At 35.7% G+C, this 55,094-nt stretch overlaps 4 protein-coding genes across 4 annotated transcripts in view; all 4 read left to right on the forward strand.

Moving 5' to 3' along the window:
- The window catches only part of LOC129244046 (23 kDa integral membrane protein), a 21,163-nt gene extending 16,969 nt beyond the window's left edge, over positions 1-4,194 (forward strand). Inside the window, exons 3-6 of the mRNA XM_054881643.1 lie at positions 439-630; positions 697-858; positions 3,527-3,718; positions 3,839-4,194. Coding sequence (XP_054737618.1) covers positions 439-630; positions 697-858; positions 3,527-3,718; positions 3,839-3,910 — 618 coding nt within the window. The 3' untranslated portion in view covers positions 3,911-4,194. The remainder of the gene's footprint in view (positions 1-438; positions 631-696; positions 859-3,526; positions 3,719-3,838) is intronic.
- Positions 4,195-20,328: 16,134 nt separating this feature from the next.
- LOC129244642 (CD63 antigen) lies at positions 20,329-28,627 on the forward strand. Its single transcript, XM_054882386.1, has 4 exons — positions 20,329-20,561; positions 27,548-27,739; positions 27,846-28,010; positions 28,108-28,627. Exons 1-4 carry the CDS (start codon positions 20,502-20,504, stop codon positions 28,375-28,377), a joined length of 687 nt encoding a protein of 228 aa, XP_054738361.1. The 5' UTR covers positions 20,329-20,501; the 3' UTR covers positions 28,378-28,627.
- Positions 28,628-36,784: 8,157 nt separating this feature from the next.
- Positions 36,785-43,112, forward strand: LOC129246342 (tetraspanin-3-like). The gene is made up of 4 exons (XM_054885071.1): positions 36,785-36,844; positions 42,275-42,466; positions 42,571-42,735; positions 42,816-43,112. Exons 1-4 carry the CDS (start codon positions 36,785-36,787, stop codon positions 43,089-43,091), a joined length of 693 nt encoding a protein of 230 aa, XP_054741046.1. The 3' UTR covers positions 43,092-43,112.
- A 3,189-nt stretch (positions 43,113-46,301) lies between these two features.
- Positions 46,302-52,346, forward strand: LOC129245201 (23 kDa integral membrane protein-like). The gene is made up of 5 exons (XM_054883232.1): positions 46,302-46,430; positions 51,242-51,433; positions 51,517-51,678; positions 51,746-51,949; positions 52,023-52,346. Exons 1-5 carry the CDS (start codon positions 46,371-46,373, stop codon positions 52,092-52,094), a joined length of 690 nt encoding a protein of 229 aa, XP_054739207.1. The 5' UTR covers positions 46,302-46,370; the 3' UTR covers positions 52,095-52,346.
- Positions 52,347-55,094: the final 2,748 nt, after the last annotated feature.

Genomic DNA, 55,094 nt, shown 5'->3' on the forward strand with positions numbered 1-55,094 from the left:
CGAAGTTTCGTACATACTTTCATGTAAAAAAAAAGAGAAATATATATCTTTTATACTTCATGAATAATCGCGGTTTCTTTTTTCTGACACAGACTGTATGTCTGAATTCTTCTTTTGTTGAGTCAGGTTTTATTCAAAATTTTTCAATTTGTACTTATGCACTTATATAATATATAGGTTTGTTTTAATTATTTTTATTTTTTTTAATTATCGTATTCTAATATGAAATATGCGGAGCAAAGCCATGTATGTACTTATTTTTATATAAATTAATGCCCTCCAATGGAATGATATATTGCCCCGTAGATAACTTCAATATATGCACATTTTGTTCATTAATTAGTAAGACTCTATATTATCTTTATTTAGTGAAGCACAGAAATATAAATTTCTCACAATTCTCACAATCTAATTTCAACTATAAATATTTCTATGTAGATATGTGGCATATTGCTTATCGTCTTTGGCATCCTGCTCTTCAGCAATATACACAATATCGATGACATAGCAGAGGCGGTACAAACACAACAAGTGCCCATTACAATGATCGTCTTGGGTTCGGTGATATTGTTAATATCCTTCTTCGGTTGCTGTGGAGCGATACGCGAATCGTACTGCATGTCGATGACGGTAAAAACATTCATATATTAAATTAAATGGTATTTTTGTTTAAAAATTATTTTTTTTCATTTATAGTATTCTGTCCTGCTCTTTGTGCTGATGATCGGTCAACTCGCCTTGGTCATTTACATGTGGGTACAAAAGGATAAATATTTGGTAATGATGGGCGATGTTGTCGAAAAGGCATGGGCGCGTCGAACGCGCAAGGCGGACTACATGGATGCCATACAAATTAGCGTAAGTATTATTTTATACATACATATATACGTACACCTGTGCGCACAATAACAGCAGCGCAGCGTATTGTAAAGTTTTGACTATTTATGTTTTTATATAGTGCATACTGCAAGGAAAATCGATTAACTTAAAGTTTCAAACTTTTTACAAAATAATAAACACTTCAACAAATTTTCATAAAAATTTCAAACTTTTGACGTGATAACGTCTTATAATTCGATTTAGCCGGCTGCACGCACGAAAAAATGTGTCGTTATCTTGCTCAATCGTCGTTACCTTGCTTGAACTGCAAGCGAAAGCGCGAAACGAACGACAAAGAGCATAATCGGCCCCCGCATTCGGCAACGTTCGACATCTGCACACCTACTTGTGTGAGCACATACGAGTATGTATATGCGCATATGTACATATATAAATTCACATATTTGTATTTGCATATGCCTTCTTCCTGTGTGCATGGTAATGAACCATTTCTCTGTTGAGAATAGGACGATGTTAGGAAAAGTAGGAAATGAAAGGCAAATCGATGATGTTGCCTCTTAGTGTTGTTGACTTATTAACGTCAGATGCACAATCGAAATTGAACATATCTTTCATGAATTTGATAAATGTTTCGTCATTTTTCACGTTTGTGTGAATGTAACTTGACCTATTCCATTGCGATTCCATTTACCTCCTTCTCTATATCCATACAAAATATCTATCAAACAAATAAAATTAAAATTTTGTTTTGAAAATTGCAACCATTCCATCAGTATTTCCTTATGACGTTGTCACGTTAAACTATCGTCAGTAAACCGACTTTACAGACAACCTCTTTTTTATTCGAAACTTTTAAAAAAATTTCGAGCACGCAGTTTAATAGCTCATTGAATTTCGGTACAATAAAGTAAAAGTTAAGGGGTTATATACAGTTAGAAGGTCGAAAAGCGAATTTTCCAGAATTTTTTCTGAGACAACTTTTAAATTAATTGATCTAAAAATTTGTACACATATTATGTTATCTTTAAGACTTAGTATTAGCAAAAATATTTATTTGGAAAGGAGCTACAGCTGATCTCCGGGAGCTCCTCTCGAAAAAAGACGTTTTCTGAACTGGATCCTTTAAAATTAAAAAAACCAAACAAATTTCGTTAAAGTAATGTTATATCTAGTAATTAATCGAAGCAATGAGTAAAATAATGTTTTTGACAAAATGTCGGTTTCTTAAAAGAAAAATCGATTTTTGACCAAAATTTCGGCCTTAAATTGTTTATAAAAAAAAAATATTTATCGATGAGAAAAAATCTTCGATAAATTACTAAAAAATATATTTAAGAAGCTCGTGTTAAAATTTGAGACTAATCGGTTTAGCCGTTTTCGCATAATGTTAGTCACCGCCTTTGACAACACCATTTTGAGAAAAACTCGTTTAAAGTTTGAAACGCACTTTGCATAGGATTACAATTCTCGTAAACGCTTTTTTAAATCTGCGTGTAACTTCGAAAATATTCGCTGGAACAATATTAAATTTTCTGTGCATATTCTTAAACATATGTACATACATTTTTTTTTTATATGTTGCATCTTTTTTTTAATTTTTTGGGAAATTTGAAGCATTGAACTATATTTCTATTATATATAATAAAATAAATAATAAGAAATAAATAAATAGTCAAAACTTTGCAATATGTCGCGCTGCTATTATTGTGAACACATACATACATATGTATGTGTGTAATAAAGGGTTTTCCAATAAGAGGTGTTATTTTGATAAAAGATCAATGGTTTTGTTGCTTCTGTGCGCCGTCTTGTTGAAAATAAACGTTGCCCAGATCAATAGCATTCAATTCCGGCCATAAAAAATCGTTAATCATCTCTCGATAGCGCAATCCATTCACCGTAACTCTTGCTCCAGTTTCATTTTCGAAAAAGTAAGGTCCAATGACTCCGCCGGACCATAAACCGCACCAAACAGTCACACGTTGAGAATCGAGAGGCTTTTGAACAATAACTCTTGGATTTTCTGAGCCCCAGATCCGACAATTTTGTTTGTTGAAGAAGCCACAGAGGTGGAAATGGGCCTCATCACTCAAAATGATTTTTCGATGGAATTCCGGATCATTTTCGTGCATTTCAACGACCCAATCAGGAAAGACACGACGTTGTTGATGATCGGCCGGCTTGAGTTCTTGTGTTAACTGGACTTTATAAGCCATAAGACCCAAATCTTTATGCACAACACGAACAAAGAACAACGAGGATTGGACAAACCTTGGGTTTCTTCAACACTTTCGGCTACAACAGCAATATTTTCGGCTGTTCTTGAGCGTCGTGCACGGATTTTATTCGTCACATCACTAACTTGTTCCAACAGCTCGAATTTTTTCACCAATTTCTGTATTGCGGTTCGGAAAGGTGCTTCACGAGGACCCAAAAATGTTCGAGTTTTCGAACCGTCTTTGCCAAATTTTCACCATTTTTATTTTTAATTTTAATGCGTTGTTTAAGCGTGTATTGTTTCATTTTTATGAATGGCGTAGTTTCTACTTGTCAAATATCGAAAAATAACAGCTTCAAAAGTGACATCTACCGAAATTGCGGGCTATTCAAAATAACACCTGTTATTGGATAGAGCCTTTACATTTTACATCTATTAAGAACACTACTGAATTTATTATTATTTCAGATGGAGTGCTGCGGCAAAAACTCCTATGTGGACTACTCATTCCAAGGCTACTATCCGCCATCGTGTTGCAAGGACAATAGCTGTCGCATCGAGAACGTTTACCGTAGAGGATGCAAGCAGGCATTCGTTGATTTCTGGGATAAGAATAGCGATATAATTAAATATGCCGGTCTGGTTATTGCAGCTATTGAGGTGAGTATGAACTTAGAAAATAAAATAAAAAAAGACATAAAAAAACTAATAAATAAATAAAAAAATAAAAAAAAATAAAAAAAAGTAAACTAATAAAAAATTGACAACTTTTTCTTTCAGTTCGTTGGTTTCGTATTTGCCTGCTGCTTGGCGAATAATATTCGCAATTACAGGCGTCGCTCTGCCTACTGAGTTTGCTGAGTGCCCTCCACAGAATCTCAAAATATTTTGCAAATATATGTATATGTATTTATAACAACAATAATGTATGTAAAATTTATGTGAAATCAAAGCAATCAAAATCCATCGAATTCTGTAACAAATGTACAATAAAACACAAAATTTAGGCCTGCGTCCAATTGCATATACAGACGAGTAGGCACACATACACGAGTGTATGTGCATGTATTAGTTTTAGAAATTCTTATTAATAATTAAAATAAAACTTAAAACACACATTCGTAAATCGAGAAAAATTCGAATACTACTTCCGTAATCATAAATCACTTCACAAAACGAAGAGTTTTTCTTTTCGCTGGCAAATTTTTAGATATTTATGTTCATTTAATACTCTTTACCTAAGCGACAGTGCGAGTTTATGTAAAAATTAAATTAGAAGCGAACAAAAACCTATATAGCGATTTTTTTTCAATTTTTGTAAAATGTTTACTAAATATTATAAAATGTATAAATATGTACATATGTGAAAAGTGTATAGCTTACGAAAATTCTGTGCTTGAAGGAATTTATGCTCAATGTCGCAACGCCGTTTTTTGCTATTAATTATGTATTTACGTATATGTATATTTTTCTCTAAAATTAGACAGTTTTAAGTTTTGCAAAAATTTTCAAATTTCTATGTAAATATGTAACAAGCGATTCACTTTTAGAAATAAAATCGTTTAATAAAGCTATCCGGCTGCGAAATTTTTTAATGCGTACTTAGATTACCAACCATGACACTACTAAATCCAGGTTCTAAAGGTTCGATTTTCTTAAACTGTACGAACTGCAATGGACTTGAATAACCATGAATGTAAAATCAAAATCTATGAAGTGGCATCGCAAGAATAAACAGAATGAATGAAAAGAGCTTAATCCTGGATGCGGCTTGTGAGAGAACTAAGACGGTGTCGAATTAAAAAAAAAATGTAATGAAAAGAGTTGCCTATTAACCAAAACATTTGAATAAAAAATCTACAATTTAGATAGCTTAAAAGCTGATTCTGTAAAATTCACTTGCGAGCCGAATAGTGGTACTGTAATATGCGCCCCCCTTTCGTTTTCGTATTCTCTTTCTCATCATTAGCGCTGTTGCATCTACTCGTAATCTTCGATCATCGTAGGTGGCGGAAAATTAATCACTTTACTAATCTTAAAATTTATAATTCTCGTAAATGGCGTCCGTCGTACCACAATCACATTTGGCACTTGTGAACAATGCAATGGAGCAGCTTGTCTGGTGCGATATACAGCTGCCTAGTAAAGATAAAAAAAATAAAGATTTTCATTTCTTGTTTTCATTTAAGGGGTTAGGGGTAGTCAGAATTTTCAAAAAAATGGATTTTTGTTTGCATTTTCTTAATGTATAATGTCTTAAAAATATTGTGTGAAATTTTGAAGTGAATCCGACAAATACTTTTCGAGTTATTCAACAATTAACAAGAGCGCTCGGTCGTTCCCACGACAGTCGGTTTTACGTTACCGGAACGACCCGGATTTATATCCGGCCAAGGACTGTCATTTCAGCAGCATTCCCCATATATGTGTGTATGTGGAATGTTTTTGCTGCTATAACAATAACAACAGCGCTCGGACGCTCCGGAGCGTTCGAGAGCAAGTAACCAGCAGCAGCTGCGTATGAAAGTGACAGATAAGCGCGCTAACGATAACACTCGGGAAGGTAGAATGCTACGTAGGCAACAGCAAATCGATATTTTGGAAGCTGCTATGACGGCTGAAGAATTATTATTTGCCCCAGGAATAGATGACACAGTGTAAGTAATTAAAAAAATCGTATAACTCTACATAGTGATCACTGTAACTTAAAAACCGCTTGGTAGATTTCAATAAAATTTATACTGTTTTTGAAAAACATGAAAAACTTGTGCCTGATTGAAAGATTTTTTTTTTAATTTCGATTTTTTTTAACAATTAATTGTCGGTTTTTTCTCGAAGATCTGAAAACTGTTTCCTACGGCTGCCATATTGTTAATTTAAAAAAAAAGTTTCGTTCGATTATCTATTAATAAAACGAATTTCTCTTGTCTGATTGATTTGAGATGAATCTCCAAGGACTTGTGATAATCACCGCAAGGGACTTCTGGAGAAACGGGCTCCACACAAACAGCGATAACTTTTTCAATTATTATTTTTTTTCGAAATTTTGCTAAACTCAAGTCGAAACATGATGTATTAATGCTATTTTTGTTAAATAAAGCAATTGACTAGCAAAAAAAAAAAAATAATTGAAAATCATCATTTTTTCGGGTCTCTGACTACCCCTAACCGCTTAATAAAAAAGTCATTCAAAAACAAAGACGAGTTTTTACTCGGAAGAAAAATTGTAAAAAACGAGACATTTGCTAAATCGAAAAAATAGTACGAACTTTACTTTGCATTTATTTGCAGAGTGTTTTTTAGCTAAGAGTTTAGTACATATTTCATTTAATAGTAATTTTAAACTAAGCTTGAAAGATGAAAATACGAAAGCCAAACGATTTAAAAACGAATTGGCGTATTTTACAGCGCTCAAATAGAGCTTCTTTGAGAAATGTGAAAATAAATGCGTTCAAAATGGAAAGGAGAGTCAATCACTTTACCTATAATATCAAACATAAACGAGAGTAAAATATTAATCCTCTTTACATAGTAAGATTTTGCATTAATTATTAAATGAAATGGAATTAGATACTCAAAGTTCAAAGCTGTAAGAGCAAAACGAAAATAGGCAATCGTGAGATGTGTACGTGCTAAGATCGACAAAGAGCAGTGTATAATAATTCTAAAGTCTAAGGATCAGAACCAAACCGTTGGCTGAAGGATAATAAGAATAAGGCTTGGCAATGATGTAACCTAAATGGCTGTGAAACAAAAATTTTGAGCCAGAAAGGACTGGAGGTCAGTGATTTCATTAAGAATGGTTAGTAAGGAGTTACCAAAAAAATGAAAGTGAAATTTGTTAAAGTACGGAATTTGGAATTCGAGTTATCGATTGACTGTGGCAGCTAAAATAAAATCCGTGCTGTGTCAGAAATTTAGTTTATTCGACATTTACAAATTGGGTTATTTATCACTAGAAAATAGTTGGGAAATCTTAAAAGCATGCAACAATTTTCGAAAATCGAATAATCAGCCGAAACGGGTATACCAATTAGCCACCTAGAAGCTGTGAATTGACTCCATTAGACTATTTTTTATGGGACGCCGTTAAGGATAAATGTTACACCAATAATCCAGAGACGATTTAAGAGTTGAAACATGAAATGGATTTTGGTTGGAGCACTGCCCCAGGCTGTCGAAGAAATTATCACCCAGTGGCTTTAATCGTCTGGCTGCCAAACTCGGACATTTACAGGGAAAATGCTCAATAATCTCCTTCTCGGAAAGGTTCCTACTGTGTTCGCAATGGGGATCAAATGGTAAACCTAGCTTTTCTACTTGAGTGCCGATTGTCCAATGACCGGTAAGCACAGCTACAAGCTTGGAAATTGGATGACGTGTAGTCCGCAGGACTATCTGTGTCCTGTGTCTATTGTACTGGAACTATAGGATTTTCGAAAAACCCCACGAAGAAATGGAGCTCAATCTGATCTGTGCTTTCCTAATAAGCAATTGTGCAATTCCCCTTTAACGACAGTTAGGGGGATACCGATGACTGTGTGGGAGATGGATTCAGTCGGCCCCTTCCCGGCAAGCTCACCAGCAATTTCATTTCCCTCTATGTTCCTATATCTTGGAACCCAAATCAGAGTAATCTTACTTGTACCTATAGCCAAGATATTTGATCTTACCTTACAAGAGTTGACATATTTGGATCTACACCACGGCATCGTCAGAGCCCTGATCGCAACTTGATTATCGGAAAAAATTTTGATATTCCTAAGCAGTTTTAAGGAAATAGATAAGTTGGCTAATTTAAAGAAAACCCCTGCTCCGACTCTCGATTCCATCTTGCACCAGGCAGTGAATTCAGATTTAACAGGTCCTTAATTTATAGCCTAATTAAATTTTATTTTAAGCTCTAGATAGACCACCCTTTACACATCAAAAGAAATGCTGGTGGTTGTCCTCTTTTAAATGTAAAAACGGAAGGCAATCGCCGAACGGGAACACAAGGTATGGAGTTCAAACTTTAGTGATACCAATTTTTTCGCATTCGTAACTTTTCCACAACGCATTTAGGCATAGAGCTGACTGTCTAAACAAACCTCTAACGCAACCCTATTTAACATATACCTAAATAACCACCTAACTTGCAATTTCATGAAGAATGAACTATGGCCGCAAATATTCCAAGTAGCGCTAGAGGGGAGACATGTCTGAGTTATCATTTAGAGCTATCAATCAAAATTTCGTCACAACTAAGGTATGAAGCACATTTTTCTCGTCGTAAAAACAGCATTTCATATCATGGCACGAAGAGAAGCTGCGAAACTTATCGAATTCAACAATATTCTTTGATGCTTGACAGCATATTCCGGCTATATTGACATCATTGACCTTCCCAACAGTCTCTTTAGCACGCTTTGGAGAAAATGAAAGGTAAAGCTCTCTCTCGAATTCCATGTAAGAAGGTCTTTTCTGTACTGTCATGAGCACCGATGAGATATAAGAATTTTCTAAAGACATGACCATTGTGAAACGCATAAAAATACAAGAGCAAGAAATTAAGGCAACTATGAGTACAATGGCGGGAGTAAGTTCAGAAGGATCTGCTGGTAATTGGTATGAACTGATGTAATTTCCGAAAGGAGAACGGCAAGTGGCGTCGGTGTACAGGGACGAACGATCTTTGGATAAGTCAGTAGAACCGGGAACCGCAGCTGAAAAACCGCTGAAAAAAAAACAAACTTAGATTATTTTCAAGCGAGTTGAATGGTTTTCAGGATTATTCAAAGAGAAAATTGTTTTAACAGATTTCTTGAAAATTATATTATTTGAAAATGAGTGAAGTCTTTAGTGTTTTACCTGCGAGGGCCAAAGCTAATTTTTTACCAATTTAGCAGCGCAAAGACAACAATTTCTATATAATTTTGATGTACTTAAATTATTTTGAAAAATTTATAAATAATTCAATTAAGTTTAATATCAAATATTCAGATAGTCATAAAGCGACTTTGAGCGCCTAAGCAGAAATAACATCTTCCGCCCTTGTAGGTATATAATATAATAGATAAATATAAGGTTATATATCTATTGCTAAGTCTAAATCAATTGCGAACCGAAACTTTAGGGATTTTCTTTATCAATTCAAAATTAAATTCTAAGAAGTTTAGTACAAATAAGCAATCAAGATTGCTAACAACAACAAAATAATAAAATCAAACTATTTGCCTGGTGGGGGGAAAAAAAAAATATTTTTAATTAAAATATCAAAACCATATCATATATAGTAATTCAGTTTAACTGATATGTAAGTCCGATAAGAATGCAAGGAAAATAACAAAAATTAAAAACAGCGGGCTTTATATACCCGCCGAATATTTGCAGTGAAATGTCATACTCGTAGTTCTTTACAGATGTGATCAAAAATTATGAGTCGGGTTAACGCATGTACAGACTGATCAGTTGACCAATCAAGAACACATAAAGTAGAGGAAAAAATTCTTCTATATCGGAGGTGTGCCTGTTTGCTGGCTTATTTCGTTAATTTTAAGACTCAATAGTGACAGTTCTGATTATTAAAATCAAACTTTGAGGTCTGACTAGGTTATTCCTCTTACGATATCTTACAACTTCAGAACAGAAAACTTAATAATATGATAAAGTATCTTATAAGATATTGATTCATGAACTAGCTTGCATTTTTTTGCAATAACTTAGTCGTATTTAAGTAATAGTAACTTTTCCTTGAAATGTCCGGCATTCCTCAGTACAGTATTCTAGGTCCGCTCTTTTCGTATTATTTTTTAATGACAATAGCACCTCTAATGCGAATGCCGGGTTCTCCACTAAACAAATTTTCAGTTTTTCTACCAGAATTATGAAATTCATGTTTCAGAAAAATATCAAAACTTTCGTGAACTGAACCGATTTGAAATGCTACGAATTTATTATAAGTAAAATTTTTAGATATTTAGTTTAGAATTCCGGGAGATATCTTCTAATTGAAGTCGAAATATCGATGAAAAAAAAGCAAAACATCAAGATGCGCAAATAGAAGGAGGAGCTCAGCCAAACATCCAAAATGAGTATAAGCGCCAATTATAAATGTACATAAATAATATTATAGCAAATATTGTGAAGCCGGCCTTGATCTTAAATTAATTGAAAAATACTAAAAATGAATAAAATTAGTTTTTAAAAATATTTTTTCTGAAAAAAACAGTTAGATGATAGAAAGTTTTGGCTTAAATGAATGCATAAAAATGTTTGAAGATTTTATCAAACGTCTCGAAATAAATTTTTAAATAATTTTTTTAAATTTTAATTGATAATTTTTTTACTAAATAATTTTTGATGCTATTTGTACTTCTTTTGCAAGTTAGGTTTAAGAAAAACTTAAAGGGACCGGTGGTCTAGAAATTTCAAAAAATTAATTTTTTGTTTTTTCGTCATTTCGAAAGTATAGTATCTTAAGAATATACTGTGAAATTTTCATGCGGAAATTCCCAATAGTATAGCTTCTACAGCCCATTAACTAGGTAGAGAGCGGTTCGCGAGCTCCTGTACCTAAAACTTTAAACTCATTTATATCGAAACGACTTTTTTGGGCTTGGTGTTGTAAAAAAAAAAAACAAAAAAAACTGTTCAACCGAATCGTCTGAAATTTTAATATGTTGTTCACAACAACAATGACTATCGCCCGTACTAGAATCATATTATTATTTCAATTATTTCTTATTTTTTGATTAAAAAACTGGAAAAACCCGATTTTTAGAGTGTCAAATTCAAAACCGCGCCATTTTGTCACTTTTTTTGTAATATAGTATAGGACATAGCTACAGTCATACTGATTAAGATTTTTTTTGGTTTTTGTGTTTCAAGAATGGACAACATCGTCCAGGTCCAATATTTCCGGAGGGTCAACTTCAGCGCCATTTTTAAATTATTAAAATTAAAAAAAAAAATATATAGTTTTTTAATTTTTGTATGCAAAAGAAGTTAAATAAAAAGCTTAAAAAATTTGAATATCGTTTTAAATTTTTTTTAATGTAAAAAAAATTCCTGATAATACCCTACATTTTCGAGCTCTAAGACATTGGACTGGAATCGGCAATGTAGGAACTTTATTGGAGACAGCGAGAAATTCGAGACCTTTATCATGAAATTATAACAAATTTATATTAAAGGTAAAATATTTTTGTAATTCGATATTTAATTGTAATATATATTGCATAAATTGTATGATCGCCTATATACGGAATCGAATTGGCAAATAAAGAAGAGACCATCGGGACCCCTTAAATGACTCAGCCTAATCTTGTTCGCTTTAGACCTCCAAGGTATCATTGGAAGCAGATTTTCTCACCCTTTTCATTACTGTGAACCTTTTCACATCTGCATCTTTTTTCGCGTATATCAAAAAGAAGTCACGGCGAGGACGATATTCCGAGTGTGATGAATTCGGTCGTAGAACTCCATTTTGCAGATAAGTAGGAAGAAATATTTTTTCAGTAGCATAAAGACATTACATATAAATATATTTACGATGTGAAAAGTGCATTCTTCTTGAGGGAGAGGATTGCATCGAAAAATAAAAAACTATGAAACACTACTTTTCATTCATTAAAAACTTTCAGTAGCGAATTTGCCAGCCGTTCCTCGCATGTTTATGTCTATCTGGATTTCGTTGTGCTGTTACAAACAATGGTTGATGAAAAAAGTGAAAATATCTACCTACTTTTATGTGCGCGTGCTAGTGTGCTTGGTTACCAAAACAAGGACTTTTTCAAAGGTATGTTTTGCAGCATTATCTCATTCAAATGATTTATACGTTTTTTTATTGATCAAATAACTTTCATTTATAATTTTTATTGTGGACAATCCTGCGAAGAATATTATGAACTGCATACAAGTATTTATAGGAAATCTACGCTCATTAGTCACACACGTGTCTGCACGTTTTTTCATAGCTGTGTACCGGTAAAAAGCGTCATAGCATTTGTTGTCCTCATTGAATTGTCGGCAATAAGTACACATCTACTTATATACTAAACAAATATTTATTTGCCATTATAAATTGGGGTTTTTGTCAGGCAAAAATACCTCTACTTATGCTTTTTTATCGCTTTTCCATTCTGGGCGTGAACTTGTCAGTGCATAAAAACGTAAGCGATCGCGCAATAAATTAATATGGTTGAGTAATAGTATACATACATACACATTTATAGAATGAATCATGCATCATTTCATTATCGTGACAATATATCATAGCTTAGTTGTTCGAGGCAACAATCTGACAATAAAGATAACACACTTTCCTGTTTTCTCGAAATCAGTACGTTTTCTATGGGTGTTCATAGATATTTCACCCCAACTGGCGTTACAATGAAAATGATACAAATGTCATTAAATATGTATTTTTTAAGTGCATGCGTGTATAAATACAAATATATATTTACATATTATAAAATTGCAATAGACTAGATTATAATTTTAGATGAATTTACAGCTTTTTGACGAGAAGATTCCCTAGACAAAATCACAAAATGTGTGAGGAAAATAGTATAATGTACATATGTATGTATGTACATATATTTTATATAATGGCCATCGCAACTATTTTCCGAATTTTCGGTAGCACAGAGACTCTGTGTAGGCAGAACTCCTCGCCTTTCCAAGCTATTAAGTATCGAACCCATTTTGAACTTCTTATTTATTTATTAATATTCAATAAAACAATATTTGCCTACATTTCAGCATTAGATATAAGGAAAATATTAAATTTAAATTTAAAGACAATATATTTAAATTTTAAATCTAAAATTTATTTCTAAATCGAATGCATTTAAAATATGAGAGAGAATAAAAGTTAAATAGTAAGTATGAAAAGCGAGGAGCTGGAGGGAGAAAACTTATGGCTGGTATGACCTGTTATTGCAACAAACTTAGTTCACCTCGGGGAGGACATATTACGATAACATTCAATAGGAATTTTGCCACTCTCTTTCCATCTCGAGAAGAATGGAGTAAGGGACTTTTACTAAACAACTTCGACACAGACACAACGTCTACACAGATGGTTCAAAAATGGATTATGTTGTTGGAGTTGGTACATACTATATTCTCATAAACTTAAAATTGATGAATCTGTGCGTCTTCCCAATACTTGCAGTGCCATCCAGGCGGAAGTACCTATTGTACTTCTCTTTGAAGTGCAGTATAGCTATTCTGCAATCCAGACACTGGATTCAGTTACAACAACCTCTAAATTGGTGGAACAAAATCACATTGAGTGTAAACCATAAAGTTACCCGGAACATCAAAACATTGAAAGAAATGAAAAAGCGCACGAACTGGCAAGAGGGAGATCTGAGATGAATAAACTTCTTGCAGAATCGGTATTCCCACCACTCGGTGCAGAATCACGACGGTGATAACTGGCTTCTGGTCCATCGCGGATCATGCCCAAAATGAGCATCCCTCACAACGCACACTGTCACAGCCACCAGAGGCAAAAGAAACGATTTTTCATTTCCTTTGTGAGAGCCCTGCCTTATGGAAGGAGAGAATATTAACCATTTGAGAGTCTCAAACAACCCAATAAGGTTCTTAAACCGCACAGACTGGACATAGTCATGCTGTAAATAACCAATGAACAAGTTGTTAGCGAGGATGTGGCAACAGAAATGGTGCGGAAGTGCTAGTTGGATTCTGGATGATTCACCACTTTAACCAACCAAGGATGAAAAGGTTAAACGAATGGGGGAAATGGGCGAGAGGCGGACAAATGTACTTAACAATTAGTGAAATGTTTCCGTAGCGAGTTTTTAATATGTTCTAACTGTTCCAAAAACGAATAGCGAAAACAAAAAATTGGCGTTCAGATATTGTTGACTTAATTTTAATATGTAAGAGCTGCAGCTAAAAGTGCAGTTTAGCTGTACGCTAAGTATGCAGTTTGTAATCCATCCAATTTTAGTGCATCTTTATGCATATTTTTTATACAACGAGTGCTATAATTTTTTTTATGGAAGAAAATGTGCAATGCAGTTAAGAAACAGAATATCAAACATCAATGCGAATTTTTAGCCCCTCTAAACTTGCACAATATTATTTTAAAATGGAATGGGTTATAAACCCATAGCCGGAATTTCTCTAAAAATTCTAACCAAAAAGTTTACAATTTTGTTGAAGTAGTTTTTAATTTTGTCCAAAGGGTGAAGCTTTGAGTTATATGGGTTTTGTTGAAGGATGAACCATATTTTTATAAAAAATAAATGATAAAATAAAGTTTCAACACCTTGCAATATTTCGCGCTGCTATTATGCTGAACACAGGTGTATGTATTTGGAAACGACTCTCGCTTTTAAAATTTTCCTGAGTCGGACTTTTTTGTACTGGGCATGAATGTCACAATGTTGCGAAATTCGTCACACTAATGTATGTAGGTATGAGTTTATATAAGTATACATATATAGATGAATAGTTTTCATACAAATTGCACGCCATATGGTAATCAGTATTATGGGATCGTTGTGTAGAGTAAGAAAATTCCCAAAAAAAAAAAGACAATACGTTATATAGATTGAATGTCTCCAAGCTAAAAGTAATTACATATTCAATGATAATAGAATATTATACTCGTACCTACTAATTATTTCAATAACTACAAAACATGTGTGATCCGAGGCTTCACCGGGGATAATAGGATGTTATTGTATTTAGCTTACTGAACTCAGCCAAGAGGCACACGTAACCTATAAAGGGGTTAGGGGTAATCAGAATTAAAAAAAAATTGGATTTTTTTTGCATTTTCTTAAAGTATAATATCTTAAAAACATTGTGGGAAAATTTGAAGTGAATCCGACTAATACTTTTGGAGTCATTCAACAATTGTCAAAGGGCGCTCGATTTTATAATTTTTTTGATATTTCGGCGGCCGCCTTAGCCGAATGAGTTGGTGCGTGACTACCATTCGGAATTCACAGAGAGAACCTAGGTTCGAATCTCGGTGAAACACCAAAATTAAGAAACGGTTTTTCTAATAGCGGTGGCCCCTCGGCATGTAATGGCAAACCTCCGAGTGTTTTTCTGCTATGAAAAAGCTCCTCATAAAAAATATCTGCCGTTTGGAGTCGGCTTGAAACTGTAGGTCCCTTCATTTGTGGAATAACATCAAGACGCACGCCACAAATAAAAGGAGGAGCTCGGCCAAACACCCAAAAAGGGTGTACGCTCCAATTATATATATATATATATAGTATCTTAAGAAAATACTGTGAAATTTTCATGCGGGATATTATAGCTTCTACAGCCCATTAACTAGGTAGAGAGCGGTCCGTGCGTTCGTTCCTGTACCTCAAAGATGCAACTCATTTATCTCGAAACGACTTTTTTCGGCCTAAAAAGCTATTCAACTGAATCGTCTGAAATTTTAATATATCAATGGCTATTGCCCGTACTAGAATCGTATTATTATTTCAAATATTTCGTATTTTTTTTATTAGAGTGTCAAATTCAAAGCCGCGCCATTTAGTAAATTTTTTTTATTATTCTAGTACGGGACATAGCTAAAGTCATACGGATTAATAATTTTTTTGGTTTTTGTGTTTCAGATAAATAGACGAGCCAAAATAGACAACACCGTCCAGGTCCAATTTTTCAGGAGGGTCACCTTCAGCGTCATTTCTTAAATTATTAAAATTAAAAAAAAAAAATGTTTATAAAAGAAGATAAATAAAATGTCTAAAATATGTGAATATCGTTTTTTATGTTTTTTTTATTAAAAAAAATTTCCTGAATATACTCTAAGGGGTATATTCTCCGTTAGGGAACTTCAATACAGTAGTATTGGGCTGTGTTCCTGAACTTGAGGAATATGACGGAAATGAAAAAGCTGATCATTTAGCTAAAAAAGGTGGAAACATGCCTCTAATTGGTCCTGAGCCTTTCTGTGGACTTACAAAAGAACGAATTTCTTAGAAAAAGGGACGAGAATAAATTCGTTGAATACTAATGAAATTCTATCGGTCAGCGACAAGCGAAACCATTCCTAACACCGGGCAGAGGAACTTCTGATAAACTACTTTCGCTCAGGAGAGCAGACTTAAAACGTTTAACTGGTTACTTTTCAGGCCACTGTAGTCTGAAATATCAGTTAAACAAAATTGTCATATACCGATTCTGTGAAATGGAACTGAAAATTTGGAACACATTCTTTGTAAATGTCCTGCACCAGGCAAAAAAAGGCTACACCACCTGGGTAGTATTGCCATGCATGCATTTAAATTGTGGAAAAATAAGCCCTAGAATGTGTTAAAAACTCTTAAAATATCGGCCTGAGTAGGTTTTGCACAAAGGATCTCCGCAGTCTGCAGTACCCTAATAATAATAATAATAGTAATTATATTGACGGACTTTGCTCCTCTATACTGGGCACTTGGTCCAATGTGTTTAAGCTGTATAGAAGTTCGACTGAAGACGAAAATCGCGCCGCGAATAATGTAGAAATAGTCAAAGGATTCGTACTAGCTGGCCAACGAGTGGTCATTAAATATTTTATTGAGATCAAAGGAAGCATACAGTACCATAAAGTATGCTCATCGAAAATTTGCACATGAAGAAGGTATCCGCGCATTGGGAATAAATCAGCCACACCTCATATGTATATACATACATACATACACAAGTAAAAAAAGCTTGGCAGTGATTAAAGTGAAAAATCCCCGCACAACGGACAGATTTGTATTAATAACTGAAGCTCTCTCAAGTGCAAATGACTCATGACTTGGTAAAATCTGTATCAATGAGAGTTAACAAGTACAAAACTGGACGAATTTAACGATAAGTCCAGGTGCGGCGGTTAGAATATCACAAGGAATCGTCAACGATATACATACATATCTAAATAAAAGTTGAAAACTTTGCGATAATAAAAAAAAAAAAACAAATATAAAAATTGTTATGACAGTTTCATATTTTGTAATCGGAATTTTTAGAAAAATTCTCGAGTATGTTGTTTTATTGGTTGAATTTTGGTTTTGGTTTAGTAAAGAACAACTTTCAAGAGGATAAAGAATTGCTTCGATTTTTTTATTATTATTTGTTGCTTATTGTTTTTGAATTTGATGTTTTCTTTAATATAAAAAAATGTCAAGCATTTGTTGTGTGGAGAAAATGCACAAGACTGCCAGCAAAAAAAAAAAACACCAGTCTAACGGTTAGACGCGATAGAAGTGAAACCTTCCGTAAAACAAACTGAGAGAAAATAAGACGAAAGCAGCATTAGGAGCAAGATATTTATAGGTTCATTATAATATTGCTATAAAGTTCATATTTTATTTTCTTCATTTTATTATTATTCATCCTCAATGTTTTCAATTTCAACAAATGATACGAGTGGCTTATGATAGCTAAAATATGATACAAATGCTTTGGTTTCGATGTTGTCAACATATCTTTGAAATTCCGCGTCAATGGTTGTTTTTGATCGTGTTGTCGATTCAGTGTGATTGTTACACATTTTTAAATTGAATGTTGTATTGAGAACGTCAATTAAAGGAACCGCTGTGTCCAATGCAAAATTTATGTTAAAATCGCCACTTAAAATATTGGAACTTTATTGTAATCTTTTCTAAGTATCCGCGATACTTCTGGTGTATACTTTATTAAATTTTCGTGAATGAATTCCGTGATGCTATTTATTGATTTTTTTTCTGTCGATATTCACGACACTTTTCTGCATTATTTTTCGGCATAATTGCGGTAAATATTTAAAAATGAAAATATTTACGAATATAAAAATACACTTGCGGTTGCTATTATGAGCGTCCCCAGCAAAACCTGCGTGACCGAAACTCTAACACAATTACACATATGCACTCGTATTTGTTTGAAAATCGACTTTTTTTTTGGTTCTCCGTCACCTTTGGAAAATGTGTAAACAGTAAGCAAACTTTATTCATATATTTTTCCTCATTTTTGCATCAGTAAAATTAAACAAACGCCGTAGCCGAATGGGTTGGTGCGTGACTACTATTCAGAATTCACAGAGAGAACGTCAGTTCGAATCTCGGTGAAAACACCAAAATTAAGGAAAACTATTTTTCTAATAGCGCTCACCCCTCAGCAGGCAATGGCAAAACACCGAGTGTATTTCTGCCATGAAAAAAAGCTCCTCATAAACATATCATAAAATAAAATAAAATAACTGTATAAAAAAGATTTTTTTCTTGTGATTCGAACCAAGGATTTTGGATCGGAAGCTCACATTGCTAGCCGCTCGGCTATCGCGCCATGCTGTCGGCGCTGGCCTAAAAGTTATTTAGTTCGTCGCTACATGTATATGTAATATTCGTAGCCAAGAGTGTCGCTTCTTTCGTTTCACTTTTTTTCAAATCACTCCCAACGATTCTAAAGAAGTTTTCACTTCAAAAAAACATTTTCGAAAACTCACGATTTTTGAGCTATTCGAATGTGTATACTTTGTAATATCAATATTCAATGGGCTTTACGGTAGATTGGTAGATCTGGATACCAAGTTGTTCAATAAGTTTTCGATAAGAAAAACACAATTTTATGGTTTGAAATACACTTTATTATTCAGTATAGTGTCCCTGAGCAACAACACACTTGTTCCAACGAGATTCCAATTCACGAATTCCATCCCTAAAGTGAAAATCAAAAGGGCTGTAAAATACACTTCCACAGTTGTTATGGCCTCATCATTTGATGAAAAACGATTTCCGCGCACGAACTTTTTAAAGTCTGCGAACCGATAGAAGTCGCTAGAGACCAAATCTGATGAATACGGCCGATGCTTCAACAATGCGAACTTTAATTCATGGATTTTAGCCATTGTCAAAATGCTCTTGTGACACGGTGCATTGTCCTGATGAAAAATAGTTTTTTTTTTCTTTTGGAAACTAAGTCTTTTTTCACGATTTTATTCTTTGGTTACAATAATATTGAGAATTTATTGTTTTACCAGTTTGCAAGTAATCCAGAAATAAAGTTCCTTTCGCATCCCAAAAAAATTGATGCTAATATCTTCTTGGCCGATTTCTGAACACGAACTCGTATCGGAGGCGAAGAGCCAGGTTCACATCACTCTCTGACCTCTTGTTTTGATTTAGAGTCACGGTGATAGACCAAAGTCCCATCCATAGAGATGAATCAACGTACAAAATCAACTTTATCCTTTCGAAAACGTTCTAATTATTGATGAGAAAGCCATTCGAATGTGTTTTTGTTCCACTGTTAGCGAATGCAGCATCCATTGTGCACACAGCTTTCTGAAACCTAATACTTCATTCAAAATATTGCTTACATTGCCCAATGAGATACCTAGGGCTTCTACTAAATCTCTTTCAGTCACTTGACGATTTTCCAATACGATACCGTGCATTTTTTCTACTATTTCTGGTGTTGTTGCTATTTTTAGCCGTCCTTGACATGGGTCGTCTCCAAGGCTTGTACAACCACGTTTAAATTCAGCTACCCATTTTCCTATTGTACTAATTGATGACGAAAAGTCCTTATACATTTTTAACATGCGTTCATAAATTTCCGTTGCCTTCCAAAAATAAAAATTCAATTATTGCATGATATTTAATTTTTTCCATTGTAAAGAATATTTTGAGATGTCGATACTAAATGGCTTTTAAACAAAGAATGAATAGACAGATTGAAATAAAACTTTACATACGGTTATATGAAGAGTGTACCAACATAACAAAAAAAAAATTTAGACTAGTGGCAATGCCCTCTCTTATCAAACCGCAAAACTTATTGAACAACCTGGTATTTGAAAGAGCTTATTTCAATAATATCGCTAAAAAGCAACAGATTGGCCAATTTAGAAGTATGAGTGGTTGCAAGCGATCCAAACAGGCGTTCTAGCTAAATCTGCTGTAGAGGAGATACAACTTTAGTGACTCATTTATGAAAATACAACCAAAGTCTCTTCGGTTACTAATCATATTCTTTTTCCGTAAATATTTATAAGCATGTAAGTAAATACATGCATAAGTACGTACATCTGTATGTCTACGCGCACTCGCCCTGATACGCTCGCGTTTGGTCCACAAATTACTGATAAATAGCTAAATAGTGTTTTAAGATAGTAATGTTTGCCACTCATACGGGTACATATGTCGGTAGGAAAATGGTTATCAGTTACCCCGCTAGACCCTTTTCATATTTCGCCTGTGATAAGTCTAGGTATATCCAAGCAGAGAGCACCAGAGCAGTAGCCAGTGACACATTTAAAAGGTTTCAATGCAATATTGCGTGTTTAATTCGACAAGAGAACTCGACGCGTTTAAACGTTACAGCAGAAACGAGCGGAGAAACGTGAAACGAAATTGTGAAACGAGACAATAGAAAAGTTATTAGTGCGCTTTGAAAAAATTTATTTAATTTTAATTGACAGTTTAAGTGTCAGACCGGCTTCAAAATGAATTGTCTAGAATCTATTGTTAAATATTTAATCTATATTGCCAATATAGTATTTTTGGTGAGTAAAGGACTCAGCATTGTGACTATAATAAAAAATATATAATATATATTATTATATATACAACATTTAGTGCAAATGTGGGTAAAGGCTGAAGGAATTTTGTGCGCAAATATTTGAGATTTACCAGAATTTGTGAAATGTGAATAAGTTTTGTTCAGGAAAACTTCCGTTTCCACGTGACTGCAGCTTGCATTTGTCAATTTTTAAATTCAGAGACAGATAATGCAAATGACTGGCGATGCTCTTACAGTATTGTGCAAAATTAAGCAAGCTTTTTGAAGAGTGAAGGGAAGTTGAAGAGCGCGGTTTCCGGAAACCTATGCATGACCATTTGTTTCTTAAAGTATATAAATTTGAACTGCGATCATAAAAAAAATTTTGCGTTTTATAAGCAAGCGTCCAATAACCAAACTTCAGCTCTCCATTTTCCACAGATTATATTGAAGAAGATAGATTGACGATACAGATTGTGTTACTATATTCACTGAATTTTCATTTAATCCTCAATAATAATAATTTAAATTATTTTTTTTTTTTATAAAAATATAATTCATTCTATATTTTTACGAATATCGTAATAATCCAACTTTCATACTTTATAGGTACAAGATATACATATAAAAATAAAGGAAATGAAATGAAATATACATATAAAAGTTCAATAAAATTTTATAATATTGTAAAACATTTTTTTTTTTTTAATTTTGGTACGTGGTTTTACAGTCCATCAAATTTTAGTACAGCAAAGTGCAAGTTTGAAGCCGCACAAAATTTTCGTTCATTTTTGATACTTTTTTTTCCTTTACAATGATGCACATTTGCTCTGTATAAAGAAAAAAATCGGGTTGTATTTGGGCAATATTTTCCTATTTTTGCAAAAGTGCTGCCAACAGGCTATGGCCTTAGTCCCTGACCTATGCAACTAGTACATAGAATGACGTGGCCGGAATAGAATACGGGCCGCACAAGCCGACTGTTGAAACTAAACAGGAAAAATATGAGAAATCTTCTCGGGGTCCTAACCATTGTCAGATTGGTAGACAGCTGTAACGGCATTGAAGAAGAAGAGACCATAGAACACTTTCTATGCGGGTGCATGGCTCTGGATAGAAGAAGGTTCAACATTTTAGGAAAAAGTTCCCTGAATAACTTGGCAGAAGTAGCCAATATAAAACAACAAGTCTTGTCAGATTTATTAAAGCCACAGGTTGGTTCAATGAGGATAATGTTGAGTGAGGAGAGAGGACAGCCCTGGCGGTATCACAATTGGCCTACAGCAGGCCTAGGTGTTTCAACCGACAACCATTATACCTACCAACCTTCATTGTAAAATATTGAAAATTGAGTGAGTGAATGCATATCGCCGGAGGCGCCTCGAAAAAAAGTCGTTCTGCAGTGTAAATTATAACTCGCAATAGAATCATTTGACGCACAAAAAAAAAAAAAATAATAATAATAAAGTAGTTTCTCAAGGTTACACCTGGGAGGATTTTTTTTTAATTTTTCAATTTTTCGTAGCACTAATTTGCTATTGTAAGATGAACATGTAGCGAAAATGTCCTGGGAGCTGGCGTATTACGTGAATCTTCAAAACGATTGGTCCAGTAGGTTTTGAGTTATAGTGCACCCGAACTCCAACAATAAGAGGAATTCAGAAAAGCGCTTTAAAGTCGACCAGGAACTCGTCCTTTGAGTGCCCTCCCTTAACATGAACTGTCATTTTGTGGATAGATTAATCACTTACTTAGGCAGCTATTCAAAATGAAATTTTAATACAAACCGTACGATCTTCAGCTAGCGCATAGGAGTTCATAGATTTTTTTTTTATTTTGTTTTGCCCCTGATCAAATTTAACAAACGGTTGTTGGTGAGCAAGAACAAAAAATCCTTAAATTTTTCGAACTTCTCTTTCTTTTGCTTAAAGTTTACTTAAGGGAAATCTCCAGAATGCATTACAAATGTAAAAACCACAGTAATGCAGTTACCCATTCAGCAGAATTTTATCTTTTCTTATATTGCACATTACTGCATATTATACATACATACACATACGAGTTTGTATATACATAAGAATTTACATATGCATGTAAGAGTGTGAATTGGAAAAGTTCGACATGAATATGATTTTAACTGATTACAAGTTCAGTGTTGGTAGTGTTTTGAATAATTACTCTGTAATTATCATTAAAAATTTGCGTTTCGTGTAAACTTTTTAATTGAAATTTAGTTTTCACTACATTTAGATGATTTTAGTAGAGAGATGGAAATTTACGTAGGCAGATACACGCAGCAGCAGAATTCTGTGTGCATTTGTTTTTATAAAAATGTAGTATGAAATTCCATATAAAAAGCATTTACTTTTTGGATTTTTTCTGAAGTCTCAGTTCTCCATTAAATAGCTTTCTTTTTGTACTTCTCTTGAAAAATTTGACAAAAAATTGGCTTAGTAGGTCATCAAGGCGTTAAAATGTTCAACAAAGTTATTTTACGAAAAAAATGTAAAAGAGTCTTCGACAATATGTAACCTCTGATGATTAGGATAACAGGTCAAAAATAGATTTAACACATTTTATTGCTCTTCATCTCTTTCCAGTTTGTCTATAGATAATTTCATAGCTTCGTGAGATGAAGGGCTTATATATTGTAATATATACAATTGGCGCGTACATCCTTTTTTGGGTGTTTGGCTGAGCTCCTCCTCCTATTTGGGGTGTGCGTCTTGATGTTGTTCCACAAATGGAGGGACTTGCAGTTTCAAGCCAACTCCGAACGGCAGATATTTTTTATGAACGGCTTTTTCATGGCAGAAATACACTCGGAGGTTTGCCATTGCCTGCCGGGGCCACCGCTATTAGAAAAAACTTTTTCTTCATTTTGCTCTTTCGCTCTGAATTCCGAATGGTAGTCATGCACCGATTCATTCGGCTACGGCGGCCGCCAGGGGTTAGTAAATTTATTATTCAGTTTAAAATTGAGTATCCATTGAATTTATTCTGTGAATATTTAAATTTAAATGTGACCTTTGCAACAAACTCGTTAAAAACACTGATTCAATATCCCAGCTTATACGTCTTTATTTGGCTAAAACCAACATTAATACCGTTTTACAAGCTCTGCATTAACTCGACACGCTCGAGTGACTTTTTTCTATTCACACGATCCAAGTTTCTACTTTGCGTGGAAAGTGTTTTGTGGTGATTGATGCAATAAAAGAAATATCGCAGAAGGTGTTGAAGACGATTCCAAAATCGGCATATGCAAAGCGTTTTGATGATTGGAAGAAGGGATACAAATATATATATTCAATTATTATTACTATTATTATTATTATTATCAGGACCTCTAATACGGCCTATTGCGCTTCTCCGAAAGCCTATAGTTGACGGTTTCTGATGAATTTGAGCTTCTTCTCAGGCTGTCAGTCTATATCAGGATGTCGGTCTCTTCAACTCCGAGTGTATAAGTATAGGCATAGGTCTTAGTCCCGTCATACTACTGTGTACTGCTGAGCTGAAGTTCCCTAAATAATTAGGTTCCATCTAGGAAGTTTTGCTGTTCGGGTGCAATTTCTTTCTAGCCTCCCTTTTCAAAAAATGTACATATTTAGTGAGGGAGAAAGATTTTATTAATTATAGTTGTACTACATTTATCTGATGATAGGTTAGGTGACAAGAGTACCACGGGTACAATACAAGTAGCATTAGGGGGCCATTTTGATACTATAATGTAGACCACCTACAAAATTTAAAGGAAGAAAAACCATCTAGAGCTATCCAGTGCTGTTGATGTGGTGGAGTAGAGAAAAGTGATCTAGGCTGGATAACTGCCTCTAGGCTGGAAAACTGCCAAAGGACACACTAAGGAACCTCAAGTGCCTAGCCGCCAAACCTAGACATTTGCAAAGGAAGTCTTCAACAGTCTCTTTCTCTGCAGAACCCCCACAGCTTGTGCAATGCGGGTTGTACGGAAGTCTAAGCTCCTCCGCATCAGTTTTAATCACCCAGTGTCCGGTGAACAGCGCTATGAGTTTGGAAATTGAATGGCGGGGGATCCTTAGAACTTTGAGTGTCCTGCCTATGTAGTACTGCCTTGCGCTTTTTTAAGAAAAAAATTGTCCACTTTCCCTTTAACAACGGTCAAGGAGACACCCATGCCTGATACTCGTATGGGGACAACTGAAACCGGTTCTATTGACTCCTACTTGATAAGCTCATCGACAATTTCATTTCCCTCTATGTTCTTATGTCCTGGAACCCAGATAAGAGATATTTGTCCCCCTTGTTCGAGACGTTTGATCTCATTCTTACAGGAGTTGGGCAGAAGCGTGCTGCAACATGGCGCCAAAGGGCCTTAATCGCCGCTTGACGATCGGAAAAGATATGTAGGTATATCTTCCTCCCAACAGCGATCCATACGTATTTTGCATGCCTGCAGGATCGCGAAGAACTCTGCTTGAAAAACACTACTAGTTTTCGGCAGTCTAAAGGAGACTGAAATATTGGCTGATTTAGAGAAAACGCCCGCTCCAACTCCAGATTACATCTTGAATCCGTTAGTGCAAACTCTCCCCTCCTTACAATCCAGTCTGCTTGAAAAGACAGCCGTAGCACAACCCTCAAAATCCAGTCTGCGAAAGGAGAGGTCTGTGCGAAGTACAGAAACTATCAAAAATAGTTGGATCTGTAGTAATCTGTTGGACTATTGTGAAGGGGAATTAAATAATATAGATTTGCATACATTTTATACTAAAAAAAAAATGTTTTTTGGGCCACCCTAATGAATCGGCTGGATAGTGCAATCTAGACCACAGTTGCGTAGCTTTTAGTTCTTTCTTTTTATCTTGAAAAAATTAAGCCAGCTCCTAGAGGTCAAAGAGCTTAAGATCGGAGGACTAGTTTGAGCAATGTGAAGATAGTCACAGATTTATTTATTTATTTTATTATTAGCAATGAGACTGCATCTGTAAGAAGTGAGCAAAAATACCTTAAATAAAAATTTGCAAATAAGGACAACTTCTGGGTTGATATTTTAGATTATTGAATGCAGTGAAACTGGACCCTTCAAATATTTTAGTATTGCATACAGGTATACACATATGATGTGAATGACTTTACTATAATATCTAGGAAAAAATATAAATGATCTCTTTCGTAATTTTCAATTTTTTTGTTTCCAAATACCACGAAATGGAGCTAAATGGTGTCTTAAAGGAATTTAGTGTCGATAAAATGCATAGAGAAAAATTCTTTTACGCCTCCGAGTAATATAGTTGATGTTTTATTTAACTATCTGCCTACCTGTGTGTACATATGGACATATATTTTTATGATTGCGAACACCAAAGTAAATACTACTCAGTAAGATTAGATATGGGTAGTTTTGTTGCGTTGTTGAAAAAAATTTGTCACTGTAGAACAGAAAATACTATCTCTTTTCTAGAGTGCTCGTGCAAAATAGACAAGCAAATAAAAAAAATTTCAAACAAGCAAAAATTTTAAATAGATTAAAATATACTACATATGGCAGTGTAATATTATATGGTAATAATAATAGGACACTCATGACCTTGACTAGACGCACAAATGAAAATTGTAACAATTTGAAATGTTGTATATCTCATGTTCGTGGGAAGCCCTGTGTGATAGAAAAAATTCCGACTTCGGATTGCTTTTCTACATTATGAAAAAATGTAAAAAGGTACTGAATCGAAAGTGGTAAAATGCAAATTTCAGTGCCTTTCAAGTTCGAGCTACCTTTTTAATTCAATTTATATAAAATACTAAAAAAAGTCTTACAGCCGTATTTTTTAATTATATTGGTTGAGGAATAAGTTCGTAGCGTTTTTACTGAACACTTTTATTTAAATAAAAATAATAATTATTTCAATAAGTTAATCAATTGCATATTCACCGTTGCTGTTTACAACCTCTTCCCACCTCTCGACCAATTTGTTGTTGCCATTCCGCCAAAAATCGCCAGGTCTGGTGTCAAAGGAGTTGTTGAGCCAGTTTTTAAGGATCTTTTTGTTATCGATGGTTAACCTTCATATGGTTTAACAGGGAGCGGAAAAGATGGCAATCGCTCCGTGCAAGGTCCGGAGAATACGGCGTATGCTGAAGCACCTCCCATTCAAGCTCTTGGAGCGCGACTTTGGCGACTTGTGCAACATGGGGCTTGGCGTTGTTGTGAAGAAGTATGTTTTGACTATGTCGATCAGGTCTCGTGAGGTACCCAGACGCCCAATTTTTCGGTAAATTCCATTGAATCAAGGTGATTGAGAATCGTTTTATTATCGCAGTTCATTTTTTCCGCCAATTCATGACTGGTTTGGCGACCTTTCTCCTTCAAAAGTGATTTGAGATGCTCTTCATCGAATTCAGAAGGCCTTCCGCTGCGGGACGTGTCATCGACGTCAAGATCACCACTTTTGAACTTTGCAAACCAATTCCGTACTGTAGTGTGTCGCCTATGACACCTTCTCCATACACGTCGCAAATGTTCCGGGCTGCTTCGGCAGCTTTTTGACCTCGATGAAAAGCAAAGAAGAGTAGGTGTCGAAAATGTTGATTTTCGCCATTTCTAAGTCTCAAAGCTAATAAAAAATTAAATAACTCAAAAATACATTTAAATACATACCCTTTGCCAAACAGCAAACAAATAGCTGTAAAATAGAAGAAAATATAAAAATTCTATGAACTTATTCTCCAACCCAATATAAGTGTACTCGTATGAGTATATGTACGTTGAATGCTTAATTTCATAGGTGCTTGTATATATATAAATATAGAGAGGGTGTACATTTATATACACAATTGACAATTAGGCGTAATTGGGGCTTATCTCAGTAATTTCGCGCAGAGGTTTACATTTCAAAGTTTGCTCACAATAATATTGCAAAGTGTTGACTATTTATTTATTTTTTAATATTTTTTTTTTATATAAAAATGTAGCTCATTTTATTTCATATTTCATTTCTCTAACAGGTATGCGGTATACTCATCATTATCCTGGGCTCGCTCATGATGGGCAATATCGGCGATTTTTCTTCATTCGAAGAAGCTATTAATTTGGATACGTTACCAATCTTAATAATTATACTCGGATGCATAATATTTGTGATATCCTTCTTTGGCTGCTGCGGAGCGATACGTGAGAATTCTTGCTGCATGACAACGGTATGTATTTACATAACCCTCGTATGAATATAAAGCAAATTTTTTTTTTGCATAACACTGAAATTTAATTATTTCTTTTTTATATTTTTTCCATCATTTCAAACAGTACGCCGTCTTTATGTTCATTTTGTTCTGCCTGCAAGTTGCTTTGGTTGTATGGGTATTTGTTCAACGAGCAGAGTTCTTGAAAACTATGGGTGATCTGGTTAATACTGCCTGGAATCAAAATGATTCGGCCAATAATTATCCAATGGATGCGTTACAAGTTAGCGTAAGTAGTGTTTTTTCTGTCTTTTGCCTTTTTGCTTTTTGATAAAATAAAATTCATATTCGGTTTTGTATTTTTCGTTTCGCTATTTTATCAACAGTTCAAGTGCTGTGGCAAAACCAGTTACGCGGATTACATAAATGCCGGCAAAAGTGTCCCTGTATCGTGCTGCGGCTCCCTGGATGCCACGTCGTGTTCGGAAGATGTTTACAAAACAAAGCCAGGTTGTGTTGATGAATTCGTCGATTTTTGGGCCACAAACACGAATATTATTCGATATGCTGGTATTGCGGTAGCGGCCATCGAATTGGCGGTATTCACCATAGCTTTCTGTTTGGCGAGTAGCATGCGAAATTCCCGCAGACACTGAGTAGCGTGAATTTCTGAATTTGTATGCAAAGCATGCGGTGTTGTAAATAAAAGTAAATCTACCTTGATTCTGTTTATTTTCGTCAAAAAAATAAACTCGAATTGTAGATTGACTATTGTATTAAACATTTTTTAAGTTAAACACGTAGTTAGTCAAGTCTTTGTTAAGTGCTCTTGTTTGTATAATTTTATTAAAAAAACAGAAAACTAAATAAAAAGTAAAAATACATATGTACATATGTACCTACTTATATGCTTTTGTCTTTCGATTAAATACAAATTTGAAAATACTTGATCCTATACGAGGGCTGCTATTTATATTTCTAGCATAACACTAGTGCTTGAAAACGTTCCTTTTTGTTGCTTTTCAAAATGCTCTCAATACACCTTTGCATTTATCGAAATCAATTTTCGATGTTCTTTGCTCGGTCGCGTTTCCAGAGCGCTTTTTGAATTGTGTGCGATCCAGCGCAAACGCACCTTTTTTAACGCAAGGCGATTATACAAAATCTTATTGATGCTCATCATACAGATGCCCAAGTATAGCTTAATCTTACGGTATGTGACATGACAATCCTGCTCCATTATTTCGCGCTCATCATCGAAGCGATATTTTCTGGCACAGCAACTGATTTTGGATGACCTTCTCGGAATTCGTCGGTGAGCGAAAAGCGAGCACGAAAAAAATCATTGTACAAGTTTTTGCAGTGATAAAGGAAACTTGCTTGATTTTTGTTCATCGATGCATTCTGCCTTGCTAATCCACGACGAAAATTGTATAAAATAATCGCACGAAAATGTTAACGATGTAATTTATTTTTGGCCCAGATGATTTTTTGAATCCACTGCAAACAACATTAATACGGTTCACGTTACAAACGTTCTGAGATCATTTATGGTCAAATGTAATAAACTTTCCAATGAAATGGGAGATGGTGCCTGACAGCACTACAAGTGCCCAAGGCCAGAAATATAAATAGCAATCCTCCTGTTAATCCATATAATAGGTAATCGCCACCTGTATATTAATGGTATTATATAAGGTGAGAATATCTGTTTGATTGTTTGCTTGTATGTGGCGGGGAACCACTGGAACTGCTGAACATATTCTAAAAATTCTTTCACCTATAGAAAGTCACAATATTTCTTATTGTTATAGGTTATACTTGTACGTATGTTTTTAAATACAAGGTGGCACAAAAGTAACCTTGCGATGTTTTTTGGCTTGTAATTTAAAAAAAAAATGAAAAGCTTTGATTCTTCTTGTGGATTATTTTTATTTGGTCTTTTAATTTTTTTTACATCAAGTCAAGAATATGATGTCATGTAAATGGCCGCCGCCACAGTTGATTGCCATTTGAGCCCTTTTTATGGCATTTTCCATCACTTTGGCCAAAACTTCCGGCGATAAGCCCTCACATTCTCTACGGATATTGTCTTTAAGAGCTGCAAGAGTCTGAGACTTGTTGACATAAACCCGCGACTTCAAAAATCCCCACAAAAAGAAGTCTGGAGCGGTCAAATCAGGCGATCTTGCTGGCCAATGCAAATCGCCAAAACGGGAGATTAGGCGCCCGGGAAATGCATCCTTCAGCATATCGGTTGTGGCACGTGCAGTGTGTACCGTTGCACCGTCCTGTTGAAGCCACATGTTTTCCAATCCCAATTCATCAAGTTGCGGCAAAAAGAACTCGTTGATCATTGCTCTGTAGCGCTCACCATTCATAGTAACCGTTTGGCCCGCGACGTCTTCGAAGAAAAAAGGTCCGATGACTCCTCCAGCGAAAACAGCACACCATACAGTGACTTTGAGCGGGTGTAATGGCTCTTCGTGGGCTACACGCGGATTTTCAGTGCCCCAGAAGCGTAAGTTTTGCTTATTTACGTACCCGCTAAGATGGAAATGGGCCTCGTCACTCATGACTATTTTTGATGAAAAATCATCTTCCTCTTGGTGGTGATTAAGGATGGCTTGAGCGTATGTTAGACGCGATTGGCGGTCAGCAGCTAACAGCTGATGCACCGTCTGGACTTTGTACGGAAACATCTTCAAATCTTGTACAAAAATTCGCTGTAAAGACCGTCGACTGATACCCATTTGCGTGGCACGTCGTCTGGTCGATGTCGACGGCGCTTCCATGACATCCCCGGCTACAGCAGCAATATTCTCTGCAGAACGGCTACTCCGAGGTCTGCCACGCCTGGCAGCATCTCGTGTTGTGCCAGTCTCTTCGAGGCGAGCGGCTAAACGTCGCAGTGTTTCACCAGTAGGCGTTGGACGGCGAGGAAATCTGCGACGAAATTCACGTTGTGCCAAAGTCACCGACCGATTATTGGTCAAATAAATATTCCGCGTTCTGTAGCAGTGTAGCGTAACATTGTTTATTAACGTGTATTTCGCATGTGTTTACTACACAAATGTCAAAACAGAACTGACATTAGGGGCCAATCGCAAAATTTATAGCATTTTCTGATAGGAGGATTACTTTAGCGCCACCTGTTATTTATAACAATGCCGAACTTCCGTTTGAGAGCGAGCTTTTGTGAGAAGGCGAGGCATGTGTTTGGGGCCCGCCACGTAAAAATCTCTCCCTAGCGTAAAATCTCGGATGAGAACTGGTTACTCTGATAAGGACCCCTGCAAACGAATTAAGGATTATGATTTGAGGACAAACACCTGGAATGTCCGGCCCTTAATGTGGAAGGTGCCTTTGCACGGCTGGTTGATGTCCTCATTAACACCGATGGAGTGTTTGAGAGAAAGATTCTGCTGAGGATTTTTGGACCTTTGTACGTTGGCGATGGCAAGTATCATAGGCGATGGAACAATGGACTGTATGAGACTTATGACGACATAGACATAGCGCAGCGAATAAAAATCCAGCAGCTCGTTGGCGGTATGAAAGTATTCGATGCAGTAGCAGCTGGTGGTAGCAGAGGAAGAGTAAACCCTTCTCTGCGTTGGAAAGATAGAGGGAAGAAGGACTTGGCTTCACTTGGTGTGTCCAAGTGGAGCTGGTTAGCACGAGAACGAAATAACTGGTGCGCTTTGTTAAACGCGGTCAAAATCGCGTAAATGATTATCGCGCCAATCAAGAAGAAGAAGAACAATGTTGGAAATATAGGTGAAAAAGTGAACCTAAAGAGTCATGATTATCGATCAAGATTATCGACTTGTTGCAAGATAATATTAAAGAGATGAGAATATCTATCCTTTTATAACTAAATCATTAATTTAAGAAGTTTTAATCCATTTATTTCGATAATGTAAAATAAATTTATGGTCTCTTTATGTTACCTGCGTGCTGTCTTCTCTACCAACCTCCTTTCTTTTAGTGATTGCAGACACCATAATAAATGTTATTCAGTAAGATAAGACGCGAGCAGTTATAGCGTTGTTGGAAAAGGTATCATTGTAAGAAAATGCCGTTATGCATTTTCAATTTTTTCTGGCTGCTGTTTCTTCGGACTAATCTCCGAAACATCTAAAGTGATTTTAATGCACTCTGTGCCAGGAGAAGGTGGTGTAATGTGTGACATACTTATATCAATTAAAGGAATGCGGGACATTTAACATCAGAATAATAGCACTTATTAAATATTTCCTTATACAGGGTAGGCCATTTAAAGCGGGCCCATTTGTTTCTGAAAAAAAACATTGAAAAAAACATTTTTTTTGTGTTGATATGAAAAATCATTTATTTTGATTCAAGGAGATTTGTTCCAGCTAGTTTTTGAAAATGATATCCTTCAAATGTTTGCCTCTGGCCTTGATGGCCAAATGTGTCCTTTTTTCGGCGTTTTCCATCGTTTTGGCCAATATTTCGGCCGGTATGGCGGCGATTTCGCGTCGGATATTGTTTTTAAGTTGAGTTAGAGTCCTTGGCTTGTTGATGTATACCTTGGATTTCAGATAACCCCACAAATAAAAGTCCGGTGGCGTCAAATCTGGTGATCTCGGTGGCCACGGAAAATCACCATTTTCATTTCGAACGGTTTCGACGGCCCATTTGGCATAATCAAGCCGTTTCGGGTAATCAGCCGGGTTTAATTTTTGTGCCATTTGAATTTTGTACGGAAACATTTTCAAATCGATGCGAATTATGCGCCTGAGTGTTGTCCTGGCGATGCCTAATTCCTGAGAACGACGATAACTCGATGTTCGCGGAGCCTCCTCAACACTGGCTCGTACAGCCTCGATATTTTCAGCAGAACGTCGTGTACGTTGTCTGGATGCGTGGCTGGTATTGCTGAGACTACCGTGGTTAATAAATTTTGCGTATAAACGCTGTAAAGTGCTTTTGGATGGCGCACTTTTAACTTTATTTTTTTTTTTAAACGCACGTTGAGTTTTCACAATTGAGAAGTTATTTTGGATGTAAAGCTGAATTATTTCAGCGCGTTCTTTTGGAGTGTACTGCTCCATGGTAAAAATTGTCTTGGACTGACGCTTCCAACGCGCTATGTCATTAGTCGATCTGACGTTCCTGTCAAAAGTTATAGGGTTGCCCGATGGGCCCGCTTTAAATGGCCTACCCTGTATAAAAACATATATAAAATATTCGGACCCTTTTGGTAATTTCGAGGAAATTTCAATGAAATATACTCGAAAGTGAATTGAAAACCCGATCGAATAATATTATGATTTGTGAAGAAAAACAATATTACTTTTTGTAAGTAAAAATTGTGCGCGCCACAGCCATTTTAAGTTTTGCCTATCGATAAGAAAAACGCAATTTTATGGTTTGAAATACACTTTATTATAGTCTGCCCGACCATCAATACACTTGTTTCAACGAAATATCAATTTATAAATTCCATCGGTGAGGTGAGAGTCCGGAAGGGCTGTGAAATTCGCTTCCGAAGCTGTTATGATCTCATCATTTGATGAAAAACGATTTCCGAATTTTTTTAGGTCTGGTACCCGATGGAAGTCGCTAGAGACCAAATCTGATGAATACGGCTGAGGCTTAAACAATTCGAATTTTAATTCATGAGTTTTAGCCATTGTCAAAATGCGCTTCTGACACGGTGCATTGTCCTGATGGAAAATAATTTTTCTCTCTTGCAAACTGAGTCTTTTTTCACGATTTTATTCTTTCGGCAGGTCTAAAAGGTTACAATAATATTGAGAGTTTGTTGTTTTACCAGTTTGCAAGTAATCCACGAACAAAATTCCTCTCGCATTCCAAAATAAATTGATGCTAACATCTTTTTGGCCGATTTCTGAACACGAATTCGTTTCGGAGCCGAAGAGCCAGGTTCACATCACTCTTTAGCCTCTTGTTTTGTTTTAGGATCACGGTGATAGATCCAAGTCTCAACCATAGTGATGAATCGACGCAAAAAATTCACCTTATTCTTTCGAAAACGCTCTAACTACGATTTCTGGTGTTGTTGCTGTTTTTGGTCGCCCTTGACGTGGATCGCCACGTTTAATTTCAGCAATCCATCTTTCTATTGTACTAGGTAGGTGGTAGGTAGATAGTTATGGTGGTGGTACTCCATGGGGTCCGTTTCAAACCATCATGTGGCTTTTATAAAGGAACTTAACTTCGTTAATTTAAGATGCGCTATGTCCGCTACATCTGTTAAAAATGCGTTACGAAGCGCGTGAAGTCAACTTCTAGCTAATCCTTCACACTAACAAAGGAGGTGTTTAATAGTTTCCTCTTCTTCTGTATTGTACCAGCTTCTGCAATAATCAAAGTATGGAAGTCCCAGCCTTCTTGCATAGTTACCTATTAGACAATGACCAGTTAATACACCTATCAAGGTTTTTGTATTCTTTCCTACTCCTCCACCTAATTTATTATCTCATTTTGAGCCATCTGTATAGATTGTTATTTCATCTTCATGTTCAATTAGGCCGTTATCCCAATCTTCTTTCGAAAGAAACATTGTGATAAAGGATTTCTTCAAGTTAATGTAGTTGGTATAACAAGAGTCTGTTTCACAAGGAATACAGACGAATTTCTCCAATATTATCGAATGATCTTATGGGCTGTTATGAATGAGTTTAAGTCTCTTAATATAAGAGCTGATTTGGCAGCCACTTGCTTACGGAATAATTCGATTGGTAACGAATTCAGCATTATATTTATTGCATCTATAGGTGCAGTTCTAAGGGCTCCACAAATACAAAAACTGGTCATCCTTTGTATAAGATCCATTGTTTTTTTGATGTACCCACTTTCTAAAGCCGGCCACCATACCTCTACGCCGTAAGTTAGGATTGATCTTACTCTTGCAGTGTAACAATGTAAGGGGAAAGCCCCCAAGTTGATCTTATTAGTCCTGTATAGGAGTAAAGTGCCACTACAGCACTTTTTCCTTACTCTATCTTAGGACCTAGTCCTATGTTCGGATTCAACAAAAACAACCTGAAACAAAAAGTAAAATACTGGGCCAAAACTCTATTAAATCAGCATTGGAACAACGTAGAGGGTCTTAGACACTCCAAAAAGTTCCTAAGTTTCAACGCTAAAAGAGCTAACATGGCCCTCACGTTAAACAAAAAGAGCATTCGCACTCTCACAGGCGCCCTCACGGGTCACTTCACCTGCAACAAACACTTACATAAATTAGGCATAACTAACACCAGCACCTGCAGATTATGCTGCGAAGATGAGGAGTCTATTGAACATCTCATTATCGAATGTCCGGGGTTGACGCATAGAAGGAAAAGGTTTTTAAACAAGTCCATGCTTACAGATGAAGACCTTCAATCACTCCCTCAGAAGGAGCTGGTACAATTCATAAGCATACTTAACAGTCAATAGACAGCATAGGGTGCACAATAGATCAATATGGTCGCAGTGCTAAAGGGCCATACCTTAACCCTTTACAACCATTAACCATTAACTCTATCTTAAACATTTGACTTTCAATTGAGCTTCCTGTCTAATACTAAGCCCAAGTAGGGGGCTTCCTCCCTAATCGAGAGTACCGTGCCACTTAATGATGGAGGAATTACTTCCGGCATATTTTGTTTCCTAGTAAACAGTTTCAGTTTTGCTTGGGTTGACGTTTAGCCCGTTCGCCTTTGACCACTATATAACTGAGTTTAATAGTCCTTGCATAATTGCACATAACATATTGGGAAGTTTTCCTTTTACTGTGGAATTGTCCCTTTATGTGGGCTCCACTCCCCTCCAGTCCCTTTAGCAATTCATTTATTGCCAGTATCCAGAGAAGAGGAGAGAGCACACCGCCTTGAGGTGTTCCTCAGCTAACTTTTTTCCGGATCTTTGGATTTCCAAGGGTTTCCAAATCTTTCTTTGAATTTCAAAATCTGCTCGTAAGCATGTTTTTGATCAATTCAACCAGAGACCCGAAAATCCCCAAATAAGTCAGTGACTGTAATATACCTCAATATCAAGAAAGGCAATCAATCTCTGCGATAAGTGAGTTAAGTGCCGTTTCTGTAGATTTTCCTTTGCAGTACGTGTGCTGCGAGATACTAAGCTGAGTGGGGTTGATGTTAGTTTTAATATACTCTTCTATGAATATTTTTGCTAATCATGATAAGGTTTTTAGTAAGAAAGAGCATAGGCTAATTGCCCGGAAATCCTTGGGTGATGTATGTGTTTCTTGCCTTATAAATAAAGACAACTTTAACTGCTCTCCATTAGGCGGGAATACATTTGAGATTCAAGGTAGCTTTAAATATAACAGTTAACCACTCTATAATATAGTCAATTGAGTTTTGTGTTTGTGCCGGGAAGAATTCATCTGGACCCGGTGAATAAAACCATTTAAAAGTGTTCACTGCTCAGGTTATCCTGGTTTTAGTGACTATATAATCGATAGCATAATTCGATTTTTCTTTGTACTAATTGATGGCGAAAATCCTTATACACTTTCAACATTAGTTCATAAATTTCCATAAATAAGAACCAAGAACTACAAATCTGGAGAGTACAGTATTTGCCTACGACAATACAGCACTGATTTGCTCGTTAGTTATCGATAGGATAAAATACTTTGATCCCTCCATAATGTGTCAATTGTTTGGCATATTATATTTTTTATGCTCATACACATTTTTACATACGCTATAGATACGCATTTATCTATTCGACTAATTTGTAACAAAAAAAAAAAAAAAATAGTAATAGATAAGTAGTTATTTTTTTGATATTTTTTCAGCATAAAAAAGCGAAAATATTAATTTATTAAAAGCGCCCTTTTCGTATTGAGTACAGTCATTCGAACGAAGGTTACGCGACTGTTAGGTTAAGTAAGAAATTGATTTTGGAAATATTTAGCGAACTAAAATAATTAAATTAAAAAAGCTCCGATAAAAAAATAAAAACGTATTAGTTTTAAGAACGGAGTTGTAATTAGGTGAACGTTTCAGTGAATAAAAAATTGTTTAAAACCAACAAAAAACGATTGACTATAAAATGGGCTGCTGTGGATTCTTCATAAAGTGGCTGTTACATTTCTTCAATCTGCTAGCAGTGGTAAGCAGTGAATATTTACATATGAAGTATAAATCATGCGTACAAACAGACCCAACTATGTGAAAACAACTTCTGAGCTCAAAAGGACGCAGGAAGGACATATATAAAACTCCTCAAGTTTAGAATAATGGCCTACTGCTTTTGAAAATCGAAGGTCAAATAACCATGTTGTAATAAAACCCCATTTCGGCGATTTTTAGAATGATAAAAAAAAGTTTTTTATGGTGCCGAAACACTGTTATGTTAAACCTTTAAATACAAGGGTGGACTATTTTAACTTTTTTTGTGTGGCGAGGGAATCGTCTAATTTATACCATATAATAAGCACTTAAATTACACTGGACAACGCAACAAACAAAAAAATAGCAAAAGTTTTTAAAATGCATTTTGGTAGTTGTTTTACAAATTGAAGGGATAAAATATACCAAAAAATATTCGTCGTAAAATTCTACTTTAAATCTCTTAATTCACTAAAGCGCAAAATTCAACTTGAACACCAGAACTAGGTCAAAAACAAAAAATGTTTTTAAGAGCTAATTTTGTTAATGGGTGTTGAAAAAAAGTTGGGTTGCCAAAATTGTTTTAATTTTCTTTTTGTTACATATTTGTATATTTTTTTGTCTCCTCTTCCAGAATACATTGCAGGAACTATGACATTTGGGAAAAAGTTTCATTTTGTCGTACAGTGTAATAAAATGTTGTAAATTTTCAAGCAAATTGTACTGCACAAAAAAAAAACGTCATAAACCCAAAAACAGGCAGTGTTTAATTAAATTACCCATATAAAGAACTTTGCATGAATACTTCCTTTTGAGAACTTTCCTATCTAAGTTTGCCTTCCAGCGAAGTATTTCTGCATATATTTTTTCAGAAGTTTTTTTTAGCATCGCTCCAAAATCACGGCTATTACACGACTTTGCTTTCCTAAACTCTTCTGAATATCACCGCACAGTTTCTCAAAGTTGTAATTGAAGTTGGATGAATTTGCGAGCTATTGTGGTTATGAGGAAACTTAGCATTGCGGCTTGAAAGATCTACTGTGTCCCCATCATGCGTTCAGAGTATTTCTCTGATCTCAGCTTCCTCAATAAATTTTAGTATTTGCTCTATTTTATGGAGTTTTATTTCCTCCTCTGGTACAAATATGTTTATCCAGGTGCTTGCCCCGCTTATGGATCAGTGATGGGCACGATGCCAGCACATGTTTCATATTCCTCTCTACAGAACCTTCCAGTTCGATTGGAAGTCTACTTTTAAGTTACTAAGGTGATAATTCAATCTATCAATCAATCTGTCAAAATTCCGTTGATGATTCCAAAATTATACCTATTTAATTCCACACAGTCTTTAAATCAGTTTCGCTTAAAGCTACCTATAATTTTTTTGTCCCAGTATGATCTCTTTATCCTTCTTCTACTTCCTGAATAAAGGAATAGGAATTACCGTTTCCTATGCCACAAAAAAGCTCTAGGCCCATAAATGGGGGTTGCGTTCCTTTCTTATGCGGGTTAAGTCATAATCCAAATCTCTTTGACCTGAAGCCAACCGTTGCACAGTGGTCCGACCAGAAGGCGTTGGCGGACAAAATTCAAAAACTCATTTAATTAAGCTGAAAACATATATTTAGGGGTTTTAAGGATCAGTGATGACGAGCCTGACCTTAGTTTTAGCAAATTTTAAATTCATTGAATACTATAAATACATTTTTACTTCCGTAATTAGCTGGTGAGTTCATTTTTACATTTTTCACGACCCCAGAGAGTACCACGTGGAGGTTTACGGTAAGGTTATTCTCTCCTCATATTTTTTTTTGTTTTTAGATTTTTTTTATTTTTTATTTTTTTTTTTAATTTTTAAATTTTTTTTTATTTTTAATTTTTAATTTTTTTTTTTATTTTTAATTTTAAAATTTTTTTTTTGTTTTTTGGATATTTAGTTGTTTTTTTGTTTTTCATTTTTAATTTTTTTTTATGATTCAGAATACTCGGTTTCTGATGAGCTGTTTTCTGAGGCTGGATCATTTTTCAAATTTTTGAAAATGGTTTTGGCTTGTTTTTCGGAACCTTAGTTTTTGATATTATAACTATATCTGATGAACAAAGCAAAGCATTTAATAAATCTGTCATTGTTTTTTTAGTTGTCTCTTAATGCTGATGGGGTCTGTGATGTCTTTTTCTGTCTTTTACACAAAATTGCATAAGCCATATGTAACGTTTTGCCTGTGGGTAAATGCACAAGAGCTACATTATTTTTAATTTGCGCAACTTTGCGCAACAGGTTTCAGTTTGAGATCATAGCTGAAATATGTGGCTACATCACTCATGTTGAGTTCAAGTGGACCGGCGTGGACCACTCGAAAAAAATGATCTTTAAAAAAAATTTTTCGAAAAATTTTGAAATTTCAAAAAAAAAAAATGGATTTTGTACCACAACTTAAGAGAATTATTACTGTTTCCGTTAATATATTAAATTATCTTTTTTTCAATATTTGGTTAACAATCAAATGGTAATATTTATTTGCAGACATGAAAATGAAACTCTTGTATGAAGTACGATTTGCATACAATTTCATGTTTAAAGTCAAAAAACTACAATGAAACATTTTTTAAATTAAGTAATATTTTCAGGAAATCTACCTTGAATATTTAAGAAAACATCTGCATTATCAAATTTTTATTTCAAAAATGTTGAAAAATTGAATTTTGTCCGGCCGCCGGACCACTGTGCGTTGGCTGCTTGACTAACGCGTTTCGGGTTATTATCCTGCTGGAAGATTCATTTTACTTGTTAAAACATTTTATATTCAATGCAAGGTATCATAATTCTATTCAAAATAATCACTAAAGTGTATCAGGTCTGCACCATAATCCGAAAAGCATACCTAAACTAAAATTGTTGAATCTCCGTGTGCTTGTTGTGAATCCTGGCTGATACTTGGTGCACTTACCCGATAGTAATTATCTGGATTTTACTGTAATTTATTTTTTGATATTTAAATGATAGCATTTCCCATCAGTTATTTTGCTTTCTTCATACATACACACAGGCTAAAAAAATATTTTTTGATCGTCGATAGATCGCAGTCACTCCTTTGTAGAATTTTTATCGAAAAGCTTTTCCATCATAGTTGGACGCATACAAACATGCAAATTCGCGCCTAGATGTACTTAACATGGCTAGATAAAAAATACGTACCATATATAAATGCAAGTATGTACATATGTATGTATATGCAAATATGAATGTAATACATATATATCCAGGTAAATGAAACAAACAACACTTTTGTGAAAATTAACGATAACAAATTGGATGACTACCATCAATTTTTGACTCATTGCTTCCAATTTTGTTTTTAGGAATATAGAATTGTGTATATACCTATGTACACCCTTATGTATATAGAAATTTTTAAGTACAAGGAATTCAAGTTTCTATTTTAAATTGAAATGAAAGTTGGTTTTCTCGACAAAATCATTTGGGTTTTCTTTGTATGGAGTTTTAATTATTTTTATATCAACACGATTCCATGTTAAAGGATCCAAGTATTGTAGACTTCGTCCTAAATTTTTCTGAAAATTGGTTCATTTATAGGCTTGAGTACAGTAAGAAGTGAATCGCAACTGAAATTGAACCCATTATTGTTAATTGCAAATTTTCTACTTTGCCAATCAAGGCAGCCGATGTACAGAATCCAAAGGTGTGGCCAACATCAGACCGTTAGCCGGCGCTCACCCAGCTTGAAGGAATCAACTGATTTGCAGACCTAAGCGGGGTTATGATAGCGCTCATGCTACTTTGTTGTTGTCTAAACACTGATTGGACAAGCGTGCGAATACGTGTGAGATTAGCAGGCAGAATTCTGCTGCCGAATCCTCGACGACGAATCAGCCGAAGTTACTCGCACAATTTTGTTTCGTACAACAAAGTTCCCATTAAGAAAATGATCTAATAATCTTTTGCCTCCTTAAACCTGGAGATCTTATACAACTCATAATTCCAATATCTACGTTACTACCTATCGCTAACCATCTCGTCTTCCGAAAACTCTCTCCCTCTCAAAAGCTTCATGTTTCATTGATCCCGATTTACACACCGAGTTATCTGGAAGGGAGACACCGTAAATTTTCTTTTAATGTTTCATTCGCGGCCACACGAGCAAAATTGTTTTCGGCAACATTTGTTGCTTTTGACGTTTTCTTCTTTAAGTTTGACAATACGAATAAGCATAGAAACAAAAACCGCTCTCTCTTCCTCATCCGTCCTCTCCCACGAACAAAATGTTTCCCAGTGCAAATCGGGACTTGGCTGCTATTATTGCCAAAATTTCTTCACCATATAAGATACGAACAATGTGAGATTAGAAACTTATGTAGTGTACTTGCTTGTTGTACGGAAATGTGCTTACTCTCCTAATGTCTGCCCAGCCCGATGTACGCCTTGTTGGGATGAGTGATCCTTCACATAATTTTGGAAAGAAATTTTTCTCATGCGAGCGGATTATATTATATATTGAATTGCCTGTCGACACCACTTTCTATTTAGAAAATACAACGTCGTGGTAGTAAATCAGAAATTTATTGCATATACCGAATTCGTAAGGGAACTCCTCTTTTTCAACTCTTCCGTTCAATTTCGACTGTTCTGTGGCATACAAATTCCTGCGCTTTCAAATAACATTTCTTGCCTAATCTGAACATAACAGAGAGGTTGTTGTTATATAAACCACTCCTAACCGACATAGCTTCAAATGGTGCTCCTTTGAAGCTTTTAAGGGTTTTTTAGTGCGCATACTTCGAGGTGTGTTATTAAGACGGCCTATGGAAATTAGGTCAAAGTATTACCCCACCCAGTCTTAGCACAGTTATTGCCCTACTACTTCGTTCAACACAGAATGATTTGTTTGAGTTGAAGCATTGCGTTACTCAATGATTGAAGATAACAAAAACTGGTTCGTTATACTTTTTTAGTCTCAGAAGATGAGTGATTGTATTAAGATGGATTTTCAGCGCCTCCTCAAAGATGGGAATATTTAGTGTTATTTCATTCATGTTGCAAAACCTTCATTTTCATACATTTATTCCAATAAATTAAACAAGTATAGGCCTGTGAATTTAGATTTATTGCTATATAGTTACGCTCAACATATCTTTGGTGAAATAAAAATCCATACTCAAGTCACACGAATGCCAAGACTTACTATTTGATTGGTTTTGAGAAACGACAGATACTGGGGTAGATGGCGTTTGGTGCTCACTTAATTCCTCTACAGCAACGTTACCCTCGTTATTTAAAAGGACCAGCTTGTATATGCACTATCCGCAGCACATTGGACACTCTTTTTATAGTTTAATTTTTAATTTTAACTTAAAATAGCTCTTCGATTGTTGATATTTTTTCTCATGTTTCTAATGAAAATTTTTATTTCAGATCGTTTCTGTTCTGCTCATTATTCTTGGCAGTCTTATCTTGGATGCGTTGGGCGATTTGAAGTCAGTCAGTAATTTTGAAAATGCCAATATTATACCCATAATAGTTATAGTGTTGGGTGGTTCGATATTCATCGTATCATTACTTGCCTGCTGCGGTGCGATTAAGGAGATAAATTGGTGTATGATAATAGTAAGTGAGAAAGTTTTCTCATTTTTATATTTTCATTAGTGATCACGTCATACATATTTCCTTAACAAAAATGTGTTTTTCTTCCTCTTATTTCCTCTTTCTAGTACGCCATTTTAATGTTCGTACTGATGGGATTGCAGATCGCGCTTGTCGTTTGGGTTTTCTTGGAAAAAAATGAGTTCCTCAACACGATGGACTCAATTGTTCTTAACGCATACGATAACAGAAACAATGAGACCGATAACTCAATGAACACAATCCAGATTACAGTAAGCGATCTATTTTTAAGTAACCATTTGCAACAGTTTTAATATTTTTATTTTTTATTTTTTCTACTTTCATCAAATAGTTCAACTGTTGCGGCTACAATAACTACTCGGATTATAGTAGCTCAGGCATTCCCGCTTCTTGTTGTGGTTTTTCTGAAACGGATGCCCCATGCCCATCTTCCATTTACACCACCAGACAAGGCTGTAAGACGGTATTTTACAATTTCTGGATTGATAATTTGGGATTTGTACGATATGGTGGCATTGTAGTGATTGTCATCGAATTTTTGGCATTAGTATCAGCATGCGGAGTGGCAGCGTGCAGACGAAAATCATTTAACACAAATACGGCTTAAGGACCGAATTTGTGTTAAATAGTTTAGTCATAATATGTAGTACAAAAGTTAAAGTAAAGTTGACTAATAATGAGTTGGTTAAACAATAGAACAAAAAAAAATCTTCACAACGAATATAAAATCAGTATTAACATTCACACATATGTATGCACACATTTTACCCAGATATATTCCAACATGAAATCGGTATGAGCATAGGTAATTTTATTTCAGATAAAGTAAGCTGAATAAAATAATGCAGTCGCTTTGCAGTACGATTCGTTTTGAAAAGCAAAACTATAGAGTTTTTCATCTTTTTGAAATGAAACTTCTTAGGCGTCGATGGACGAGCGGGAATGGAGAGTAAAATTTCAAGGCCATGCAACGTTTTGGGCATTTTCGTTCAGCGAGAGAGAAAAAAGATATAACAGAGAGGAAAAAGAGAGAGAGAGCTATACCTTATATTTAGTTGATGATGAGTTTTTGTTGTACAGTACAATCGTTGGAACTGTTCGGCGCCGCCGCGACTATTTCAGACTGTTCAGCACTATGGCAATAAGAATGATAGCCGCTACGGCTGCGCCTATTAATGCATTTTGTTCTTGTAGTCGCTAGGCTTAGAATTTTAATTTTGGAAACATACGCATGTAGAGGCATAAAGTGAGTGTGTGCGGTTATATGTATGTAAATACACATATATATATGAATATGCATTGTTTTGCTTAGAATATAAACATCTACGTACATACATTGTCCCAACATATGTATTCGTATATGCATACATACATATGTATATGTAAACGCATAAGGTTTATATGAGATATTTGCATACATACAAATATTAGATACATGTTTGCATATGTTTGTCTATTTGCTCTTGATTTTTTTATAAATTTTGTCTATTTGTATTCTCTGCAAATGTTGCGAATTCATTAAGATATAGGTATATTCTTTCTCTCTATCAGCTAATAAAAACAATAAATGTACATAAATAAAACACACAAAAATTTGTCAAAATTATTTCTTGTTTCCATTATTTTATCATCATCAGAAGACTCCTCTGGAAACATAAAATGTACGCATCAAAATGCTCCATGACATTTTGGCATAGTTCGGGCTGTATATAATTTATAACTGTCATAATTTATTTTTTTCAGCTCTAGAACCCATGAGCTAGAAGCTCAGATCTATTGGTATACTTCTGGCGTAGCCCCAGAGAAAGAAAGCCAATCGTATCAAATCGCAAGATTTCGGCGGCCATTTGATATCGTTCTTTCGGGAGATATTGCGTCCTGGGAGTTTCGTTCGCAATAGACATTGTTTCATATACCGTGCGGCAAGCGGTTTCGTTCTGCTGAAACCACATTTTGTTCAAGCCTATGCCATCTAATTTGGGTCACAATTTCGAAGAAGCATGATCATTTTCGAAGAAGTACGGTCCGACAACTCCGCCCGACGATCGCACCAAGTCACAGAGTGTTAACAATGGGAGTCAACAAAGAGAAAATTCGGTACATTCCAAAGTTTTTCTTTGATAGAGGTGAAAATGCAAGCCAGGCCGAAATTGTGAAAGGTGTTTATAGGGCCGTCGATTTCGCATTTTTGATGTTAAAGATGCACCTAGCACAGGCAGGCCCAGAAATAATCGAAGTGGACTGGCATGTTAGTAGTCGTAGCATCGCCCAGGAGCTAAAGATCGATCATAAACGGTTTAAACCATTTTGAACCGGAAAATAAAAATAATTGAAAAATTTAAAATATTTTATCTTTTTTGTTCTCGAAAGAGTTTTCAAATTGACAAACTGCTAAAAAATAATTAATTTTAAAATATGGAATTTTTTTCGATCTATTGTACTCAGACTCACTTTTGAAATCGAACCATTCATGAAAAACCATGCGAATTCCTACAAGGTGATATTTGGAGAGCTATTGCCAAATTTTAGCTATAGAGAGAAAAGCGAAAGAAACTACAAATACTCTCACTTTGACAATCAGGTACCAAACAGCTGATCATCTGATTTGGTTTCACTGTGATTTCTGTGAGTTGCCTTCAGGCAGATTCTGGAATCCGAGTGACGCTGAATATGAAAATGAAATGAAGTGAAAAACGCATTATTTGTTAATTTTTCAACTCAAGGTTGAAATCAACTTTACAGCTGACAGCCGCCAGTTTAACTAAACCGAATAAGAAATTGTCGAAAAAAATTAGTGCATAAACCACATTTGTGTTTATTTTATTAGAAAATGAGAGACGAACATTCAAGATGTGCCAGAATTCGAGTCGGTGTACGCTGTTAGTACCATTATTTCAAGAAAAAAGTATAATAAGTTCATGTCCAACTACCGAGTCTACAAAAGTGCTTTTAATACGTTATGAGACGTTGTTGCTTCCGATTTAAAATAAATATCCATTTCTCTACAACTACAACTGGTGGCCACACTGGAAAATCACAACCCAAACACTAATCGGAAATTATACTGCATATAACTAGTTCCTAGGCGAGTTTTGTTAGCGGAACGGGCCGTAAAGTGCACCTCCTTCTGATTATGTGCTCTTTGAATGTGAGTAGTTCCAACTTCGCCCGATGCCATTCTCAAAGTTCAACGAACCCTAAAAAAATCGGGGCACAGGGTAAACAATTATGACATCATCGAAAAAAATAAAACAACCACTGATTCGGCTGTACTATTCTGGTGAATTGTCTGATGTTTTGTGTCTTGAGAATTTCTCAACGATCAAAGCTTGATTTGGGTTTGATTCAAAAGCTTTGCCAATGAAAAAGCTTTGAAGAAATCTTTGACTCGGAATTGCCCCGAATAGATCAACTAAAAGATCAACTAAATATCTATTTGAATCATTTGATTTCTAGTATGGTGAATGTTGTGCGCGAAGCTTAATGCAAAAATAGGTCGGCAGCTGTAGATTCTATGTTTCCGACGTTCTCTCCCTTTCATTTTTCAATGAAACAATTATATTCAAACAAATTCGTAATTAACCTGCTTTTATTTCCTAAAACTATGCCACATTTATGGATACGAGTATAACAACCTTCTGACTGGAAATAGGTTTAATTGGCTTATTGAGATAAGATTTGCTGGCCTGGAATAGCTGTGCGGCAGTTACTACTATATAAAAAAATGATTAGAATTCAAATGGCAGTAATGCGTATGAAGTTTGCTGGAAAGCGCACCTAGAAAAATCGAAAGAGAAAATTCGTAACCAAAAAAAAAAAAAAACAAACAGCACACACACCAGAGTAAAGAAGGGTAAAAAAATTCACTAACATTATTAAACAAAAAATGGATTGCGGCGGAGTACTTGTCAAATATGTGCTTTTCATATTCAACATACTTTTTGTAGTAAGTATTAAAAAGAAAATGGAAAAGTGTTGTGTTAAATACCTTAAATGTTGAAGTGAAAACATACAAAAGGAAATGAAATTAAAAACCTCTGATAAAGAAATGTTTTTTTTTTAATTTTTCGGCACCTATTATTGCTTAGCGGAACATTAAGTAATTGCAGTGATGTGCTTTCATAATTTTTATGCGAATTATTTTACAATGAATCACGGTGCTCTATTTGTATAAAATTTGCTTGAAGTTTAAAAAGCTTTTGCTCTATCACATATATGTACTTGAGTAATATGGCAGCCATTATCCTAAAACAGACAAATAACATTTGCAGTTCCATACCTACATATGTATAAAGCCGCAAACATGTGTCTTGAGCAAACAAATTAGAAAAACATAAACTCTTATCTGTATAAAAATAAATCTTACTTGTTCTATCGGCGGTAAGGCGATTCACTCTTATCATAAATGGTGACAAATTTACATAAAAATTAATTGAATCTATTTTTGTTGGTTTTGAGGGCATTCTGTTTTTTTGTTTTTGCAAAAAACTAAAGTGATACTTCGTACTAAGTATATGTAAATATGGTGATTTTTCAACTGCATATACAGGGTGGTTGATGTAGTTTTTATTGCGGTCTTGTTGGTGTGCATGATTCATTCAGCGTGTCAGCTCTGTCATAAATACATGGAACTTCAATTTCTTGAATTATCAGATTTTGAGTACGAAATAGGATTTGTTGACATCTCAAGGATGTTAAATGCTGACCCACTTCAAAGAGGTTTTCGTTCGCCAATGATGATAGGATGAAAAGGAATCGACGCTGTGACTAAAAGCAACAGTAAACAAGGTCCGGCACTCGAAGTATAACTAATTGAAAAGGCCATAAATTTAGTTTGGAAAATTACTTTTATTCAATTCAAAGTAAAAAAATTGTGAAAGTAATACAAAATTAAAAATCAATTTAATTTTACTCGATATGACAACCTTTTGCCTTGACTATGGCGTTGAGACGGTCCAGAAACGAATCGCAAGCTGCTCGAATGTTACTAGCAGGTATTTTGGCTCACTCGCGGACAATGGCTTTTCTCAGCGCCTCGAGACTGGTGAGTCTTTTAGTTCGGACCTTGCTCTCCAAAATGGCTCAAAGAGAATAATCCATCGGATTCGCGTTGGTGAATTTGAGCGCCATTGTGTGGACGTTATGTATAAGTTCGGAACGTTGTTTTTAGCCATTTTTAGCTTTTGAGATGGTGCCGAGTCCAGTTGAAACGTCCATGGCCTGCCACCGAAATGTTTGTCTGCCCTCGGCTTGGCTTCAAAGCAACCTCCAGTCTACTTTCCCGATAATATTCCGCATTTACCTTGAAGGCTCGATGAAAACGATTGGAGAGCGCCCATCTGCGGTTACGGCGACCCAAAACATTGCCTGTAGAGGGTGCTACCTCGCGGCGATGACTTAAATTCTCGTATGAACGGCCGTTCAAATAAACCCTCTCGTTTTGGGAGTTTACGAATTGCTCTATTTGAAAAATTTTCTCGTCAGAAAAGACAATGCTCGGACATTGACCGCTTTCGCCCAAGTCAAGCAACTCCTTCGCTCTCTTAAGTCTGACTGGTTGCTGTTTTGGTGTGAGATCATGAGCTTTTGGATCTTGTACGGCTTGACTTTGAGATCATTTCTCAGTATGCGGCAGATGCTACGGTGAGATATTTTCAGTTCTTTCGCCATTTCATAGCCACTCTTTAGGGGATTTTGCTCAAGTCGCTTCTTCACTTTTTGAACCATTTCACGCGACGTTACAGTATTTTGATGACCACCTCCATGACGTTTCGCGATGCAACCAGTATCATTGTAACGAGTAATGATGCGATAAATAAAACCTTTATTTACTTTAAGGTGATCGGGCTCACGAACAATCGCTCGTTTTGAGTTTCAAACTAAATACAAAGCAAATCACACTTTTACGTTTGAAATCCATTACTGATTTCCTTTTTTCGTGTTTACTCTCTGCAAAATGTTTCCGCGCACTTGTAAACAATACTCTGGACTGTCATTTCGACAACTAACAGACAGCTGATACCCGTGCATCAGCTGCACGAGCGGTCTGAAGTTGGTTACACTTCGAGTGCCGGACCCTGTCATTTATTTAACTACAATTTGGACACAGTGATATACGAGGATCGAACGGCAGTTCGGACTAGGTCGTTTCTCAGGCTAAGTTGAAAAGGTGCCACACGTAATATGAGATCACAACGGTAGGAGTTGGGAACTTCCCCTTCATAGAGGGAACTATAATGGCCGAAGTGTTGAGAGCTATTTTATTTTAGTCCGATCTTCTTCTGCAACATTTTCAGTCCAATTTAATTCACCTTGAAGACGGTAATGCAGATTTAGGAAAGACTCTTTTTAAAAAATAATAGGGAATTGAACGGCTGATAGGCTGACCAAAAGCGGTTGAAACCTCGTGTTTACCTCTCTCAGCTACTTTATGGTGTGCAGTATAATCTAAAACTTACGTTTTCATACAATCTCTTCTTAACACTAAGTAAAAGTTCTGATCTATGTGAGATCTCTGGTTACTAACATGTTAATTTTGGCATGACAAATAAGCCCTAAACAATCCGTAACTTTTTTATTAAATTTTTGAAAATACTTTGCTCAAGCAACACATAAATTCATTTTTTTCAGCAAACTGATAAAATTGACGATAACAGTTAAATACTTCCTTTCTACTACGTTGTGTATTAATTATGCCGTACTAGCCCCATGTATCTAATAAAAGTATTCAGTCATTTATAATACCGCGAATTTATCAGTGAAAAATGTTCAAATTATGGATACGAATACGTTAATGACGTCATTATAGTTAAATACTCGTGCTTAAATTTGGCCCAGTTTTTAATAATTAGGAGTTTTTAAAAAAATATACGATTTACGACCTACAGTTTGATGCCGCCTCCAAGCACCTCTGGATGGCAGATGGTTTCTATTTTTTTTTTTTTTGTTCAGATTTGTCATTGACTACCGAGGGGTGACAACAACTAGAAAAAACCTTTTTCTATCATTCTATTCCACAGATTCGAACCCGGGCCCTCTTATAAGATAAACACGCACGAGCCACGGTTCGGAACAAAAAAAAAACACATGGGCTGAAAAGTAGCGGGCCTATCCCTGACCCCTTTTTCAGTTAATAGTAACCTTAAAAAGACAGCTGTTAAAATTTCATGATATTCTATTCATTCGTTCGTGAGTTATTGTGCTAGGAGTAACGCTACTTTTGTTATTTTCAAAATAATGGATCAAAAAGAATTTCGTGTTTTAATTTTACACTGCTTTTGATGGGGAAAAATACCGTTCAAGCAAAGCAATGGCTTGAAAAGTGTTATGGGGACTCCACTCCATCAGAAAGAACTATAAAACGTGGTCGTAGAGACGCCAATGATGCACAATGCAAACAACGCTCAAATGAGGCGGTAACACCAGAAAACATAAAAAAAACTCCACAAAATCGTTTTTAATGATCGAAAAGTGAAGTTGCGTGAGTTAGCTGACATCGTAAAGACATAAAAAAAAAAAAAAAAAAAAAAAAAAAAAAAAAAAAAAAACGTGTTGGCATTATATTGCATGAGCATTTGACTATGAGAAAGCTCTGTTCAAAGTGGGTGCCGCGTTCTCTTCATCAAGACAGGGCACCGTGCCACAAGTTAATCAAAACAATGGCAAAACTACATGCATTGAACTTCGAATCGCTCCCACCCATCCACCGTATTCGCCAGATTTGACTCACAGCGACTACTGGCTGTTCACAGACCTAAAAAAAATGCTCACCGGTAAGAAATTTCGCTCGAATGAAGAAGTTGCCGCTGAAATCGAGGCTTATTTTGAGCAAAAGACAACTCGTTCTACAAAAGTGGTATTGAAAAGTTAGAGCGGCGCTAGAATGATTGTGTTGTTCTTGATGGAAATTACGTTGATGAATGAAATTAATTTTGAACATACAAAAAAAAAACGTGTTTTCATTGTTAGACCCGGGACTTTTCAGCCAATATGTTACATATGCACTTGTATATTTAAAATAACTTACTTACTTATGTGGCGTTACAACCGTGTGTCGGTTTCGCTAGCTGTTTCTGTCCTGCCTTCGTTGGTGCCAGTTGGAAATCTCGAGTGAAGACAGGTCCTGCAGCACATGGTCTTACCAACGGAGATGTGGTCTTCCTCTTCCACGCCTTCGCTCACGTCGTAAATTCGCCTTGCGGGAGCTACTTCTTTCATACGGGTCACATGTCCCTATATGACTCATACAACTCGCTGTTCTACCGTACGCGGTACTTCTCACTAACGCGAAGAGGGCCAAAGATCTTACGTAGAATTTTTCTCTCGAAGACTCCCAAAACTTTTTCATCCGCTATTGACCTCGTCCATGCGTCTGCGCCATATATTAGGATGGGATTGATGAGCGTTCTGTAGAGTGCCAGTTTGATCCTTCGCGAGAGAGCTCTATTTCTCAGTTGCTTACTGAGCTCAGAGTAACACCTGTTGGCAAGAGTTATTCTCCGTTTGATCTTCAGATTGGTGTCATTTCTGTTGTTAATACTGGTCCCAAGGTAGACAAAGATATCACTTTTTTAAATTTAATTTAAAATAACACTATTTTTAATTTAATTCAATTCTTTGATTATCGCTATAATGAGATCATCCTTCGTCAAATGCAACCTATTGGTGGCAAAGCGAAAGAGTATTCTTTTATAAATTTAAGGATTGTATTCACGTTAATAATTGTGACTTCTTCAATTAAATTTTTATTATTAACAGGTATGTGGCATATTGCTAATTGTCTTCGGTTCCATATTAGTATCGCACATCCAGCAAGTGGGTAGCGTGGCGCAAACAATGGAGGCCAACAGCATTCCCATTGCCATACTTGTTTTGGGCAGTGTGATATTTATTATCTCATTCTTAGGCTGTTGTGGAGCAATACGCGAAAATACATGTTGCACAATGACGGTAATTTTGGAATAAAAATCTTTTTACATGCATGCTTTTACTTAATATATATATATTATATACTCGTTCATTTCTATTCACAGTATTCCGTCTTCATGCTCGTACTTTTCCTGGCGCAAATAGCTTTAATAGTGCTGGTCTGGACACAACGTGTTAAGCTCCTCAATTATATGAATCAAGTTGTGTCTACGATTTGGAATCAACACAAAACTGATCCGAAAGTAATGGACGCTCTACAATTAACCGTAAGATTTGCGAACGCTACGGATTTATGGCGAGCATTTATTTATGATTTAATTTTCACGTATGTAGTTTAATTGCTGTGGCTTAAATGGCTCAACCGATTACACTTTCAATTTGGAGTCGATTCCGAATTCGTGCTGTGGTTCGAGTGCTGTATCTTGCAGTGTTTTAGATGCGCTGAAGAAGCCTGGTTGCAGTGCAGCATTCACTAACTTCTGGGATAAAAGCATTGATATAGTGCGTTATGCTGGACTCGGCGTTGCTGCTATTGAGGTAGGGGCTTGTAATTGATATCTTAACTACATATCTCAACTATATTTTTTTAATTTTATTTCTATATTTCTAGTTGGTTGCTTTCATCTTCGCTTGTTGCTTAGCCAACCAAGTACGCAACACAAGAAGGAGAGCGAACTACTAAAATTACAATGGCCGACAAAACGAGGGGTTATGTCTTCAAAGTCTTCAATAAGTAACTTTATATGTTGTTGCTACTTGTATAACTGACACAAACTTAAGTTTAAGACATTACTGCTTAAGTAAGGTGTTGGTGGAATTAATTTTTTGAAATCTTGTTCCTGTACAAAATCCTGTTTTAACGAAATACTTAAATAAAACCGATAAATTTTCGCGGAAGCGGAAATTATAACATTATATTTATGATCAATAACAAGAGTGCCTACAATTCATGGGTATTGTTTTGGGAACACTGTTGAATGGAACCGACCGGGTGTCTGCACTAGCTATGCATGTCCCGCGCAATAAGTACGAGGGGTGACTTTTATATGTCAGGATTAGAGAACAAAAACAAATTTTAATCATCGAAAATCACTTTATTGTTTTTCAAAATATTCTCTATGAAGATCTATACACTTTTGCATGCGTTTGGACTAATTGTCGAAGAACTCTTGCCACTCCGAATGAGGTACCTTCAAAATATGCGCTTCTGAATACCGCAACCGCTTCTTCAGGTGTCGAAAAACGTTGACCTCTCAGTTTGTTTTTTACGTACGGGACTAAAAAGAATTCATTCGGTGCCAAGTCAGGACTATACGGTGGATGACCCATTAATTCGATGTTTTGGGTGCTTAAAAATGCAGTTGTTTGAGCCGATGTGTGAGAGCTCGCATTGTCCTGGTGAAGAGTGATCCGTCTTTGGCGATTGGTTTTCCTAATTTCTTGGAAGATAACTGGCAAACAAATGGTTGTGTACCACTCAGAATTTACTGTTCTGCGTTGTTCTAGTGGTACGGTTGCAACATGAACAGTTTTTCCGAAAAAACAGGCGACCATTTGCTTGGAAGTGCTTCGTGCGCGAACAACTTTCGTTGGATTTGGCTCATCAGCACCCATACAGTTGACTGCTGTTTACTTTCGGGCTCATACGCGTAAATCCATGATTCATCACCTGTCACGATGTCATAGACGTGTTTCGAAGCCTCGCGATCGTATTTTTTGAGCATTTCCTTCGACCAATCGACACGAGCCTTTTTTTGAGCGATTGACAAATTGTGTGGGATCCAACGCGAACAAATTTTTTTGACAATCAAATGTTTATGCAATATTGAATGTAAGATGGTCCCACTAATGCCTAAGATTGTCTCAATCTCACGATAGGTCACATGACGATCTTGCAATTTCAGTTCGCGCACAGCATCAATGGTTTTCGGAACAACAACTGATTTTGGACGACCTTCACGAAATTCGTCTTGGAGTGAACTACGACCACAATTGAATTCACCATACCATCGATAAACACTGGTCCTTGATGGAGCTTCATCGCCAAAAAATGAATTAAGTTCATCCATGCAATGCTGCTGAGTTAATCCACGTCGAAAGTTGTAAAAAATAATGGCACGAAAATGTTCACGATTTAATTCCATTTTTGGACCGAGATGAATCTTTAAGTTACTGTAAATAACACAAATAGCGCTGGTATTTCAAAACGTTCTGAGTACGTAAAAGCCAAAAAATGTGAAACTTTGCGATACAGCTGTCAGTTGCCAGATTGCAACACCAGGGTTGCCAAATCCCGACATATAAAAGGCACCCCTCGTAGCATACCATGCAAGGTGAAGGCCAAAATAAACAAGACTGGCGTCATAAAAATGTTTTTGATGATGCCATCTTTTTAATAAGTTAGTGCCTTGGAAGTTGCATCCCTAGCTGACTTCCAGTGAAAGCTTGGTGACATTCGATTCAGTTGAAGCGAAGTTATTGCGTCTAAAATATCAGTATGTTTGTGTCATCTGTACAAAAATGAGTTTCGAACAAAGAACTCTAATACAAAATTTTGTTTTAAAATCGGTAAAATGTTTACCGAAACATTTGAATTGGTGAAAAAAGTCTATGGCGATGATTGTCTATCTCGTGCCAGAGTTCATGAGGGGTTTATACGTTTCAGAGATGGTTGTGAAGACATAAATGACAATGAACATACGGGCCGCCCAAAATCAGTAATCACCAAAAACTCCATCGAATTGTTTGTAAATTTATCAAAAATTAACCGAAATCATCGTTGAAATTCATGGAATCGGAGTTGAATATACGCAAAACAACGATTTATCGAATTTTAACCGATAATTTGGGGTTACGAAAGCTCCGTGCACGTTTCATTCCGCACAAGTTAAGTGAGTTGCTCAGAATTCAACATTTGAAAAGCCTCATTAAAGAGGCGAGAAAAGACGAGAACTTTATGTACAACATTGTAACTGGTGATAAAACGTGGTGTATCCAACATGAACCTGGAACTAAGCGTCAAAGTGCCGAATGGAAGGCCCCAGACGAACGACCACCCAGAGATCGCGTTTGGAGAAGTCAAAAATCAAGCCGATGCTCATTTGTTTTTACGATTCCAAGGGAATTGTCCACAAGGAGTTCGTGCCAATGGGCCAAACAGTTAATAGAATTTTCTATCTTGGCGTTTTGAAGCGTGTGAATACCGCGAAGGAGGAACCTGGCGCTTATTGCATGAAAATCCACCATCTCATCGATCCACTCTTGCGACTGATTTTTTGACTAGTAATCGCATTTTAACCATCAATCACTCACCGTCACATCAGGCGAACTGATATGGCTCCATGTGACTTCTACATATTCGTAAAATTGCATTTGGCCATGAAAGGAAACCGTTTTGCGTCCGTAGAGGCCATTCAAAGGGCTTGTACCGACATCCTGAAGAATATTCCGGTCAATGACCTGAAACACTCTATCGAAAAGCTTAGCTAAAACCAAAATCTATCTTAAAATCAGTTTCTAAAATCTAGTTTTTATCTAGAATGAGAGAGATCAGAGCTAACCATATGAAAAGGAATAATTTACACGGCACACACTAGGGATTTTTGTACAGAGATGCGGAAAAAAGTATACATCCCAAAAAATATTTACATTTTTACTACTAACGAAGTTGTATATATTTGTG

Source organism: Anastrepha obliqua, chromosome 4 (genome assembly GCF_027943255.1).
Source record: "Anastrepha obliqua isolate idAnaObli1 chromosome 4, idAnaObli1_1.0, whole genome shotgun sequence".
Taxonomy (NCBI): Eukaryota; Metazoa; Arthropoda; class Insecta; order Diptera; family Tephritidae; genus Anastrepha; species Anastrepha obliqua.

Coding starts and splice junctions, on each gene's coding strand:
- LOC129244642 (XM_054882386.1), top strand. CDS start 20,502: ATGAATTGTCTAGAATCTATTGTTAAATATTTAATCTATATTGCCAAT. Junction 20,562..27,547: donor TTGCCAATATAGTATTTTTG/GTGAGTAAAGGA, acceptor TTTCTCTAACAG/GTATGCGGTATACTCATCAT. Junction 27,740..27,845: donor ATTCTTGCTGCATGACAACG/GTATGTATTTAC, acceptor CATTTCAAACAG/TACGCCGTCTTTATGTTCAT.
- LOC129245201 (XM_054883232.1), top strand. CDS start 46,371: ATGGATTGCGGCGGAGTACTTGTCAAATATGTGCTTTTCATATTCAAC. Junction 51,434..51,516: donor ATACATGTTGCACAATGACG/GTAATTTTGGAA, acceptor TTCTATTCACAG/TATTCCGTCTTCATGCTCGT. Junction 51,679..51,745: donor TGGACGCTCTACAATTAACC/GTAAGATTTGCG, acceptor TCACGTATGTAG/TTTAATTGCTGTGGCTTAAA.
- LOC129246342 (XM_054885071.1), top strand. CDS start 36,785: ATGGGCTGCTGTGGATTCTTCATAAAGTGGCTGTTACATTTCTTCAAT. Junction 42,467..42,570: donor TAAATTGGTGTATGATAATA/GTAAGTGAGAAA, acceptor TCCTCTTTCTAG/TACGCCATTTTAATGTTCGT. Junction 42,736..42,815: donor TGAACACAATCCAGATTACA/GTAAGCGATCTA, acceptor TTCATCAAATAG/TTCAACTGTTGCGGCTACAA.